General features: G+C 39.7%; 1 protein-coding gene across 3 annotated transcripts; it reads right to left on the reverse strand.

Annotated features, from left to right (window-relative positions):
- Positions 1-14,872: 14,872 nt before the first annotated feature.
- CNR1 (cannabinoid receptor 1) lies at positions 14,873-42,228 on the reverse strand. 3 transcript variants are annotated; one of them, XM_054492423.2, is made up of 2 exons: positions 42,152-42,228; positions 14,873-20,399 (listed from the first exon to the last, which is right to left on the reverse strand). In XM_054492423.2, the coding sequence occupies exon 2, from the start codon at positions 20,334-20,336 to the stop codon at positions 18,918-18,920; it is 1,419 nt and encodes a 472-aa protein (XP_054348398.1). In that variant the 5' UTR covers positions 20,337-20,399; positions 42,152-42,228; the 3' UTR covers positions 14,873-18,917. The 3 variants fall into 3 exon arrangements, with proteins under 3 accessions (XP_054348398.1, XP_054348397.1, XP_054348396.1); XM_054492422.2 differs by lacking the exon at positions 42,152-42,228 and adding an exon at positions 37,914-38,054; XM_054492421.2 differs by lacking the exon at positions 42,152-42,228 and adding an exon at positions 40,760-40,853 and having other exon boundaries at positions 14,874-20,399.
- Positions 42,229-72,089: the final 29,861 nt, after the last annotated feature.

Genomic DNA, 72,089 nt, shown 5'->3' on the forward strand with positions numbered 1-72,089 from the left:
CAATATTAACTTTAAATGTAAATGGACTAAATGCTCCAATTAAAAGACACAGACTGGCAAACTGGATAAAGACTCAAGACCCATCAGTGTGCTGTATTCAGGAAACCCATCTCACGTGCAGAGACACACATAGGCTCAAAATAAAAGGATGGAGGAAGATCTACCAAGCAAATGGAAAACAAAAAAAGGCAGGGGTTGCAATCCTAGTCTCTGATAAAACAGACTTTAAACCAACAAAGATCAAAAGAGACAAAGAAGGCCATTACATAATGGTAAAGGGATTAATTCAACAAGAAGAGCTAACTATCCTAAATATATATGCACCCAATACAGGAGCACCCAGATTCATAAAGCAAGTCCTGAGTGACCTACAAAGAGACTTAGACTCCCACACATTAATAATGGGAGACTTTAACACCCCACTATCAACATTAGACAGATCAACGAGACAGAAAGTCAACAAGGATACCCAGGAATTGAACTCAGCTCTGCACCAAGCAGACCTAATAGACATCTACAGAACTCTCCACCCCAAATCAACAGAATATACATTTTTTTCAGCACCACACCACACCTATTCCAAAATTGACCATATACTTGGAAGTAAAGCTCTCCTCAATAAATGTAAAAGAACAGAAATTGTAACAAACTGTCTCTCAGATCACAGTGCAATCAAGCTAGAACTCAGGATTAAGAATCTCACTCAAAACCGCTCAACTACATGGAAACTGAACAACCTGCTCCTGAATGACTACTGGGTACATAACGAAATGAAGGCAGAAATAAAGATGTTCTTTGAAACCAACGAGAACCAAGACACAACATACCAGAATCTCTGGGATGCATTCAAAGCAGTGTGTAGAGGGAAATTTATAGCACTAAATGCGCACAAGAGAAAGCAGGAAAGATCCAAAATTGACACCCTAACATCACAATTAAAAGAACTAGAAAAGCAAGAGCAAACACATTCAAAAGCTAGCAGAAGGCAAGAAATAACTAAAATCAGAGCAGAACTGAAGGAAATAGAGACACAAAAAACCCTTCAAAAAATAAATGAATCCAGGAGCTGGTTTTTTGAAAGGATCAACAAAATTGATAGACCGCTAGCAAGATTAATAAAGAAAAAAAGAGAGAAGAATCAAATAGATGCAATAAAAAATGATAAAGGGGATATCACCACCGATCCCACAGAAATACAAACTACCATCAGAGAATATTACAAACACCTCTATGCAAATAAACTAGAAAATCTAGAAGAAATGGATAAATTCCTCAACACATACACCCTCCCAAGACTAAACCAGGAAGAAGTTGAATCTCTGAATAGACCAATAACAGGAGCTGAAATTGTGGCAATAATCAATAGCTTACCAACCAAAAAAAGTCCAGGTCCAGATGGATTCACAGCCGAATTCTACCAGAGGTACAAGGAGGAGCTGGTACCATTCCTTCTGAAACTATTCCAATCAACAGAAAAAGAGGGAATCCTCCCTAACTCATTTTATGAGGCCAGCATCATCCTGATACCAAAGCCTGGCAGAGACACAACAAAAAAAGAGAATTTTAGACCAATATCCTTGATGAACATTGATGCAAAAATCCTCAATAAAATACTGGCAAATCGAATCCAGCAGCACATCAAAAAGCTTATCCACCATGATCAAGTGGGCTTCATCCCTGGGATGCAAGGCTGGTTCAATATACGCAAATCAATAAATGTAATCCAGCATATAAACAGAACGAAAGACAAAAACCACATGATTATCTCAATAGATGCAGAAAAGGCCTTTGACAAAATTCAACAACCCTTCATGCTAAAAACTCTCAATAAATTAGGAACTGATGGGACGTATCTCAAAATAATCAGAGCTATTTATGACAAACCCACAGCCAATATCATACTGAATGGGCAAAAACTGGAAGCATTCCCTTTGAAAACTGGCACAAGACAGGGATGCCCTCTCTCACCACTTCTATTCAACATAGTGTTGGAAGTTCTGGCCAGGGCAATTAGGCAGGAGAAGGAAATCAAGGGTATTCAATTAGGAAAAGAGGAAGTCAAATTGTCCCTGTTTGCAGATGACATGATAGTATATCTAGAAAACCCCATTGTCTCAGCCCAAAATCTCCTTAAGCTGATAAGCAACTTCAGCAAAGTCTCAGGATACAAAATCAATGTGCAAAAATCACAAGCATTCTTATACATCAATAACAGACAAACAGAGAGCCAAATCATGAGTGAACTCCCATTCACAATTGCTTCAAAGAGAATAAAATACCTAGGAATCCAACTTACAAGGGATGTGAAAGACCTCTTCAAGGAGAACTACAAACCACTGCTCAAGGAAATAAAAGAGGATACAAACAAATGGAAGAACATTCCATGCTCATGGGTAGGAAGAATCAATATCATGAAAATGGCCATCCTTCCCAAGGTAATTTACAGATTCAATGCCATCCCCATCAAGCTACCAATGACTTTCTTCACAGAATTGGAAAAAACTACTTTAAAGTTCATATGGAACCAAAAAAGAGCCCGCATCGCCAAGTCAATCCTAAGCCAAAAGAACAAAGCTGGAGGCATCACACTACCTGACTTCAAACTATACTACAAGGCTACAGTAACCAAAACAGCATGGTACTGGTACCAAAACAGAGATATAGATCAATGGAACAGAACAGAGCCCTCAGAAATAATGCCACATATCTACAAGTATCTGATCTTTGACAAACCTGACAAAAACAAGAAATGGGGAAAGGATTCCCTATTTAATAAATGGTGCTGGGAAAACTGGCTAGCCATATGTAGAAAGCTGAAACTGGATCCCTTCCTTACACCTTATACAAAAATCAATTCAAGATGGATTAAAGACTTAAATGTTAGACCTAAAACCATAAAAACCCTAGAAGAAAACCTAGGCATTACCATTCAGGACATAGGCATGGGCAAGGACTTCATGTCTAAAACACCAAAAGCAATGGCAACAAAAGCCAAAATTGACAAATGGGATCTAATTAAACTCAAGAGCTTCTGCACAGCAAAAGAAACTACCATCAGAGTGAACAGGCAACCTACAAAATGGGAGAAAATTTTCGCAACCTACTCATCTGACAAAGGGCTAATATCCAGAATCTACAATGAACTCCAACAAATTTACAAGAAAAAAACAAACAACCCCATCAAAAAGTGGGCAAAGGACATGAACAGACACTTCTCAAAAGAAGACATTTATGCAGCCAAAAAACACATGAAAAAATGCTCACCATCACTGGCTATCAGAGAAATGCAAATCAAAACCACAATGAGATACCATCTCACACCAGTTAGAATGGCAATCATTAAAAAGTCAGGAAACAACAGGTGCTGGAGAGGATGTGGAGAAATAGGAACACTTTTACACTGTTGGTGGGACTGTAAACTAGTTCAACCCTTGTGGAAGTCAGTGTGGCGATTCCTCAGGGATCTAGAACTAGAAATTCCATTTGACCCAGCCATCCCATTACTGGGTATATACCCAAAGGACTATAAATCATGCTGCTATAAAGACACATGCACACGTATGTTTATTGCGGCATTATTCACAATAGCAAAGACTTGGAACCAACCCAAATGTCCAACAATGATAGACTGGATTAAGAAAATGTGGCACATATACACCATGGAATACTATGCAGCCATAAAAAATGATGAGTTCACATCCTTTGTAGGGACATGGATGAAATTGGAAATCATCATTCTCAGTAAACTATCGCAAGAACAAAAAACCAAACACCGCATATTCTCACTCATAGGTGGGAATTGAACAATGAGAACACATGGACACAGGAAGGGGAACATCACACTCTGGGGACTGTTGTGGGGTGGGGGGAGGGGGGAGGGATAGCATTGGGAGATATACCTAATGCTAGATGACGAGTTGGTGGGTGCAGCGCACCAGCATGGCACATGTATACATATGTAACTTACCTGCACATTGTGCACATGTACCATAAAACCTAAAGTATAATAATAATAATAATAATAATAATAAAAGAAAAAAAAAATAAATAAAAAAAAAAAAAAAAGAAAAAAATGACAGGTATATGAACAACAATATTCTTACTAATTTTATTTTTTTAATTTTTATTTTTTAGGCTGGATTTAAAAATTTATTTTATTTTTTTGAGACAGGGTTTTGCTCTCTGGCCCAGGCTGGAGTGCAGTGGTGTGATCATGGCTCACTGCAGCCTCGAACTCCTGGGCTCACATGATCCTCCCAAGTAGCTGGGACTACAGGTGGGCATCACCATGCCCAGTTAATTTTTAATTGTCTTGTAGAGACAGGGTCTCACCATGTTGCCCAGGCTGGTCTCAAACTCCTGGGTTTATGCAGTCCTCCCGCCTCGGCCTTTCAAGATGCTGGGATTTTAGGTATGAGCCACCATGGATGGCCTAAATTTTTTCTTACTAATTTTAAAAGAATATAGAACTTCTCCCATTGCAGCCCATCAAAATCACCTTTAACCATTTTTGTTTGGAAAAATGACTTACTATAATATTTTATTTAGAGACTAAAATTCCTGGCTAGGCTTATGGCTGATGTCTATAATCCCAGCACTTCGAGAGGCTGAGGTGGATGGATTACTTGAGCCCAGGAGTTTGAGACCAGCCTGGACAACATGGCAAAACCCTGTCTCTACAAAAAAATACAAAAATTAGCTGTGTGGTGGCACATGCCTTAAGTCTCAGCTACATAGGAGGCTGAGGTGGGAGGATCACTTGAGTCTAGGGGTGGAGGTTGCAGTAAACTGAGATCACGTCACTGCATGCCAGCTTGGGTGACAGAGCCAAATCCTGTCTCAAAAAAAAAAAAAAAAAAAAAAAAGTCTGGGCACAGTGGCTCACGCCTGTAATCTCAGCACTTTGGAAGGCTGAGGCAGGCAGATCACCTGAAGTTGGGAGTTCAAGACCAGCCTGCTCAACATGGTAAAACCTCATCTTTAACAAAAATACAAAAATTAGCCAGGTATGGTGGTGCACACCTGTAATCCCAACTACTCAGGAGGCTGAGGCACGAGAATCTCTTGATCCTGGGAGGTGGAGGTTGCAGTGAGCCGAGATGGTGCCGGCAATCCAGCCTGGGTGACAGAGTGTGAGTCTGTCTGGAAAAAAAAAAAGAAAAATGGAAAAAAAAAAAGCTGAAGAAGCACTTATTTCATTGATTGACAGAACTGGAAACTTAAAAGACATTAGATTGAGGTGGTGAAAGCAGCCCACAGACCTTCTCAGAAATGAGATCAAGATGCGCACAGGAGAATTACCAGAAGAGCCTGTCAGATCTGAAGGAAAGGTTGACAATAGATCAGGATCTACACAGCAGATATTATTTAAACACAGAAGATGTATATAGCAACATGGATTACAGTATCTATTCCCTAAATACCAGAACCATATCAACTTTAAATCTGCCTAATGGCACCCTAAGAACTGATGAAGAAAAATCCTCTTGTTTCATGTTCAGACAGGTTAGAAGAATCCATGGGCTTCTTGCTCCACATTGTTCAATGCTTTCCAACTCCCCTCAAGACATGGTGCATGCTCCAATATTCCCTATTCTATATAAGTGCCAAATTAAATCTCAGTTTCCTAAGTCAGACATTCTAAACCAGTGTGTGAAAAAACAGCTTTGGGAGGGTTGAGTTATTTTCCTCAGTCCTTAGAGTGACTACATAGGGCCTGAGGCCAGTGGTTTCTAGCCATATGCAGCTTTGGCAGTTTACTCTCCTGTAATATGGAAATAATATATTCTATGCATGCTGTGATTTTGCTTTTTTTTTTAAGTTAGGGAAGAACTTTAAACTTGGAAGACCTGTCCTGAGTATAGCAGGTAGGCACTCTGATTAATATTACAAGATTAGCTCATACTAATTTAGGAAGCATTTGGAACAGTGTCCAGCACATGGTGAGTGAAGTTAAAGTGCTTGTCAAAAAATACATATAATTGAAGCTATTATTTAAAAGAATTTACACTAAAGTATAAATGACTAATATGTTCAATGTACCATGAGGGTGTTAGCTGACTAATAAAGGTTCTTGTTAATCTGAATTAATTTCTAATTGGATAAATCACAACTTGTGTGATGAACCCTTGCAACCTGTGCATTTTATGCCTTGCAAACTAGTCCTATAAGGCAGAAAATGCACAGATCAATGTTGTTTTATAGTAGAAACTATAAAACACTTCTCTATCCTACACTTCTGTATCCTAACACCCTTACAAGTGATTTCATATCCCATAGGATTTCGTAAAAATAATCATCATTGGAGCAAGAAGTGAATGTTGGCAAGAACCATAATGGACATTTAAAATCAAGGAATTATAGATATAAATCAATAAACAAATTCCGGTCAATTAATGCCAAATATCTTCAAAGAATAGAGTAAAGCAATCTGGTCTTGGCTCAGTGCTTTAGCGTGTGAAAGACAATGTAGCAATAAGCAATTTTACCAAAATATCATAACACAATATCTGAGAGTTGAGAATTATTGTACAATCCTATTAACTTGATTAGTCAAATATACAAGTTAGATTTTTCAATCTAGGTTGCACTGATTCCCAAAATTAGATCTCAAATCAGGACTGAAATAGACCTATCAGTAACATGGAGAGATTTCAAGTATATTTCTAAATCCACTAGGAATCAACTTTTTTTTTTTTTTAACTTTCAGTGCCTTTAATTCTTTGCATATATGTAACCTTTGGGAAAAAATATATATTGCAGGGTTTGACATTATGTATGAATTCTATGCACATAGATTGACTGCTACTGAGTCTCCAGGAGGGTTTGGAGAGAGCAAAGTGGCACTGAATTTGATCATAGAAGACAGAATCATATTTTTAAAAGAATTCTCCCAGCAATTCAGCTACATAGCAAAGGTTTGTCACTTTTCCTCTCAAACCCTTCTGGCTGTCAGTGCTCTTGGAGGAAGGTAAGGAGGAATGCAAACAAACTGCTTGGGTGAAATCCAATAATAGAGTTGGGCCCTACTGGGGGCTCCTGGGAAGAAACAGCCCATCTAACGTTACTTCCACTGCTATCTCATTGTCCATATACTGCCATTAAAACCTTTCATTAGGCCGGGTGCGGTGGCTCATGCCTGTAATCCCAGCACTTTAGGAGGCCGAATGGGTGGATCACCAGGTCAGGAGTTCAAGACCAGGCTGACCAACATGGTGAAACCCCGTCTCTACTAAAAATATAAAAATTAGCCGAGCATGGTGGCGCACACCTGTAATCCCAGCTACTCAGAGGCTGAGGCAGGAGAATCACTTGAACTTGGGAGAAGGAGGTTGCAGTGAGCTGAGATCGTGCCACTGCACTCCAGCCTGGGTGACAGAGCGAGATTCCATCTCAAAACAAACTTTCATTAATACTGTACCTTACAGACTTAAGGTGTGGCCAAAGAAGTGATCCCGTCTACTCACGATGCCAGCCTATTTTCCCTTTGAAGCAACCAGGAGAAAGATTTAATGGGGCCTCATACATGGGTTAGGGAAGAAGTACAGCCAACCTCAAACTGAGCTACTAAGTCAGGCTTTCAACTTAGGCTTAGCATCCTTTCTGCTTCAGCACGGTAGCTTCACTGAGTCTCTGCAGCTTTAGGGAGCCATTGCCTGAGGAAGTAGCTGGTGATGATGGCCATTTTGGAGAGCCTTGGGAGAGGATGCAACACACTATAGGAGGCTGAGGTGCTTAGTCTTCTGGGCATGCAACAGACATGGACAAAACCATTGCTGAATGGCAGTAAAATCTGCTCAGCGTTCTTTGCCTTGTTTATGATCTTCTTGTTATTTAGGAACTAATTACACAGTCTGCAGAGTGTCTCTGTTGCCAGGCCTTGTGCTGCTCTCTGACCACTTGCCTGCCTGTTATTTGTCTGTAGACAGAGGTCAGCGAGAGAAGCCATCAGACTTTAATCAAACTTCTCTCCCACTTGTTAATATCAGTGACAAAATCTTTGATGAGGACAGAATGTTTCATACTTGGCTATCAAGGATTCGGGGATCTAGGGATTATTTATGGATTTCATTAAGCACTTAATTTCCATCCACTGTTATTGTGAACAGCTGAGGTTTTGCCTATATCCCTAACACAATTTCAAATCTGCAGAGGGGCTCCTATGTCCTGAAGTGCTGAGCATGTTCAGGTTGCCATGCCTATCCAAGAATTCTGGGTTGCAGAATACAAAAATATGCAAGAAGCACTTGTGTAGGATTACAGGGTAAGATAAGTGAAAATGTTTTAAAGTGTAGGAACATCTCACTTTGAACAATAGAGCTGTTTCAGAAAAAGTTCTTGTAAAATGGATTTATGAACATTTAGTTACATTTTAATCGACCAGAGGAGTTGACAACTCAAGGCTCACTGTGCAATGAGCTCTTTTGCAGGTGCAAAGTATTTATGTGAAGAAATAATTCCCTCCCCATTTATCTTTTTTATGAATTTGAATTTTAATATATCAAGTTGTCTTAAAACACCTGTATAGCTAAATCTGCCAAGATGCTTTTCATTGAATATCTGGTAGATGAAGGGACTCATTCTCCCAGGAAAATATTATAAACAGCCTGGCTGTTTCCACTTTCAAAGCTGAGAAATGCTTATTGTAAATTGAACATAAAGTTTTCAATGGGCCACACCTAATTAGGTTTCTACGCTTCTTGAACACTCACTCTCCGCATTTGGGAGAAAAGCAAGGAGAGCAGTTCATATAGTCAGGTTTAGAAGCTTTTGCTTTGTTTAATGTTAAATCTATTTGTTACTGTATTTACATATATTTGGGTAAGAAAGGCCTATGTATTTGTTTTTATTTTAAGTTTCTAAATCTTGTATCTTTGCAAATACTTTAATCACTTGCCTACAGAATTTTCATTTAGACCCAAAGAATCAGAATAAGCTCATTTTCATTTATAAATTTCATCTTTTTCTGCTGTTTATGCCTCATCTTTTCTCTTCTACTCCCAGACAAAAGCTTGTGTTTTTAGCTCCCATTTTCCAGATGATTGCTCTGTCTTTGCTGTCATTTGTGCAGACGGCTTCAGAGTTGCTGCACAAACATATAGTGCCATAAAAAATAAGCCAGATTTTTTAAAAAAAATGTTTAAAACATAGTAAATCTGCTTTTGCCTACTGTTTGACTTTCTCTTGGCTCACTGTCTGACATCTATTAGGTACACTTGGAATATTCTAGCCCTGGACACGAAGGAAAGAATTTGCTTTTAAGATTGCTTTGTACTATTTAAAGTCAGAGATGATAGTAACCAGAACAATGGCATTGAGCCTTGTTGCCAAGTCTTTTGGTTTACGGCTCTTCCTTGGCTTTGGTATTCATTCTCATCTTTGCATCTGAGATGAGAAGTCCTATTTTGGTTAATGACAACTTCCCTCACACATGCCTAATCATCCTTAGAGGCAGACCTGGAGGCTCTTTTGGTTGTTTAGGCATATGTTCATTTATAAACAAAAATGAGTGTATTCTGATTCTTCTGGTCTAAATGAAAATTCTATAGGCAAGTGATCAGTTAGTAACCTATCCCACAAGACAGGGCAGGAAAAATTAGAAATGGAGAGTCATGGAAGCTGACTGCATTGGTGGACACCACGTTTTAACCATAGCATTGTTTGTTTCTGGTTCCTAAGCACCAAGGGAAGTCTACTAGCATGCACACAAAGCTTCAAGAAGCTTCTTTACTTCAGGCATCTCCTTAGGCCACCTTGTTAAAGAATTTACTTTCATAATCAATTTCTAAGAATCAGTATTTCTTTTCCTATTTTCCTCCACTTGGACATAATGTGATTAGAACAAAGAGTTCTCATGCTTTGGGACTGATCAGAATCATCACTAAAGAAAATACTACCAACAGTCCTACCTTCATGTAGGAACTCTGTTGTTTTCCCTCCACTTGCACATCGTAATCGCTGTGAGAAATGAGGCTCTGGAGGAAGTCAATTCACATGGAACCCCATCTTCTTGGAGGGCTCTCTGGGAGGGGCAACTGCACCAAGATTTTTGTTGAACCATGTTTGCTGCAACGATGACGTGTCCATCACACTCATATCTCTCGAGAGGCCCCCTGGGAGATAGTGGCATTTTGCAGTGAGTGTGGCCTATTCTGGGTCATACCAAGGAATATATGGATCTATCTAATTTAGGTAAATAATGATGAAGTACGTAGGGATTTTTCCCTCTCTTAAGAACTGGAGGATGTTTTCTAAGGCGTTCTTCAATCAGTGGGAGGGTAAAAACACTTGAAAGTATTCACACTGGATTACTGGGTAAGACAAATTGCTCATAGCCACCCAGGTTAGAAAGATTGGGATTTAACATGACAAGCAATCAGAGGCCGAATTGAATGGTTAAAGGGTCTGTGTCCCTTTGTAGAATAATCAGAGATTGTTAATGAAGCACAAACCAGAAAAATTGTTATTAGGCTTGTAAGTGCTGGTAATACAATGTGTCCAAAAATATATGGCAAAGCTCTTCTCCCTTAAAAAGACACAAAATTTACACAAAAAAATTGTGTGAAATGTGTATGGTAAAATCTTTATAAAAGCTGTGAAATGTGCAGTTGATTTGGAAAAGGGTCAATGCCAGAATATTTTAAAGCTTTACTCCCCCCGCCTTGCAGTGTAATCCAAAGATGTCTTCAGTTTTTTCCTTCCTTTATAAACTCAAACTCTTAACTGAAAAGCAGTCTGTGTTACTCAATATGAATGAAATAAGTACACTTGGGTCAGCTGTAGGGTTGGGTTGCTTTGGACAGTTTAAAAAGATTCTCCTCTTAGCCCTTATCTGTTTGTTCCCTGAAGGATTTCTGTATCCCTTCAGGCAAACCAGGCAGTAGCAGCAGCAATAATCTTATTTACAAAGGGGGCAGGAGGGCAGAGGGTTGGAAATCCCAAGGGCTAGTGTTCAATACGGTCCCTGTCATCTTGAGATCAGAGGGTTTGCCCCAGCCCAGGTGAATAATGACCAAGAACACTTTGTGACTGATGACTCTGCTATATGTGGGGAGTTAATTGATGTCCCTCTGTTCCAAGTGAATAATCCACTTTCTAGCAATGATGGTAATGTCATCAAGTGGGAAAATATGCAGCCAGCTAATGTGGAAACAAGATGTAGAGTCCCCACCCCCACCCCAGACTCTCTTCTGGGCAAGCAGGAAGTGATACTTTTACAGATACATATAATGCTTTGTAAAAAATCTCTGAACTAGCAGAACTAGGAAAAAAGCTATCTAAACTTTGACCTTTTTGACTAATATTATGAATCTTCTCAGACCTCTGTAAACCACAATGCAGGTGCATTAAGAACAATTAATCACCTTAGCATCTATGACCCTTGGTTATCTGGCCCTCCGCCCTCATCCTCATTACTCTCCTTCAGGTACCATGTCCCAGACACATGAGACTATGTGTCATTCACTGGACATACCACACTGTCTTACATCTCTCCCCTCTTACCCCCAGCTCACCATAATTTATCTCCTTGGAGCTTCCTTTATCCCAATTTTTCCCTTTATTCTTTTCATAGGTAGCTCCTACTTTGTCTTCAGTGCTCTATTCAAGCATCACCTCTTCCTCCTAAATCAGGTATTTGTGCCCTTTCTAGTTTCCCATAGCCTCCTCCATTTTAGCATTGATTGCATTGTGTTGCAATTATCTTTTTAAGAGCTCACCGACTTTCATTAGATCTTCAGTAATTTGATGATTCACCATGGTAGATAATAAATGTTGCTTGAGTTGAACAGGATATATGCACAGCACAGTTCACTTATATAGAAATTGGCTTATGGGTCTCAACTCAGTAACCTAATAGCTAAGAGTGAATCTGAGCTATACCACTTACTAGTTGTGTGATCTTCAGCAGGCTACCGTCTGTCAAACTGGAAAATTAATACCTCACAGAATGGCTGAGAAGATTAAATGAGATGATTCATTTCATACTAAATGAGATAAATACCAATTATTGTTATTAATGCCAAGTACGAGGTAGGTTCTCACTAAATACTTGCTAAATTGTATTTTACAATTTTCACAATTTACACTTCACTGGCTATCAGAGTATTATTTCCTCAATGACATATTCTATGTACGAGTTAAAAATAAAAGGCAAGTTAGTTTTTTTTTTTTTATAAGTGAGTTAAAATCAAAACAAGAAAGTGGCCAAAGGGCTGGAAAACTCGCTACTCTAGGTGGGACCAGGAATTATTTTAGTGCCCGCCTCTGGAGATGAAATAAATCTAACTTCCCCTCAGCCACTCTTTCAGCTATCCAAGGTGTGTGATGATTCATATGAGGCCAAGTAACAAAGAACACAAATTTAATTTATTTTGACATTCAGAATAAATTTGACAAAGTTTTTGAATTGCTGCTGTCTGGAAAGGGAAGGAAAGGAAATAGAAACATGTACCTCATCACACCCATGCTCCCTTGCAATGTGGTGTGATGGAAAGATCCAGAGTTTAGAGACAAAAGACCTGGGTTTGCATTCAAGAGCAACTTACTAACTACCCATGTGAGCTTGGGCAAGATACTTGGCCTCTTTGAGCCTACATACGTAGAATTAGACGTTAGAATTTTAAACATTATTTTTACTAGGCATTCTGGTAGGTAGAGGTGGTGGTTTTCATCTTTAAATTTGTTAGCACATGGGAAATTTTCAGTAAATACTTGTGGAATCTATGGCTTTAACTGAAAGAAAAGTGAATAAAAGGAGGCACTGTTTAATAAAAATAATTTGGGCTTTGGAATCAGGACGTCCTGGGTTCTAACCATAGTTACCTTGTCTTTACCTCACAGAGTTTTCCTTTTGCTTATAACATGAAGTTAATAAGAGAGACATCACAAGGATGCTGTGAGGGTTAAATAATATATATAAGGTGCTGGCACAATGCCTGACACTCAGTAGGCACAATAAAATATAGTGTCTTTGTCCTGATCACTAGCTAAAGAACTGGTATAGACATTATTAACTGAATAAGCCAAAATGAAGTATTCCAACACAGATTAATTCTAATACTTTACATTGTTGTAGCCTTTTGCAGGTTTCAAAGCTCTTCAAAACACTTTATACCATCTGATGTTACTGCTATTTTCAGAGCTGGCATTTTTACAGATGAGAAAATCGAATCAGGGGTTGTGGCTTGTTTGAGTCTAAACAGCTAGAAAGTGAGCACACACTTCTACATTTCCGCTACAAGTGGGTCTGCATCGACACAGCTGGTAATTCCTCCTCCAGTGTTCTTTCCAACACAGTGGCTGCCTGGGTCAAAACCGGGTATCTTTGACATTTGTCATGATTCTGATATTAGCCAAAAAGATTGTGTACTCAGTAAGGAACATATGAACATTTTCAAACAGATCAGGCTTACCCAAAGTTGTATTCTATTGTTATTAAAATAAACACGTGAAGTGCTGCATTAGTCATCTATTTCTTAGTGTTAAGAGAACAATTATTTGTTTGCTCTACAAATATTTGAGCATGTTCAAAGTAATGAAGGAGGTGCTGCAGTTAATACTTGGGAGTCCCAGTGTCTGATTTTTCTCTTAAGCTAAGATTGCAACTGTAATATTTTAATCACTCTTCCCATTTGTCAATTTCTTTTGGACATTTCCCCTTTTTCTGGATATGTCACAGGGAACTATGTAGTCTATAAGCCCAGGTATTTGTTATTTACTGTTACCCAGAAACTTTTGAAGTGGTTAAGACAGTACTTAATGACCAGCATTTCTGAGGTGTTCGGAGACCAACCCATTACATATTTCACCTCCTAAGCTAACTAGATATACACCCTCCAAATTTCTCCTATCAGCATTCCAGGGGCAGGGAGTAAAGGAACAATGATGATGTGTACTGTTCATTTTCTAAAATCCAATATGGAGCCAAGAACTTTACATGTATCACCTTCAATCCAGGAAAAACTTACAGAATATTCTAGAGATGAGTACAGAAATTTTCCAGTTGGAACCATCCTTGAGGCAAACTGGAGTTTCTGCATGTCTTAATTGATTTTGTTTCTACATTATCCCAAATGTATATTCCAATATAGATAGTAACATATATTGATTGTGGATTAATTTTTGAGTCTTAAGATACTCTATGAAGATACTGAAATAAGTATCTTTCTCTCATCAAGTCTCAGTATGAAATTCAAGAGCTAAGAATACCTATCATTTGTTTTTTGTTAAGAAGCATTCAGCTTATGCACCTAACCAGAGTTTACTAAAAGAGGCAGAACGATCGATTTTTGACTAGTCATTAAAAAGCAAAGATAATCTACTCTCAATATTTCAATATAATCTGTTTTCAAATATTTACTTGAAAAAATTAAAATCTTTCAAAATTGACTGCAAACATACTTTATTTCAGACAGTAATATTTAAAATTCATTGTAATGCTTTCTTCATTATAAAATTTAAAGGTATTTTCTCTTATTGTTCAAACTGAAATTATGAGTTTTTACAAACTGTGTTGAAAAGCACTTATCTCTTTTCTGTGGTTCAAAATGTACAATGCTCATAAATTCTTTCAATTTATATTGTACTATGTCTGTTAAGTCTCAATTTACACATTATGAATGGTATGTTTGTTTTAATTTACTGCAAAATCAGTTAAAATCTTTAATGAAATAATGCTTTTTAAAGGTGTGGTGGCCTTTTCTGCTTTATTGTGTATAAAATAGCTTCTTGTGTGTTTTTCCTATGTTAAAAATAAATAGATTAATCCAATATGTCCCCACTTTTCAAGTAAAGTCATAAGTGCTTTTTGAGGAATAAATTAGTTCGGCAATCTTTTAGAAATTAAATCCTTAGTATTTTGCCATCAGACTGTGAAATAAGGCAGAGTTCAAAGGCATTTTATGTTCTTCATGGTAATCTAGAATTTTTATTTGATTCCAGGTAACTTTGGACAATAGACATGATGAGATGTTTTCTCTTTGAATAAGTAACAGTTTAATTACACCATTGAAATAAAATATACTATGGGCTTAATACATTGTAAATATTACAGAAGAAGTACTACTTTGCTATAGTAATTTAATGACTGAAGCTACATTTAATAACAATCTTACCAGTACTTGTATACAAAGTATTATACAGATTACTAACGAAGATATTGCAGTGGTTGCAACGATGTTACCAGCTCAACAAACATCTAACAATACAATATTCTTCTAAGAGGAAAAGTAATAATGTTAGATTTACAGACATTAAAGAGTCATGTTTTCCACTTGAAACATTGGAAATAAATTTGAATCCAGATACAAGAAAAGGTTTCCTTTCTTGGGAACTCTGATCCCCAGTAGGCCTAGTACAGTCAATTTACATGAAGATAGCATTTAAGATGCCACGGCAATGTAAAGAAACCCTCCCATCTGAAAATTACTGATTTCTAGGCCACTGCTCAAACATCTGACTTTTTAGAAACCTATTTACATACATTCAGCCCAAATCAGTAGATAGAATGTTTTTTTCTATATTACAATAGGCATTGTTAACATTTCATCAGAAGGCCAGTGCAAGACAATTAATTGTTAATAGCCATTGCCCAGCATTTAGGAGATTTTAAAATATAATACAAATATACAGTTAGAGTGTGAGAAATCTAATTGTGTGCATGATATGGGTGGTCTCTTTTATGGACATGAAATGGCAGAAATTAATCAACAGGACAGTAACTAGAGCGCTACTCATCCAGGGCCTAATTCTTATCTGGTGGTTGGGCCTATTTCCTGCAGAGTGGATTTAGGCAGCAAAAGGTCCTTGGCATTTAATACCAGATAGACTTAACTCAAAAGTGCCAGAGAGGCCTGGAAATCATCTCAAGTGTAGGACAGATGTCTACAGCATCTCTCAGATTCATATCCTTTCACATATATTTCATACAAAATAGATCAGAGGTTCCTCTTGGAGGCAGCCCTACTTGTCCAAATGAAACATTCTAGGACTGACTCATCATGACTCTGATTTAAAAAAATGAGCAGGTTGGGAATTCGGCCCTTTCTGAAGACATGTGTGATGGTAAAACGCATGGTCAGGGCAAGTACATCATCCTCAGAGGAAAGTAAGATACCTCTGATGTCAGACCTTATAAAACTTACTTAAATTTAACTCATATTTAAATTAATGGATCTAATTATGGGGCTAATTAATGAGTGATATTACCAAGTGGTAATTCTAATGAGTGTATTCATTGGGGACAACGTTTTCGTCACTTGGGTTAAGAAATGATATGAAAAGTGTCAAAGTGAATCTAACTAGTTTTAAACCTTTTTAAATGAAGGTTGTATAATATACGTGATGATATTTCACAGATATTTCTTAGAATATCAATAAGCACCAAGTTTAGTGCTGTCAGCCCCATTGTCCCTTAATTTATTATATGTGATTTAGATCTTGAAAGCACAACACACTATAAAATCTACATTGCATACGCACAAATGCAGTTTCAAAAATGAATCGTGAAATTTTTCTACCATAACAAGAATTTCGTCTCTACTAGCTCTTCATAGCTGTGAAAAGAGCATTGGTACTGCCTGGTGATCTCTGAAATATGTGGATTAATATTCAAGATGATGCAGGACAAAAGACTGGCAATTCTTAAATGGAAACTAGACCCTGCCCTGGTGAGTTCTTCTTGTCAATAATCTCTCCTTTCTTTAGAAAGAGATCTTATTAATCCTCTAGCACCCTGAGCCTTCATCTGCACATGACAGAGAGGTAAAGTAAGGGAACCAGCAGGCAGATTCAAGGTGTGCAGACAGACAATGCAAAGTATCTCACAAGCCACATCCTGCCTTAGAGCTTGAACTGTAAGAAGGGGAACTGCCCCATCAGGCTGCTTGGGTATCTCGAGAGCTAGAAATCACCAGATAGATGCCAGCTCTCTACTTCACTTCAGACTATGTAGACCTTGGGGCCTTGTAGGAGTCATGTTTTATCTGTATAAGAAGAGATTATAATTAAAATTTGTCAGGGTTAAGTAGATTCTTCATCAATATCATTCCTTACTGGAAAAAGGCCCAACAATGAGCACCCACGGTGCCATTAAGGAGTATGAGACCGGGGTGTAAGAAGAAAGCAGCTGTGTTTATCTTCATGCTTGAGTGTATCTTGCTAACCATGAGCAAAGGAGAGGTCTGTTCCTTAGCCCAAACCTACCAAGACAGAGCTGGGTGCTCAGCTGTCACCAAGGGCATGTGGGCAAAGCACAGATGCAGCATATCTAGACGTCAATGCCAAGTGTGTCGGCTCTTCACTGCCGTTTTGTGTCTCATCCACTGTCTGATTCAGCTTTTTTAGCCACATGGGCTGGGTGTGATAGTCCTACTTTAATGTGATGTATATAGTGCATACTACCTACACACGCTATTGAAAAATGTTATCATTTGTTTTCCTGTAGAACTGTCTTCCTTTTAGTGACTGACATCTTGATCAATATTCGGTGCTCAGAAACCAAAGTACTCTCCTTTCCCGGCAATGACACTATAAATACATCCCTTACTTGGATGTCTGTCATTATTTCTTGCTAAACACTGGTCTTATGTAATACCTAAAGGTCAATTTAGTAATACTTGATCCAATCTCTTAAGGAGGGATGGGGTGAAATTTTTGAATGGTTGGAGTCAGTATTTTTTATCAACAAGATTACAGGAAGAACTCAATTTTAGAAACTGAATCCATGTGGAAGAGTGCAGCAAGTAGTAATAGTTTACACTTGGTCACAGTTTTCTCACTTTATGACATTACTGTAACAGTTACAGGACAGAAACACACATACACACATTTATATTCACACTCACACACAGTATAATTTTACTGATCCAGACACTACTTCTTTTCAATTAAAAAAAATGAAGACTGTTGTCTGGCCACCCAGGCATGAAATCTACTTAAACCTGGAATACAGGAACACAATACTATTCAAGTAAACAGCAACTGCACAGTGATAACAATATACATTAAGATTAACACATGCTGTCTTAAGAGATCCAGTAATAGCTAAAGACTAAAGAAAGTCAGAGATGTCGCTCAAAAAAAGTCAATATGCTTTCTCTCTTTCATTCTGATTACAATCCATTAGAACAGCTATAGTCCAGAAGACAATGTGTCTTCCTATGAAAATGCAGGGCTAATAAATTTTTAAGTGTGAATGAATTCTGCCCAATATTTTGAAGTCTTCAAATTCTTCTTGTTGAGGTAACAGAAAAATAAACCTTTATGGTTTTTTCAGTGTCAAAATTAAATAGAGATATTTGAAGAAATACTAAGGTTTATTTCTAAAGTTATATCATGGGCAATAATATAGAAAAAAAGTGCACTCATTGACATGTATCCACTGCTTGCCCATTGTTCTCATAAAAGTCTACCTTTCAGTTTGCTGAACTAAACAAATATTAATAGCACATAAACACTGATACACATCTCACAGGACATAATACATTTTATAAAATATCTCTAGTACTATAACTTGTAAAAATGGACATCTCTGATACTACGGACAGTTACATTTCACATTATAGTGAAAGTTGTGGTTACAAAGGCATTATTCATTTGATGGCATTTTTCGATGGGTTCTTAGACTTCCAGTTGTGTAGCCAAAGGTTTCCCTCCTATTTCATTGAGACTTTGAAGGATCGTTCAGTCACTTAAGCAACAGGCTTTCTCCACTGTAAACCCCTGGAGAATGGAGTTTGGGTACCTAAACTATGGAAACATTAGCAAACTGATAAGTGATCATGGTGACAATCACCTTTTCACTGAGCATGGTAAACTTAAAAAAATATAACCGAGGAGACAACAGACTCTTCTAGATTTTGAGCTTAAAAAAAAAAAAAAAAAAAAAATTTTCCTGTGCTGCCAGGGAGGCATCAGGCTCACAGAGCCTCGGCAGACGTGTCTGTGGACACAGACATGGTTACCTTGGCAATCTTGACCGTGCTCTTGATGCAGCTTTCTGCGGCCCTGTGAACACTGGCTGCGTTGTTTGCGTGTTTGTGCAGGCAGTCCGAGTCCCCCATGCTGTTATCCAGAGGCTGCGCGGTGCCTTCACAAGAGGGAAACATGCTCCGGAAAGCGTGTCGCAGGTCCTTACTCCTCAGAGCATAGATGATGGGGTTCACGGTGGAGTTCAGCAGGCAGAGCATACTGCAGAATGCAAACACCGTCTTAATGAGCTTGTTCATCTTCCCAAAGACATCATACACCATGATTGCAAGCAGAGGGCCCCAGCAGATGATCAACACCACCAGGATCAGGACCAGGGTCTTGGCTAACCTAATGTCCATGCGGGCTTGGTCTGGCCGGGTCACCTGTACCTTCCCATCCTCAGACGTGTGGATGATGATGCTCTTCTGGGTGCCACGCTGAATCATGCGGACGGCATGGCTGTGAGCCTTCCAGAGAATGTACATGTATGCATACACGATGAACAGAAGCAGTACGCTGGTGACCCCGATCCAGAACATCAGGTAGGTTTCATCAATGTGTGGGAAAATGTCTGAGCAAACGGATTGCAGTTTCTCGCAGTTCCAGCCCAGGAGAGGCAGCACGGCTATCACAATGGCTATGGTCCACATCAGGCAAAACGCCACCACGGCCTTGGGCCTGGTGACAATCCTCTTATAGGCCAGGGGCCTGTGAATGGATATGTACCTGTCGATGGCCGTGAGGAACAGGCTGCCCACGGAGGCAGTGAAGGAGGCCGTGACCCCACCCAGTTTGAACAGAAACACGTTGCGGCTATCTTTGCGGTGGAACACGTGGAAGTCAATGAAGCTGTAGACAAAAATGACGCTCCCCAGGAGGTCTGCCACCGCCAGGCTGCCGATGAAGTGGTAGGAAGGCCTGCAGCGGAGGCTGCGGGAGTGGAGGATGACGCACAGCACCAGGAGGTTCTCCAGGACCGTGAAGGTGCCCAGCGTGAGGGACAGGACTGCAATGGCCAGCTGCTGGCTGGGGTTCAGGACCATGAAGCACTCTATGTCCATGAAGTTCTCCCCACATTGGATGTTCTCCTCATTCTCCTTGAAGGACGAGAGAGACTTGTTGTAAAATTCTGTAATGTTCACCTGGTCTGCTGGGACTAGCTGGGGGTTGTCTCCCGCAGTCATCTTCTCTTGGAAGGGACTTCCCCTAAAGGAAGTTAAAGGGAATTTCTGTGGGAAGTACCCTAGTTTGGATGCCATGTCACCTTTGATGTCTTCGTACTGAATGTCATTTGAGCCCACGTACAGGAGGTCAGTGGTGATGGTGCGGAAGGTGGTATCTGCAAGGCCATCTAGGATCGACTTCATAACCTCAGTCTTTGCTTAGGCTGAGCTCAAAATGACTGAGAAAGTGACCCGCAGGGGGCAATCCTAAGAGGAGGGAAAACAAATAAGCTGAATGGTGAGAAACAGGAAGAATAAAAACAAAGAGACACTGTAAATGTGGCAAATGTACTGTCATGGCAACTCATTCCTGTCTCTGAACAGTAGGAGGTCAAATTCTCATCAGATTCAATCAACAAAATGAGTAAGTTACTCAGAGAAAAGCTCTCCAAAGTTCGGGGATGGCGTGACACACACCAGAAACATACGACCTTTTCATTATTTAAACCCTCTCTATTGAAGTCAGTGTGTGAATCCAGGAAGGACCTCCAGGGCCAAGAAGACTGAACTAAATGAAATGTTTCTTGGGGACAATGTCCATTTCATAGTCACGTTAGGAAGTGTTTAGCACCTGGCTTCTCCTATCACATACACATGGTATCCCAGTGCTGGTGGGGGCTGGTGAGAGCACTGATGTGTCACAGGACCCCGACTCTTGGAGACCTCACCTTGTCAGACAAATGAGACTAAATGTAAAAGACAACCAAAGAATAAGACAGTGTAGAATCAAGTGGTGAGTTGTGTGGTCTGTGTGTTACTTGTAGCGGGGGAGGAGGGAGCTAGTGAGAACTGAGGAAGCTTGAGGCCATGTGGGGAGAGATGCTCCTCAAGACAAGTTTCTTCACCCAGAAAAGGAGAGGTCTGGACTGAGCCATGGCTGACATGACTTCTAGGATGTCCACATCAACCAAGAAAAATGTCACAAAGACCAAACTTGCAATGAGGCGTATAGGAAGACTGAGGTTTTTTTTTCTTTCTTTCTTTTTTTCTTTTTTTTTTTGATGCAGAGTCTTGCTCTGCCACCAGGCTGGAGTGCAGTGGCACGATCTGGGCTCACTGCAGCCTCCGCCTCCCCAGTTCAAGTGATTCTACTGCCTCAGCCTCTTGAGTAGCTGGAACTACAGGTGCGCACCACCATGCCCGGCTAATTTTTGTATTTTTAGTAGAGACAGGGTTTCATCATATTGGTCAGGCTGGTCTCAAACTCTTGACCTCAGGTGATCCACCTGCCTCGGCCTCCCAAAGTGCTGGGATTACAGGCGTGAGCCATTGTGCCCGGCCAAGACTGAGCTTTTTCACAGCGGGGAGGAGGATATGGAGGAGGCCTCCTGACAGCCCCCCTCATGAGTAGGTTGGTGACACAAGTGTGCCTGGTGACAGGAGACAGGCGGGACAGTGTCCAAGGATTTCCATGTGAACAGCTAAGAGGAAAGGCCCAAACTTTAAGGCTCTTCGATTCTAAGCTAAGCAATTTGGTTTTGTTTCAAAATAAACAGCCAGAGAACTGATCTTACTATTTATAAATGTTTGTTTAAAATGTGGGCTATTCATTTCTTTAGTTTCTTTTTCAAAATTAGAAGTATAGAGTGAGATCTATGACAATTAAAATAATAATTAAAACAATGTATTACTTGTTAATTGGCATTTGTTGTTCCTGAAACATATCACACTGTATGGGGTTGGGGGAGAGAAAATCACTATTTCAGAAAAAATTTTTAAAATGTTGAACTAACAATAAATGAGTTATTAATTCAGAGACCCTACATATCTGAATAATTCATTTATTCATGTATTAACAAATTATGGAGCATCCACTATGCACTTGTATTATGTCTAGCTACTATACTAGACACTAGTGTTGACAGCATCAAGAAAGAGTCCCTGCCCTTGGCCGGGCACAGTGGTTCATGCCTGGAATCCCAGCACTTTGGGAGGCTGAGGCGGGCAGATCATGAGGTCAAGAGATTGAGACCATCCTGGCCAACATGGTGAAACCCCGTCTCTACTAAAAATAAAAAGAAATTTTTAAAAATTTAAAAAAAATTAGCTGGGCATGGTGGCGCGCCTGTAATCCCAGCTACTCAGGAGGCTGAGGCAGGAGAATCGCTTGAACCAGGGAGGCAGAGGTTGCAGTGAGGCGAGGTTATGCCACTGCACTCCAGTCTGGCAACAGAGCAACACTCTTGTGAAAAAAAGAGTCCTTGCCCGCATGAAGGATATGGTCTAGCAGAGGAGGCAGGCAGCTGACTCAGAAATTAAAAGAAAGCATGGGGAGAGCTACAACTGGGGACGCACAGGATGCCCTGGGGACACCCAGTCTAGAGGGCTGAAGGAGGCTTCCCCAAGGAAAAGGTATTTATGCTAAGAATAGGTAGCATCAGTGTAGGTGGGGACAGGACACAGAGTCAATTAAAATAATTTTATTTAATACCCTAGTGTCATGACTCCTAAGAAAAGTAATTTGGAACAGGCATAAAGTGCTAAATGTGGCCCACCTTCCCACATTCTGCCACCTCCACTTCCAGGATCTCATCACCGCTCACCAGAGTTAGGGCGCCTGCTTTCTGACCAGTTTTCCTGCCCTTCTCTAGTCCTGTTCCTTTTTGATCACTTGCCACACAGCTGTGGGGGTGATCTTCATAAATGTATGCTGATTATGGGACTCCCCTCTTTCAATGTCTTTGCCCTAAAAACCAAATATAAACTTTCACGCAGTTTCCCTTTCAGGCCCAGGCCCTCCAGACACGTATGCAACTCTCGCCTGCCTTCTATGTTTCCGTCCAGCTGAGCTCCTTTCCAATTCTGACCCTCAGGCTCTTGTCCTTAATACTCTCCACAACCTGTCTCCCTAAACAGGACGGCTTTCTATCTCCCACCTGCAGGATGAAGTCCAGTAAAAAGTTTCCTGTGATGTAGCTCCTGCTCACCTCTCCAGTCTTCTTCTTGCCAGCCCTGGCCTTGCCACTTGGGCTACACCAGATGAATTTTAGTTCCATAAACACAGCAAATTGACTGCTCTTCACCTCAGTGCTGTTGCTCCCATTGCCCCTTACACTCCTGCTTGGTCAACTCCTCCCCATCACTTTGATGTCACTTCTTGCCACAGCTCCCTGCTTCCCATGGCGATGAACACCCTTTTCTGGGCTCCCAGAATACCCAAACAGAGTTCTATCATGGTACTGACCAGATTTTCTAATACTTCTTTGTGTTTGCATCTGTTCCACTACTTCTTCCCACCCACTAGACAGTAAGTTCACTGAAGATCTTACAGGGGACTTTATCTTTGTATCTACTCAGCATTTAGTAGAATGCCTAACACACAGAAGAAGGCTCCAAATAAGCTGGTTGATTGAATATATCTATTTCAAAATAGAACAAAAACAAGAAGCTCTTTTCTACCCAAGGAAGGGGAAGGATTCTCCCAATGTTGATAAAAAAAAAATGATCACGTAACTTGAATCAAGGTATCTAGCCTGGAGAGCTGCCCAATCCAATTGAGCTAGAAATATGCTCTATTTAGGTAAGGTTATTAGCATTTTAAATGAAGCTGCCTATATAATTATCTAGTCTAAACTCTCACGGAATGAGCTATATGCAATAAGCAACTTTGGCTACAGAGAGGTAAACAAGAATATTGGCAATGCCATACCAAATGGTGAACAGAGAAAGAGCCCTCAGCACTAATGTGACAGGTAAGCCAGAAGGCTCCCTTAGCTCCTCCATGGTTGTGTAACCCTTTTACAAGATCACTGTAGCCTGTGATGGCAGTAGGAGGCACTGCCAAACTGAGGGCCCCGAACCTCCCATGGGTAACTTCTATCATCACTAAGAAAATTGAGGGTTTTTTTAGTCTGGGCTTCTGAACCAGTTCTGCATACCTCTCCTGTAACTGTCATAGAATAAAGCAGATGGGAGCCACCACCTACTGGACCAGAGGCAGGAGCTCTAGGGTACAAGCCACACAGAGGCACCCAGTGTGCTGGTACAGTCTGCTAACGCCAATCAAGTCAAGGTAGTGTCTCAGGGGCAAAGGCTAGTGGCTATAGAAATAAAGGATGCAGAAATAAAAGACCAAAGACCAACAGCCAAGCCAGTTGCCCAGTGCTTCCGGGCTCCTTTATCTAAAATATTTCCTGAGTTCCTAACCTCAGCCTGGCTCCAATGTTAACTCTCGAGTATCCTTAGGTTCCCTGTTCATCTGTCTGTCTGTCATATCTTTTCTCATATCCTCACCTCTTCTAGAACATGCTCTATATGTCCCACCATTTGGCTATTTCTCAGGAGTCAACTCTTGCTCTTTGCAAACTTACATTTGCTCAACAACTCCATTTACATATGAAAAGTTTTCATCCATAATCAAAGGGACACAGAAGACAGCCACAGTGTATGAGAGCTGTTCCTTACATGGTCCTGGCACATCCACAAACCTAACTTTTGCCTTTCGACTCCCACCCATACTTAAACACCAGGCTTACTGGCCCTGAGTGACTTGCTGCTCTTTGAATACACCACCATACCTGCACACCTTCCTCCTTCACCTTGTCCCTTCTTTTATCTGGATAGAAGCTCTCTGCCTACTAAACTTATGTTTCCAGGTCTGTGCCAATGCTACTTCCATGTCTGAGACCTTCCTGACCAGCCCCTCCCACTAGGTATAACTAGTTCCCCAGCGCATCCTTCTATTACAGGCCTCATCACGTCATATAATGAGGAGTTCATATATTTATTTCCATAACTAGAATGAGATTTCCAAACACAGAATGGCATCTTTTTTTCTTAAGTGGTTTACCAGCCTGATAGCATGATAGCAGGAGAGCAGAGAGCTGAGTTCCCACAGAAATGTTCACCTGAACCTAATAAAATGGCAGTTGAATTTTTATTAGGTGGTACCTTAAAACAGTGATTTGCATTTGCCTTTTTCTTAAAATTAGAGGACAGAAAAAATAATTAATGCAATAGACATTTAGCCTGAAAACCAGAGTTTGAGCCTCCATCTCCAAGTAGCTCCTGTGAGCCATTCCAGTCATCTTCCCATTCCTTATGCCATCTTCCCTCAATTAACTAACTCCCCCTTTACACTTTCCAACTGGAAGCTAGTTTATCAGAAATTTTGATTATCTTTATGCATTAGATTCACAAGATTCAAGATTCAAAAGGTACAGAAAGACATACAGAGAAAAGTCAATCCCTCTCATCCCTACATCCCAGCCACCTAGTTTTTTTTCTCAAAGGCAAGGAATAAGTTTCTTGTTACCCCTTCCAGAGATACTCCATGCATATTCACACAAATATATGTATTTACCCCCTCTTTGTTTTCTTTTTAGCAAATAGTGACTAACATTATTATACATACCTTTCTTTTCTTCTTAGAAGTACACATTGTGAACAGTTCCATATTCGTATATAAAACCTCTCTCTTCATTCAGCTGCCTTAAGGATCTGTTAGATGAGTGTGACCAGCCTCCTACTGATGGAGGTTTAGGTTATCATCTTTCGCTATTAGAAATGATGCTGCAATAAATTGACTCCAACCACAGATCACTCAGCAAGTCACTCAGGGCCAGTAAGCCTGGTGTTTTAAGTATGAGTGGGAGTCGAAAGGCAAAAGCTAGGTTTGTGGATGTGCCAGGACCATGTAGGGAACAGCTCTCTCATATATTGTGGCTGCCTTCTGTGTCCCTTTGATTATGGATGAAAACTTTCATATGTAAATGGAGTTGTTTAGCAAACATAAGTTTGCAAAGAGCAAGAGTTGACTCATGAGAACCTTTTCACATTTGTTATGGCATTGTGAGTAGTCTTTCTAGTCACCTAAGTTCCTAACTTGGACTTAACTATGACACCTCCTCTTTCTTGACCTCTACAATCAGGTAGACCACTAAGTCTTGCTGGTTTTCCTCTTTTAAGCATATAGAGAGAGCTTCTTATGGACTGGTGACACTGAGCCTATTATATATATATCAATTCCCTTATTTCACAATGGCCCTATGAAGTAGGTGCTATTATCTCCATTTTCAGACGAAAGGCATAGAGGGTAAGTAAGTTGCTATAGGCAAAGCTAGTAAGTAGTAGAGCAAGCACTGCACCCAGATGAGAGCCACATTTCAAGCCCTTAATAGCTCCATGTGGTTAGTAGCTACCATACTGGATAGTGCAGGTCTAGGGCCCTTGCTTGTAACTTTTTCTGATACACTGTCTCTCTAAGCTAAGACAGGGATATTACCATCTTCCTTGTTTTCTTCACTGATTCCAACCAGTCAAAGCACCTAGTCAATGGAATTAGGAGTTAGCAGACCAAGATTGGTGTTAGATGGTACTTGGGCAATCAGTCTTTTGAAGCCTCAGTATTTCATCTGTAAAATGGGGATGAGGATGATGAAAATAATGCCTAAATCGCAAGAACTGATCTGAAATTAAATGAAATTAAATGCATGTAAAACATAGTGCCTGACACAAAAGTAAGTCTTCAATGGGTATTATTATTATCATTACTTAGTATTATGGCTCTTTGCTATATACTATATACTAATTATATTGTAAGAATATATTATAATAATATAATACATACTAATTATATCTCAAGAATGCTCATTGCCTTAATTTTTCAATCTTATTTTTGCCTCAGCACTTAAAACATGAAGCAAATAGTAGATATATAGAGACATGGGTGAGGGATGGGGAACCTTTATTGAATGTCTCTTATATCCAGCCATTTGAGAAACTTTACATATATTCTATCATTAAATTGTCAAGGCAACCCTATCAGGTGCTTATTTATAATCCCCATTTCACAGAGGAGGAAATGGAGGCCATTGGATGTTAAGTAAGTTGCCTAGAATATGATGGATTTCCAGATGAATCAAAGTTTCTCAGACTCCACAGTCTGGTTTTAGATTTTATGTGACGATTTCAGAATTAACAGTAACTAGGTTAAAGCCATTTTGCATCTTATATTTAAGTCTTCTGGATTCTTAGAAATGTAAATTAAGGCATTTTGCCAATAGTAATTAATACTACCTGCTACTAAATCCCTATTTCCTATCAAAGCTCATCTAGGTAAGTCTGCCTACTTGCATGGCCCTAAAGATTAAAATTTAGTCACTATTTGGAAGAGCTATAAAGCTTCTTCAGTGAAGACAAAGGATCACATATCTTATTCCAGTAATGCACAAAAAACATGTTTCTGTGACTTACTTTAGATTAAGATCACCACCAGTGTGATCACAATTTCCCATTTTAACACAACCAAGCACTTTCATTAAAACAAACTAGCTTGTTAAAATGTAAGCTAGGGCATGGGTGTGGTTATATGATAATAGAGTAATTTCTGTCCAATATAAGCCAATTTAATTAAAGAATACAGTTAAAAATATATGAATTTTATGTAGTTCAAAGATCTCAGTAATGTTGAAATACTATTGTGCACAGGCTATTTTAACAGTTAATGGGATCATGGCAGGAAAACTGCTCTCTGCATTTTGATAATTCTTTCCTTTATTTCTACATTTGGATTATTACAGTAATTTCCACCTTATTATTTTTTGCATCAACAGCTTTCTTTGAGAGTTCATTACTAATATGGCTTAGGCTTTGGGGGACGTAGCTGCCATTAATTTTGTTTTTCTTTGCTACTGGGAAAATCATAATTGGAAATTTCTAGCAAGATGTGTAGATGCACCTATTAAAGAAGCAGTTGGTTTTTATTACAGTTATAGTAAAAGAATGATTGAATGACATATAAGGGAATTTTCCTAGAATTCTGCTTTAAAAAATATAGCCAACATATTCTAACAGTGTAAGCTATATAAATCATGACTTCATAGTAAAGATAAAAATATTTTAAAGTATTAAATCCATTGTTTTTAAAAAATCACTTCAATTTTTAGACTAATATCATCTATTCTTTTTGTCTATTTCTCTACATGCAAACCTGCCTCTCCACTACCTCCTTCCAAGAAAACCATATCTATCAGCTAGCAAGCTATGGTATCATCAAAGGAATTTTGTGGGTATGGCTGCTGCATAAAGTTTTTTTTTTTTAATGTTTATCCAGAGTCTTTATTTTTATTCGTATAACCACAAAGTGTTTAAAATGTCCATGTGTTCTAGGCTGAAAACACTGTAGAAGTATTGGAAGGACTGGTGCTCCCTGATATATTATAGACTGCTTTAACCCATCATACTCCTTCTCTGATATTCTAAGTTTCTAAGTGCTTTAAAGAGAAAATGCCTGGCACAGTGTCTACATTGACAGGAGTCCAGGATGTCAAATGCAGAAGTTCCAGGCCCTTGCTTAACTTGTTGTTTTTCCCACTTTGTTGGTTCTGTTGTTCGCTTGGCTGGCCTCATAAAAGAACCTTGTGAAGAGTTCAAGAGAATGCAGGTTCCAGTGGATATATTTGTTGGTTACTTTCCATTCATTTCTGGGAACAAGTCTGTTTTCTACTAATCTGATCAAGAAAATACTGTGCTAATGTGTTTCTCTAAAGTTAGTAGGGAAAATTTTAGTTGACTCTTATAACTGCATTACGTCTAAGTCATGCTGTCAATATACACGGCAGATGCCATAGGCCAACATCATAACTTGATGAACGATGTTTCCACTCCAGTTGAATGGGCAATGAGTCTTTTCTAACTCTTACCTAATCATTAGAGTTTTGGAATTATTAAAGAAGCTTGGTCACTTTTCCCTCATCTTCTACAGCAAAGTGAAATAATTGATTGACTTAATTATCCTGATAATTCAGGCAAAAATACATAATCTTTCTTCCTTATATTAATGTCAGCTCCTTTTCCTACATATGAAAGAAAATTCCATTATATTGGTAACGCTCAATTGGCTCTCATACCTTCAGTTCTTCATGTATTTTGTAACACAAAATAGAAGTTATTTAATGCACCATTTTCTCTAGTCTATTCTTTACTAACACTATATGTGAGTGTTATATTTTTCATAAAAATATATCAATTGATATGAACTTAGGACATTAAGAGACTTGTAAGACTGTATTAGACTGTATTTCTGTTCAAATTTAATGTGAAATATGCCAAAGATTTCACATTTAGAGACTAGTTAAAACAATTTCAGGGCTCAAGAAAATGATGTCTTGCAACTTCATTGGGTTAGGAACTACGTGGTGATGATGCTAAAAAAACAAAGCCTCTTGAATTAATGATACAAATAAACTCATTTGTTGATCTGTATAACAAATTCCATTTACTATTTAATTTTGCTCTTCTGTTTAGCTGTTTCCTCCAATTAAGAGTGCCTTGGCATTTTTCTTGAGAGAGAGATCTTTTCTACATACTGGGTAAAGAAAGCAATTTTATTTTATTTTTTTATTTTTTGAGATGGAGTCTTGCTGTGTCACCCAGGCTGGAGTGCAGTGGTGTGATCTCAGCTCACTGCAACCTCCACCTCCCGAATTCAAGTGATTCTCCTGCCTCAGCCTCCCAAGAAGCTGGGATTACAGGCGCATGCCACCACGCCTAGTTAATTTGTATATTTTTAGTAGAGACAGTGTTTCACAATGTTTGCCGGGCTGGCCTTGAACTCCTGACCTCAAGTGATCCGCCCACCTCGGCCTCCCACAAGTGCTGGGATTACAGGCGTGAGCCACTGCACCCACCCGGAGAGCAATTATTAAAGCAGCCTTCCACTAACAGAGAACATACAAAGTTTTCAATTAAGTAAAAGCCATGGCCATATTCAAAATACTCTATAAAATTGTCTTTATCTTGCATATGAAATTTGGTCATTAAAAGTGGAAGGTGATATATTATTCCAGTCCACAAAATGTGTAGAAACTAGTAAACAGGCTCTTACTTTTGCAGTTCATTATCAAGGAGTCCATAGCAACAGTGAAAAGTATGCTACATGATATCCAATTGTGCAGCACACCTTTCACAGTTTCTTCTCTCTTCATCTATCAGTGAAGGCATATTTTCTCTTTGAGTCCATAAGCATACAAATTAAGTCCAACTAAAAGCCAGGTCTTATTTCTCCAGATTCAAATCTGAGAGAATTTGGGTAAATGCACAATAGAGAAAACCCTAATTTCCAAATATTTTCATTTAAGAAACATTTAAACTTTTATTATATGCCAGTCATGGAAAAAATATATTATTTTTCCTTAATATTTACATGAAGTGGGTGCTATTACAATCTCTATTCCACACACTCAGAGAGAAAAATGCTTTACCCAAGGTCTCTAACTAGACAGGGCAGAGCTGGAACTTCAATCCAGGTCTGCATAATTCAAAGCCCTTGCTCTCAACACAGAGTTCCAAGAACCATTTAATAAGACACCCTTTCATTGATTTACAGGGAAGAAGAGTTGGTTTGGGAGAAGGTACACATTATCTAATGTGTACATGATAATTTTACACAGTAAACAACTGAAATCTGAAGGAATGATCTGTTGACAGCAAAAGGGCTGCCCAAAGCACTTGCAAGTCATCCTTGCTCCATGGTCTTCAGGAACAAAGTATGCCAATTAACTATAAGGTATAAATCCTAACTCTGCATTAGCACCTTGTTTGTAGTCACTGGTGCTAATGGCAGTAACAGGCAAATAAAACCTAAGTCATTTTTGCCACTATTTTGTAAGGGGAGGTGTTTTTTTGCTTCAATAGTCAATTGTCAGGAATATAGATGGTAATGACACTTTCCACAACACCAGTGAGACATGAATAGGGCACCTTCTTTAGGTCTGAATGAGACATGCTTATTAGTAAATGAAAGCTTCAAACATCCATTCCCTACATGGAAAAATTCAAACACTCAAAATCACTCAACTTCCCACCATGAGCCATGAGGTTTTCTTAGACCAGGGAGAAGAAGACTTTCTGTGGCCCATTCCTAAGTTCCTGGCTGGAATCAAGGTAGACCAATTATATAAACCTTGCATCATTTGTTGTTCCAACAAATGAGTGACCGTTACCATCTCCTGGTGCCCAATGGATGTAAAACTGCATTACTACAGCAATGTGGCTAATAGATATAAAGTTATAGGCCTTCAAACGCTTGGTTTAACACATTTTTATTGGGCATACAGTCTGTGCCTAGGATTGTGGACATTATATTCCAAGATATAACATTTTTCTGTGATAGATGACACCCAAAATATATCCATGCTTCACACCCATGTAAGGGACATGGGTCAGGTCAAGAAAGCAAGGGAAATGGTTCTCCCCTCCACCCCTCCACCTCGAATACAGCCCACCCTTCTGTCTTCCTTTCCCTAGTTGAAAGAGTAGAATAGCTTATAAAAACATATAAAGGGAATAGATTTAATCATCAGATAGTACTGGGCTGTGTAAATTCTCTTTCTCTGCATGCTTTGAGATTTTCTCCCAGGAGAGGTGATGGGCATTGCTGAGCCATCCTGTAGTTGTCTTTATTGTGTCTAAACCCTTCAGACCATGAACACCTTGAGAGCTGGGAACTATCTTATAGGTCCTCTGCCTGGCACAGTGCCTGGCACAGAGTAGGTATTCAATACCTGCTTACTAAGTAAATGTTGGTATGCATCAGCAACATGGAAGATCCAACATAACAGAACAGCTTTTAACCATGGACAGTTTATTCTGGCATAAAGCCAGCTGATCATGAGGGCATTAAACCTGAATCTTGGTCTCATACAAACATCCATCTGAAAAAGTGTCCAAATGGGAAAATTATATTGAATCCATCAATTATTTACCCCAGGATGTCTTATTTCAGTATCACATAGAAATTATATTGATGGCAAGTGGAAGTTATGGGCAAAGATCAGGTATTTACTTTTTATTCCAATCCTTGTTCGGCCTGAGTACATATTATGAACTGCAAAGTTCAGCTACTTAGCAATGACGTATCAAGTATCAAGAGTCTTTTGTGACATGCACAACCTTAAATGAATCTTAATTATATGCTGTTGATAGACCTTTAAAGACAATATATGAAATTACTATTATAATGGACTTTTTTTCTTCCCCCAAATGCACATTATTGTGCATTGATGTTTCCCAAATGGGTTTCTCCATTTGCAAGTGTGTTTCCAAAACAACTTCTCAAGAGAAGTCGTGAAAATTCAACCACTAGACGGAGTGGCTTTTATAAGCCCTCAGGAATCAATTTGTTATTCTATTTGGTGGACATAGTTCTTGCTTTGGTTGAGCAACTTCTCCTCCTACTACAACATTTTATGTATTTTACAACTGAATTAATTAAAATACAAATAGGAAAATATGTTATGGAGAGTTAAAATGGGTTATTACTACTGCCTACGAAAACTAAATTTCTAATTACTTTTCTGAGGCAAAAGGGCATTGAGAAAATTTAATATATTGATAAAAATTAATTTTGAATATCGGGAATTCTGCCTCAAGAAAGTAATTAAGAGTGAGAAAAGGAAAGCAGTTCTACTTAAAACAAATATGTTTAAACCAAGAGATGTTAAAAGTAAGAGGGGTGGTCTCAGGAACCCACAATCAATATTAATAACCAACTCATTCTATTTTATAAAATATTCAGCTTTCTAATTTCCAAATATGCAATCATCACTACTGGTCCTAATTCTGTGATGAAAAAGAATGGAAAATTAATCTCTATTATTGTAGGGACTAAAATGGAATATTTAACAAGAGAAACGAATCTTGGTTCAAATATTCATACAAATTGAGGACATAGTGACTTTCTAAATAATTCAATTCCTTCCTATCATTCTCTCACTAAAATAATTTTAAATAAGTTTTTATTATTGCGTAAATCCGGGGTTTCCTTCAGACATTATTTTAAAAACTAGGAACTTATGTATCACCTACTTTAGTCAAAATGTTTAGGAAATTTTCAGTGTGTGCTAACAATGCAAGACATAAACAGAAAAATATGCTTTCAAGATGTAAATAATTACATACAAACAGAACTGGAAGAACGAGGTTTCAGTAGCAATGCAAAATATGCTCTGGAAATGTAGTTGTGATTAAGAAGTACGTATGCAAATTGGATGCAAGTGCAGAATTTTTATGCCATTGAAACCATGAGGGTGTTCTATTGTATTCATTCCGGATCAAGCCCTTCTTAGGGTTTGTGTGATACAATTAAGAATTAAGAGATTCCAGGAACTGAAAAGTGTTCAGAAAAAGTGATGTGAACATACTGAATTAGTAAATAAGACAGGTACCAATGGGCTGAAAATTACAATGTACATCTGAAACACCAGTCTGAGAAGTTACACAACGGTTTGTAAGTGCATGCAGGGTTAGTCTATAGGTCAGTGGCTCTCAAAGGGTGGTCTCCCAACCAGAAGCATCAGCAGCATCTGGGAACTTATGAGAAACAAATTCTCAGGATCCAGATCAGATCTATGGAAACAAAAACTCTAGGGTTGGGGTGCATCTCCATTCTTAGCAAGGCCTTTAGGAGATTCTAGCACATTCTGACGTTTAAGAACCACTGTGAAAGATTATGGAGACATATGAAAGGACTAAATGAGAAGGGGAAGTAGATTTAACCTTTAAGAAGAACTAAGGTTAGATAAGAAGAAAGAATATTCTGTAAGTATAGGTTTTTAGATCATTGAAACAGATTGCTACGGGAGCCAGCTCAAGATAAAATAACCTCCCACAGAAGATCTTTATAACCGAGGTATTCCTATTTGGAACAGGATAATGTCATTTAGCCAGAAAATAAGAATAAAGAGTGGAGAACCTCTCCAGTTTTTTTAGTCTACAATCCAGGGCTTCTCTGGACTTTTTCAGGAAACTTTTTTACGTATTTTGTCCAGCAACGGAAAGTGGCTTCAAAATGTAATGTGTACTGATACAATACACAGATATATATTAAGAACTGCACACCATTTTCTCCTAATTCTATTTACAAAGGCTATGCAAAGCTTTATAGGGTTGCTAAGACATTTCCTTCACCACCACTGTGAAGGAACCCATGATTATTGAGCATAACAAGAAAAAACTAAAAGTAATTAACATGTCAGCTTATTTCTTTCAAGCTGGAAATACTTGTTTCTGTTCTTCTTTTCCCCCAAACCATAAAATACTACATCTTAAGAGACAAACCCAGGAAAGAACAAACTAAACTGAAAATTTTGCTGTAGGCCCAAGTAATATAGATCTACTGCAAATTATTTTACAGAATTACTCTGGTAATTATGCAATTTACACTTTTTATAGTGGACATATTTCAAAAATACCTAAAAGTTATAAATATTTAGAAATATATCCCAAGGCACTTAAATATATGACTCTGGGCAAACTGTTCTCCCTCTAATTATTTCATCAATAAAAATGGATCACAGATTACTCACAATTAGTTACTTTAGCTGAGGACTAAAATAATTCAAAGATTTCTCCTTTTTTGTTTATAAGACATTAGATGTCATTTCCAAAAGCAGCTGTGTATCTTCCAAAGTCAAATTCCCACATATGCAGAGACACAAAATTCTTTGGCCAATCTTGCACTTGTTTTAGTTATATGTTAAATTGTCTAGCTTTTGTTTTTCACATGCATACTGCCTGCTCACCACAACTTGTACAAAAGCTAAAGAAAACATTTAGCAAATTCTGGTAGCAATGCATTTCAATGAGCTGAAAATTGGATCCATTTAGCCAAACACCATGGAATAAACCAAAACACTCAGATCATAGTGGCATTACGTCACTCATATAAAGAATAAATAAATTTGATTAATTTTTAAATATAGCTGAGTTAAAAGCAAACACAAGTGACAAAGGTCTAGTACCTGAATGATCTTTTTTTTTAAAGACCAACAATTATATTGATTAACTTGCTATATTAAAAACATCATTTTTAGGCCAGGCACGGTAGCACATGCCTGTAATCCCAGCACTTTGGGAGGCTGAGGCAGGCGGATCACTTGAGATCAGGAGTTCAAGACCAGCGTGGCCAATATGGTGAAACCCTGTCTCTACAAAAAATACAAAAATTAGCCGGGCATGGTAGCATGAGAATCGCTTGAACCCAGGAAGCGGAAGCTGCAGTGAGCCGAGATTGTGCCACTGCACTCCAGCCTGGGTCAAGAGTGAGACTCTATTTCAAAATAAATAAATTAAAAATAAATAAATAAAAACATCATTTTTAGCTTTTTGACCTGAAGAAATCAATGTTATGAATTACCTAGTACAAATGTCCACATAAGTAGAAATTTATTTAAAACAAACTTAAAAATTTTTTTTTTCTTTTTTTTTTTTTTGAGGCAGAGTCTCACTCTGTCACTCAGGCTGGAGTGCTGTGGCTTGATGTTGGCTCACTGCAACCTCTGTCTCCTGGGTTCAAGCAATTCTCCCACTTCAGCCTCCCGAGTAGCTGGGATTACAGGCACGTGCCACCATGCCCGGCTAATTTTTGTGTTTTTAGTAGAGACAGGGTTTCACCACATTGGCCAGGCCGGTCTCGAACTCCTGACCTCAAGTGATCCACCTGCCTTGGCCTCCCAAAGTGCTGGGATTGCAGGCGTGAGCTACCGCGCCTGGACTAGAATTTGTTTTTTCAAAAGCATATTAGAATTTATCGCCAACTTGAATGTAATACTCCTTAAAACTTCACTCAATTTTCAGGACTCACATTGATTCCAATTTTCTTCTCTAAAGTTATGATCTAAAAGAATGAATAAAGAAATGGTGAAGGAAAGAGGGGGACCCTCTCATTTAAACATAAATTTTGAAAAACATAATTTCCTAATTAATTAAGAATCCAAATAAGAGTGGAAAAATAAGACATTAAGTAGTAAAATATTGTATTTTAGGGAAAAATTATTTGCCATTTGTGTTGACAGAAAAGGCAAATTAAATTCTTGCATTCAAAAAAATGCAAAATGTACTTTTGAAAACATTCAAAAATATAGAATATTATGCAATAGCACAATGGGTTAAAAAAGAATTTGCTCAAAAACAATGATTTCCATCTAACCAGTCTCTACATATTCAAAAACAAAAGAAAACAAAGCAAAGACAGCAAAACTTTGAGAGCTTTCCTAAAGTGCAGGTGTGAACATTTCTCCAGCTGGGGCTAAAATAGAATTCATAGTATTCCCAGAACAACTGCAATGACTCTGCCATGCCCATTTGCTCAGGTTTTGGGAGTAAACAATTCTTCCCTCAAAAACCCATACAAACTATGAACCTCGAGAATTCCATGGTGATTAAGTTATTAGCTTAACCTGTCCAAGTGAAACTTAAATTAGAGGCTGCCCATTATTAATTCTTCTATATGGAAAATACTTCAAATATATGGAAAATATAAATGGAAACTAGATCAAGAATATATACATGCAACTGACTGTCCTCTAAACTATTATAAAAAATATACTTTGTTTCATTAGGGGGCCTTGTTTAGTCAAGAAATATAACCCAGGAAAGCTTTTAGTAAATACTTTGATAAGAACTAAAGATAATTACACTACTTTATGTCATGACTTTGACCTCTTATTAGCAATATGTATTAAACATACCCCTTATCCATGTGAGCAAGTTTGAGATGGAAGTTGTTTGCTCTAACATCAAACAATTTCGAAAGCAGCAAGAGGGGTGACAGGGTCTACTAAAAATCACCCACCTTACAAACCTGCCCCCCTAACAAATTTCCTATAGTTTTAACTCACTTGTGGTAATGTTGTAATGTGTTGTATATAAAAAATATAACTATCTTAATATGCATTCTGAGATATGGTAATAACCTTCTGTATTTTCCTCCAACTTGTATAGCCCTAATTTCCAAAAAATAATAAACAACTAAAAGGACTGGCTAAAAAGAAACTGTCTTAAACCCATCAGTGTTTATGATAAAATTATAATCAAATGTGGTGACGCTCATCCTGGCATATTTGCAAGATTCTTAGAACGCATGGGACTGGCACAGATTTCCACCTATCCTGGAAAACAAGAATGGCCTTGTTTCCATTCAAGGTGGATATTTGCTTTAACTCTTCAGTGTCCATCTGCACCAGCTGCTTTGAATGCGGACACTTCCCCAAATTTGTAGTATTTATTTAAAATCAGAATTATATGTTCAAATGTATAAAGGCAACATATTTAAATTTTTATTTCAGTCATGATTTACATCCATAAAAATGTTTATACATGTAAATAAAAGTGAGTTTATATGTCCAGTTGTCCAAAATTATGCAATATATACTTTGATATTATACATATATTCTGGGTGAAGTTACTATTTCTTTTAATCCAGGAAACATTTTGGAGAAATCTGAATTTATAAAGTCAATCCAATCTAATCTAAGAATATACAGAGAATTAAATGCTTATCAAAGTATTAAATAGCAATTCAGTGGCAAAAAGTTGAATCCCCCAAGTCCCCAAAAGCAGCATTCATGCAGCCATAATATAAACTTACCATTTCTCTGAGAATAGGATTAGGAAAGAACTGGAGATTCAGGGAAGAAAACATGAAGTTAAAATTTTGGCAACACAAGGTGTATAAACTGATTTTGATTTCCTCTTATTCTTTGACTTCTCTACCAGTCTTCAGTATGTAAGAGAAAAATCAGCAAAGCAGGCTGCCTCTCAAAATACAGATATGCAGTATGTAAACCTGGCCCTAGCACAGTGTTTCAAACAATGTTGGGTCCAGATTGTTTTAGAGTCAATAGCAGAATTATAAGTAATTTAAACCCAAAGCCTGGTTTCACTCTATTTGTCAGTTCAATTAGAAAATGATAAATACAAAAATAGAAGAAACAGACTTACACTGGTGGAGGCATGGCATCCTTTTCAGCAGGGAATGAAAGCTCTCATCTATGTTCTTTATGCAACTGAGCTAACATGGAATTTGGTAAGTAAGATGGAGTCTGTCCTTTAGGTTACTGCCTGTTATCATCCTTTAATTGCTTTAATTAGCATTTAATTCACTGTATATTCTTAGATTAGACTGGATTAACTTTATAACATAGATCAATTCAGATTTCTCCAAAATATTTCCTGGAATAAAAGAAACAATAACTGTCACCCAGAATTCTTATAAATTCAAGAAGCTATAACCAAATCTTTCATTTTGCTAATTATGTGTCATTAGGTATTTTCAAATTCAATTTGTTACTCTTGTTTTTGCAGCGTTCCTGCATAGCTAGTTATGGGAAATAATCCCTTATTAGGCCAACTGTTTTCTGGTAAGAAACATTTGGTAAGCGTGGTCAACTATAAACTGCTATTAGAAAGTTCCATCTCATAATAGTTTATTCTTACATAGCAAAGTATTTGAATTCTAATTCCAAACATTAATATGCAAGACAACCAAGGAGCCTGTCTAAATTTCCCCGTGGTTAATGTTGAGTCAAAGCAAAGAACAGTGTTATATGACTGTTTTGAAACAGTTTCTCAGGCTTTGCCTTAGTAATTAATAAGCTGACACTGCATACTAAACACTTATCAACACAATCAATGGGGCTGCTTCCTTCTTGGGAAAATAGGTAAACCGAATCAAAGAGTTTTCTTTTGGAAGAGGCTGAAATATGCCACAAATACAGTGGTTCTTTTCGAGAATTTCATTCCCAGCAGTTTCATCTTGGTAACATTTAACAATTTCACTATTTTACCATTTTGAAATGCCAAAAAGAACACACTGATCCTGCAGCTAGGCTTATTAGAGAAGAGCAATCTCACAGGCAAGACAGAGAGGAACATGGTCCACTGGGAAATGGGTAACAGAAAAAGACAGAAAACAGTGGATAACAAACAAAGCCAAGCACTACTTCAATGTGAGACCTGGTTTTCATCAGAATTTAAAACTTTACACACTAAATAATAATCACTTATGGCTTATTTAAGGTTCTAGTCATAACATTCTTCTTACATACATATATTAATGTTATTAAAATTCAGGGGCATGAATATCTAATTTGCTTTCCTAACAACGAGTATGCAAGCACAGTAATTTTATTTGTGAAAGGCCAGAATTGAGTATTTCCACCTTGTGGCATCATTTTGCCCCCATGGACACTTCGAAACACAATGAGACCTCTCCCCATCAGACACTTGATACATACCTCAGCCAAGAGCGCTCCTCGCCTGGAGTGGGAGACATCTTTGAAACAAAAAGAGTCGGTTTACAGTAAGTTCTCCTCATAAGCTAAAATGGGTTAGTTTTTTAAAACCATGTCCAACATCAAGTCTCTTGCCCCAGTATGGTAATTGCCATTGTGCCTACAAATAAGTGCCTGTAGTATGCAATGTTTAAAATTCTGGAGGTGCATGTCTTCTGCTCATGTATGGATATAATCTGAAAGTAATTTGTCTCACTTAAGAAACTATAAATGGCCTTTTATTTTTATAAAATTGTTCTTAACTGAGTTAGAGAGTGGGGGAGGGGGAGGAGTACCAGGGAAAAAAGGGGCAGAGAAAAATCAATCAGTGTATTTTCCCTTGCAAACTGTCAGTAGGGTAGGATTAGAAAAGCAACACTTTAAATCACATAAAGTCCTATGGGAACCTTAAAGGTTGGTTGCTCTGAGCTTCTCAATATTCTGCAAAATAGATTGATGTCAATGGCGACCCCACTAATACTCAGTGTCCACTAAGCTTCCTCTAAGAAACTGCATTTCCCCCATTGTTCAAAAGATATTAACTTGGTAATAAAAATGAGGAGAAGTTATGGGACACACAGAGATATCTTTCAACACCTTTAAAACCAGTAAATCTGTTCTAATATCTTATTGGATTACATGCCTGAGGAGGCTTAATATATCAAGAAATCAACAACAAAGGCAAGAATAGCACTTATTTGGAGGAAAATAAAAAAAGACGGGAGGCAAAATGATTAATACGTTACTAAACATTTCTTTTGTTTTTCTCATCTGTTCAATTTTAAATATCTGAGAGACAATCTATTAGAATCAGAAACATGCATGTTACTTTTAAACTTCCAAATGACCAAATGACAGTTTCTCATGTCTATTACAGCAAATATATTTTTATTTGAGAGGTGATCCGTTTATGATTTGTAAGCCTTAACAAGAAATGTCTTTTAAAAATGCAACATTAACTTTAGTCATCTAACGGCTAGTTCTGAGTTAAATGGTTCCATCAACATTCAATTTTAGGTATTAGTTACATGGACATTTGTTTTTCCTCAAAGAGAAGTGGTTCCTGTAGCTTTTTCTTTATCAAAAGTTTATTATTTGACATACATCTGTTTATATGACATTTACTATTTTACATTAGTCAGTTTCTAGGTTTGCAGCAGAGATCGATGTATTTCCCTGGGAAGACTTAGCTGCTAATATGGTTTATAGGCATTCAGCACCAACTCAAGCGCCCGTTTTTCAAACATGCACGATTACACATTTTCTACAAACAGACATCAGTGCATACAGAGCCAGGTGCACACACATTCAATAAATAGTAAATGGTAGAAATCTCCAGAAGTAGCACAGATCACAGTTAACAGGCTGGGGCCACACAGCTAAGTAAACACCGACGCACGATTCGCTCACACGGAATAAGAACTCCACGAAGGACACTTGGGGACCACACTGGTCGTACCCGAGGGGGCGGGAGGCGGAAAAAGTATTTCCAAACGCAACTCTGCCAGGTCTTACCCTTCGCATCCCCTGGTCCTCGGGACAGAAGCTCCCTTGGCACCTCTCGCCCAGCTCAGGGGCTGGTTGTCCGCTAGAACGAAATGTCCCCCACTGACTACGGAGAGCTCTGCAGGGAGCGGAGGCCCCCGCCCGGGCCAAGGGAAGGCGCTGGCACCGCGGGAGACAAGAAGAGGCGGAGGCGGAAAAGAAGTGGAGAAGGAAGGGGTGGCAGAGGGAGTAGCGTGCGGGAGGCGGCGCCGGCGCCGGGCTGCTGGCGAGGCGAGGCGGGGTGGGGTGGAGTGGGGTGTGCCTCCGGCGGGCGGTCAGCAAGTCAGTCCGTCCGAGCGCCGGCGTCCCGGTCTCCAGCGCCCGCCCGCGACAGCGACCGGGACTGGCGCCCCGCTGCTCCGACCGCCGGCGAGCCTCGCCCCTTCCCCGGCTCTTCACTGGGTCCTCCCGCGAGCCCCGCCTGGCCCGGTGTGGGGCCGCCCGTCTCCGCCAGCCCGGGCGCCCGTCGCCTCGTCCCGCTCGCGCGGTCCCTGCCTCTCCCTCCGCTCGCGCTGTCTTTGGCTCCCTCTCGCTCCAGTCCCATTTATGAAGCGCGGTCCCATCACGTGTTAATGAGCCTTTGTCCTGCCCTGGCAGCGGCGGCAGCACAGACCCCGCCGAGGGAACTGCGCGGGGAGGGACCTGCGCGCAGCGCCCGTAGCTCCAAACTTTGCTTGGGGCGGGGGACCCGCCGCGGCGCCAGCCCTGGGGCCAGAGGGGACAAGCCTCTTCGGCCCGCGTCACCTACTTCTCCAATTCCTCCTCCTCCGCCGCCGCCGCGCTCCCGGAGGCCCCCGCTGCCATGACCTCGCTGTGCTCCCGGATACCCTCACACCCTGGCCAGGCCAAGAAGGGGCTCGTGCCTGCGCCGCCCACGACCTCGGGGCCATTAATCACACGCTCCCGGGTAGCGCGCATCGCCAACACCTTGCGCGGGGGTCACGTCTGGGGCAGCGGGCTGAGCCGGAAGGGGAAGGGGAGCCGGAGCCCAGCGGCCGAGGCGCGCCGGGCCCGGGGGTGCGGTCTCGCGCCCCCTCCCTCCGCCCAAGGCCGCTCCCATGGCAGGCGGCAGCGAGCCGGGCCCGGGGCCGGGCTGAGCTTTGGGACCGCGCTGCGCAGCCCCCGAGCCATTCGCTACCTGGCTGCGGCCGCGCGGCCACCTGTCCTCCGCCCTCGGGGCGCCGCCCAGCTTCGCGCTAGGCGCCTTCTCCAGCGCCCGCCGCCCCTTCCCGGCGAGACCACTCGGGCGCGCCTCGCCCGCCGGTCACCGATGCAAACAGTTGGGTTCCGTAGGCGGCTGGCTCCGCGCCTCCCGGCCCGGCGCGCCCCCTCCCCGGCCACCCGGGGTCCCGCTCCTCGCACCTTTTCCCTGGAGGAGGACGCCCCACTCCAGGGCCGGACTGGGGGCTCTGGGACTCGGGGGCGGCCGCGGCGGGCGCCTGGGGAGCCGCGGTGTGCTCAGCAGCCGCGGCAGGAATTAGGGGACATGCTCGTTAATTGTTTCCACCATCAGCCGCCGTCTGCCTCCTGTGTGCAAGGATCAAACCTTAATTGGTCTTTACATTTATCATGGTGAATTGCGAACCTCCAAACAAGCCTGGGCCGCCGCTTCTGCCGAGGAGGCGCTCCCCTCCCCTCCGCCCCCGGGGCCCGGCAGGGTGTGCGGCGACGGTCGTGGTTATTTAGACATCTTTATCTCTTGTGAGTTGGGTCGGGAGAGGATCGCACGGTTTCCACCTGACGGAGCCACGTCACGTCGGCCACAAGGGCCCCGCTCTGGGCGCTGGGTTCGGTTCCCGGCCCTCCTCTTGTGGCCGCCTTGGCGTTCATTTTATGACACCTTGCTGGTGTTCCCAGACATCATCCCGCACCGCTCCGTTTTACCGACCTCCAGGGTCTTCCCGCCCCTGATCAGACCCCAACAGCAACCGTAATATATCTGGACCCTATATTTGAACTACGTGGTGAGAATCCGTGAAAGCGAGCCTCTCAGGGAAAGAAGGCAGATTGTTGAGTTCAAGGTCCTGGAGGAGGGAAGGCTGTAAATCCGTTTTGGAAACGTCAGCCCAAATCGTACAAAGGCTTCCCGCAGAGCACTAGTGCAGTTTTTGAAAATCCCCCAGACTGCTTTAGACTAGAAGTATTTCCGTCAAGCAAATGACCATTTGACTCCATTGAGAGAGAAAGTCCACCGCTGAAATGATTAAGTCCTACTAGGTAGGTGGTTAGAAAAGGTTATCGATAAAGGTCTGATGGACCCATCGATAGACGGAAGAATGACTGGGAGATAGATAGTGGATGTGGGATTAGTGCTGAGCCTTAACCCTGCTGCTTGGGGCAGGCTCTACTCACAGGCATTTTTAGCCCACCTCCGTGGCAGAGACAGCTGCAGCGCAAGATTCAAAGGGAGGGGGAGGAGGCTTCAACATCTGTAGCTTTTTTCCTTTAGGGGTCGTGGTTGTTAGATTTTCCCTTCACCTCACACCCCTGGCAGTAGGAAATATTTGCAAAAATTTTCTCTCCTTATGACCTCCCAGACTCTGATTTCCCAAGAGGCCAGATGACAATAACTTCAAAGTCTCTCCTCCACCTGGCAGCTCAGGTTCAAATGATTGCTAGTAATTAAAAGAAAGGATCAAGGCAGCGCTTCCTCTGACTGTGATAAGGACATCTTTAGTCACAAGAAACCTGGGGGAACTGGACTCCTAGAATGCTTTCAGGCCACAGGATTTCACCTGGGTGCTGCCACCCTCCCCTGTAGCTGGAGGGCATGAGCTGTTGGAGTGGCAGAGCTGTTGAACATCACTCAGCTAAACAACACTGACACACCCTGGTGGTGCCCCTTCTATAAGGAGCACTCTCCCACATGTTGATCTATACCTTCGTGGTGGTCAGCATCAACCTGTGAAAGGTATTCCATGGAAATCTTGTATCTCAACTCAGCCACACCAGCTTTTGCTTTTTCATAAAGAGGAACAATCTGATTATTGTGTCTCTAAGTCATCCCAAATATCTTCTGATTGATGTTGGGTTTCTTCACTGAATTCTATGAAATTCCAAGCAGAAACCTAAGATCGTTGATGGGCCAGTGTGACCTGTGGCCAGAGCCAATCACTCAGAATCTCATCTAGTAGTGACTCCAGCCGAGATAACTGTTTAGTTTGTTATTCTATTGTTGTTCAGGGTTGGGGGAAAACTGGAACCTGACAGCTGAATTGTACTGACTTTCCATTTAGAGCTCAAGGATAATAATCAGTAATGGAGTCAAAATTTGACTTATGACCTGGCATTCTATCACCACAAGTGAATGCTGTGTCAAAACCAAGAGAGTTATGTTCCTTGGCAAATACTGTTCTTGTGGGCATTCATGTGCATCTTTAAATTTTCGTCAAGGTATTAGACTGACAGTCAGGAGAGCTGCTGTACTTTTCCCTTGGATTGGGGCAACTGGAAGAGGGGCAGAGATCAGACAGTAGACGGTGCGAGGGAAAGATGATCTTCAGTACCTTGGAGTTCACATTTTGCAAGGATCACCTTTATGTGGGAGGAAATGATTTAGTTTCCACATGTGGTTGGCCATCCACTGTACTCCTGAGACAGTCAGCAAGAATGACAAATGCAAGCTGTCAGCCTCCCTATTAGGAACATTATGTTGAGAGCACACATAAATTTAACATGAAGTGCTGAATGGCTCTTGGTCATCACAAACCCAGGTTGAATTTGAATCCATGACCTGAGGAAAGGCCCCGGCAGCCCGTGAACAGGCTTCAGTAGTCCCTTCAGTGCTAGGCTCTCTGGTTTTTCAGATCCTTATCCTTTTAAAATTAGAACAGGGCTATGATGAGCCAATTTACTGCCGTTCTGTGTAATTTGGGTTATTCACTCAGTGAAATGTAGAGGATGAGAGCACAGTTAAGGCTGCATATTTCAACTTCAAAGAAAGATCTCAATTTATGCCTGCCAAAGTGTTAAGAGTTCTACTGGCCATAGAGCATCAAGAAAACATGTCTGCTTTGGTGAGATAGCTGTGGATCCAAAAGGAGCTCTACTTCAAGATGTTTTTGGTTTTATTTTATTTTTTTTAACTTGCCATGGTTTGTCGTGCTTCTCTCCCACTCCCCAAATGGGTGGTCTGTTGGGGATGATGAGTCATGATTTCCTGGTTTGGAAAGCGACATCACTCTCTTTTAGAGTTTTGGGGGTTCGGTCCAAGTTTGGTCCTCACGTTTTCTTTGGTATTTTCAGTGCGATGCTCACACTACAGGGCTGGAACGCTCACTGATTAAGGACATTTTAGGAATGATATTATGACTACACGATTTCATTCTAATTCAGAGCATTGCTTTAGAATTTCGACAGCTGTTATTGGCTCTCCTTTGAAGCATTTTGTTTTTCAGTGGCTCTGCATCGCTAGATGGGAATCTGCTTCTTCACTCCCAGTCTAAAGGGTAAGTGTCAGTAAGCCTGCAGACTGGGCTGGGGCTCTGCCATCCACAGAGTAAGGTCTGAAATGCCTGCTCGTGAGATGCTCCACCAGCGATGCAAGCAACTGAAAGAAACTCCTGCACCACTTCTGCGTGCTTCTCAAGAACTACAAGTTGGTGTTGGAAAAGAGATTCTTTTTCACTCAACCGTCAGAAATTAAACTTTGTGAGACCTGCTCTAGGTGGAGAAGTGGGTTGCCAGGGTAGGCAATGAATGGGTAAGGAAGGAAGGGCCATGGGCTTCTTTGACCTTGGGAGATACTGCATTGTATTAGGTACAAAGAAAATTACTGCCACTTCTCAGTGATCTTCCGTATAACTAAATATACGCTCATTAGGGCTTTTTCTGTTGTTGTTCACCTTCTCACCTTCTTTCATTAAATCCAGATCTTTAACATCCCAGCTGAGCAGCACAGGGAAGGCTGAGAAATGACAGGAAGGCATTTTCCTTTGTTCATATGTTTTGTTTTGTTTTTCATCACCAAGCAGAGGATTGGTAATGAGGAGATGGATCATCCTTTCATTTCAAACCATATGAGGAGTATGTTCCAACAGATAATAAACAAGCACATCGTACAAAGAAGGGGGGTGAGGAGGCAGGTTAATAAAGCTTTTGTTCCCCTTTGATTAAACTCTTACAAACAAGTCATCACAACTTTCCAATTAAAAGGCTATAAATATTATATGTCTAAATATTTCACTTTAGAAAATTAGGGCAAGCAGCAGTATTATAATGCTAAAATATGGCAAAGAATGGAAACATACTACTAAAAGATATGTACTTAATAACTTGGCCTTCTGAGTAAACTCTCTTCTTGGTGTTCTTCATGGTTTATTTCAACTTCAGGTAGAAACTTGGAAAAAGAAAAAGAAATGACCATCTATCTTGGTCTACGAGGATTAAATGAAAGAATATACATAAAACAACCAGCCTGGTACCTGGAAGTTAGACTGTCAATCAGTGATTGCTGTTTTTATTTCTCCCACAACTTCTGCTACACTGTTGCTGCATCTGTGTTAAGTGTATGGAGAGGACCACAGCCTGGCTGAGGCTCTTTAATTCTCAAGCCATAGAGCAGGCAGCTGATTCATAAACAAAGTGCTCACATTTTGAGGGTTTCTTGGGGCTCAGCTGTGACTTCTTTGCTGTCTCTCCCATTCTAAACAGATGCCGTAGATTATCTGCTTTGTACAGTGGTCTGGATGTACTGATACCTTGAGAAGCCCCCATTATCTACTCCCTGCAGTTCACCAGCTTTTCCTTGAAATGCAGCTGCCAGTAAAAAGGAGAATTGGCAAAAGCCAATGGGGTGTGTGGTTTATCTTTGGATTCCGTGTCTGGCTTGTTGTACCTAAAACATTGTTAAAGAAACAGGTACAGCTTAGGCCTTATTGAAGAATTGAAAGGATCAGATTGTTTTTGAATTTTTTTTGTTTAAAGAACCATTAATTTAGACAGGCTGTAGTGGAGATTTGGGAACATTTGGGGATATAGATTTTACCCCCAGCTCTGGTGCTGATGGCCCAGGCTATCATGTACCACTTCTAGGCCTCATTTTTCTATTCTGTGAAATGGGAATAACACTAATATCTGTAACTTCCTTTATACAGTCTTTGTGAATATCTAATAAGATAATAAAGGTAGAAATATATTGGTAGAGCTTCAAGAAAAATTCAAACAATTATGATCAATAATTTATTTGATTTAATGGTCCACTAATTTCTTAGTTGTATCAAATTACATAGAATATTTTAATTATTCTTCTTATTTCAAGAAAGAACAATAAATAAATTGTGAATCTTAGAGCTTCGACAGCACTGATTTTTGTATTGAAGGCCCATAAAAGAGGATGTAATGTGTCAATAACCAAGTTAAAGACTCTTAAGCCAGAATACTAGATGAATGTAAAGGATGATTATAAGTATTGAAAGCAATTTTAGTTCATGGCACGATGATTTTTAAGCTGTGAATTGACTGATTGCTGTGGTCTAAATGTTGGCATCCTTCCAAAATTCATATGTTGAAACTTAACCCCCAACGTGATAGTACTGAGGTGGGAAGCTTTGGGAGGGGATTAGGTCATGAGGGCTCCACTCTCATGAATGGGATTAGTGCCCTTATAAAATAGGTTGAAGGGAGCTACCTTGCCTCTTTCACCATGAGAAGACACAGCATTCATCTCTTCCATCACAGCTTTGTCTTGAACCTCCCAGCCTCCAGAACTGTGAGAAATAAATTTCTATTATTTCCAAATTACCAAGTAATTCTACAGGTTTTTGCTATAGTAGCCCAAGTGGATGAAGACTTTGATCTACCTGTGATTATTGCTACTATAGGCTGCAAACTGTTGCCTGCTGGGGGTTACTTTTTCAACTTAAGAGAACATAGCTTCCTTATACATAAAAATCTATAAAACATACAATTTATTACCCTCTAAAAATATCCTTTTTCTCAAAACTGGCGTTGCTGAATTTTCAGGCTGCATATTCTCCCTATAGTAGTCATTGAGTAAAATAATTATAACTTTATCTCTGTATTGTGTGTGGTTCGCAGGCATCAGAAGAACAACTGTAAGTGCAGAAATCCCATGCGAGAAGTTAATTTAGGAGCTATTAATAATTTCTCAGATATGATCTCATGTATCAACTCAGCACAACTCTAGTGTTAAAGTTATCAAAGAGCATATAGGGGGATGATGAACCATTGGTTAATGTTTTAAAAAAAATCTTTAGTTCTGAGCTTTATATCATGATCTGTTTTGAGGAACATCCTATTGTCAAGGCCACGTCCAGTCCTCTGACATCTTCCCTCCTTTGTCACCTTCTAGAGGAAGCCTTTCTTTCCCCTTCTGCAGTTCTTTCTTCCTTTAATAGCTGTCTTTGTTTTAATAAGGAACCTGTGGGGGCAGGGTGGGGATAAGGAAAGGAAAAATGAACTGAAGGAATAAAGAAACAACAGGAAAAGAGAAAATAAGAAAGATTTTTCAGAAATATTTATATATCTTAGAGTCCCTTAAATACTAAAAATTAGAAACTCGAGATGGTATGTGACATTTGTACCCTGACACTTCGCCTAATGTGAAGTGGTAATGGTGCTCAGCTTTCCCACGGCAGCCCCAAGAGTCTGACGTTAGAGAATTCCTCACATGTTCTGCCAGGGCAGACACGTGACTAATTTATTTCTGTTCTAAAAGACCTCAGAGAAGAAGACTGGTCTAGAATATCTCTGAAAGAGCACATTGCAACAGAGTGGATATTTATTTTTATTTTGTTGAAAAAAATGATTTAAAGATACTACAATGTCAAGATGACATCGTTAGGTGATATGACCGTAATATGTTGGGACTAATGTACTCAATTGATTGGGTCACTGAGTCAAGTCGTGGGTTCCATACTCAAGTTCATCATCTAATTTTTAGCCCTTCATTATTTTTGAGTAAAAATAGCATTTAAAAATACTGTTTTAATAAATGCTGAGACATACTCATTATAAAGAAAGACTAAGTAATAGAAAGTTTAAGTGAAAGTCTGCACCCCATACTCCCATCTCTCAATTCCTTACCCAGAGAAATTTGCTGTTAAGTGTGATGTATAGCCTTTTAGCCATTGTTTGTATATATAATTGGTTGGATGAGTTAAAGGACAAATCCCTAGAAGTAGAATTTTCCAATCAAGTTTTGTGCATTTCAGATGTTGAAAGAAAATGCCAATTGCTTACCAAGCCCTTTAAATGGATTTGATCAACTCATTTAAGCACATGGCCGGATGCAAGTGAGAACCCCATCTGGCCCCATCTCTAGGACAGCATTGGGCTAGCTCAAGTATGGTAGACCAGGGGACAGTAGCACTCCACACCCCAAGGGCTTTGGAAATTTGTAGGAGGAGAGGTATTCTGTTGTCGCCATGACTGGGAGGTTAAAGTAAGGGATTGGGAGATTAGGCTTGATGCAGTGCACAGGGAGGTTCCACACAATTAAACGTTGTCCTGTGTCCCACACAATTTACAAATATTTTGGTGGGCATTCATATTGGTGAAGAACGTGCTTATTGTTCTGGGCCCAGAGCCTAACTACATTTTACATATAAATTCAAAGTTGGTTTTTGCTGTTGTTGTTGTTCATGGTTTTAATATACATTGAAGTTTTTAGGAATATAACCACCATGTAAATTGAGAGTTAAAACATTATGGAAAATTACCTTACTGTGGCATTTAAGCCATAGACCAGCATATCTTTATAAATCTATATTCACCACTAGGGCATTTGCAGGGATTCTATGTATAATCTCTATGCCTAAACTTACATATTTAGAGCATTATACTGACTTTTAAAAAAACATGTGTGGAGTAAATTATATTATTTATTTCACTTAAGGTACACTAGAAAATATCTGTTATAAAAGGAGCTGTGTCGGGCCGGGCAGAGTGGCTCACACCTGTAATCCCAGCACTTTGGGAGGCTGAGGTGGGTGGATCGCCTGAGGTCAGGAGTTTGAGACCAGTCTGGCCAAAGTGGGCGAAACCCCTTCTCTTCTAAAAATACAAAAATTAGCCACATGTGCTGGCATGTGCCTATAATCCCAGCTACTCGGGAGGCTGAGACAGGAGAATCCCTTGAACCTGGCGGGGTGGAGGTTGCAGTGAGCTGAGATCATGCCATTGCACTCCAGCCTGGGCAACAAGAGCAAAACTCCATCTCAAAAAAAAAAACAAAAAAAACAACAACCCTGCGTCTGACAAGGTTGAAACCCACTGCTCCAGAGAGCAGTCACATTTCCTGGTTCAGATGTGCTCTGCTGGCTCATGTGGTCTCTGGTTCTCTGATTCCGCTTAGTTGGCTCCTGAGGTGTTCACCTCCTTCTCCATGCCCCAGAACCCACAGGTTAAGAGTTACTCCAAGCTTATACCACAGTCTCAGAGAACATGACCAAGACAGGTCCATTCTGCCTTGTGCACTCCAAAGGAACAGGCAACTTGTTGGCAGAAGAGTTCCTCTCAGTTCCTAGGAGAAAGCAAGTTGACCAACCTAGTGACCATGAAGCACGCCTGAGAGGAGTGAAAACAAGAAGATACTCGCTCCCTGCCGATGCTAACTAGTGCTTTTTGCAGTTGTAGGTATGGAAGGAGAAAGTGCAAGTGTAAGAGATTATTTAGTTGCATTTCAGGATATTTCTTAGTCTCCCTCTTATTCTCCTAAAATGATTTATTACTGTTTTTTGACCTTTGTTTTACATAATGTGAAAATCCTTTCTCCAAAATAGTGACTTCCTATGGAATTACAAGACTCTGAAATTTTAAAAAGAAGAAATCTGAATCCATCACTAAAATGTCAGCCTCATCCAGAATGCAAGTTCTATGAGTGTAGGGTTCTGCATGTTTTGTTCATCATTCTAGTCCCAGCATGTAGAACAGTACCTAATCTCTTCTCAATGATATTGATTGAATTAATAAATTCAGACATTATGTAAAGAATCCTTTCCATTTTTTTTTAAGTTACAGAGCTGTGACAAATATTCCTCTTATTTCCCCATGCAACTGTGCTTCCAAACGTCAAAAGTCAAACTTTTTTGTACAACCTTGTTTAACCCTAATCTCCTAATTTACTCCAGTGTCATGAAGAACCAGTATCGTGCTGGATCACTGTAACATAAGAATATCGCACAGACTTACATATAATGAGTATCATCTAGAAATCATGAAATCCCTCTTAGGGCATTTCATTCTTGAAACTGTGTTTTGTTTGTTTTCCTTTTCAGTGTTTCTTCTGCAAATCAAATCTACCACGCTTGTTTCTCTTTTAAAGCAATGTGAAAAATCAAGTGTCCTGCTTATTGACATTGTTAAGATAGAATTGCAGTGTTCTGGGGGTATAGGTATCAAGCTTTGAGCATATATGTGCTGAAAGTTGGTGTGCCCTGGAGTGTGCCAGGCAATTTTCCTTCAATCTGTGCTATAACTGGTAGTTTTTGCAGTTTTAGGTGTGGAAGAAGATTGCAAGTAGCAATCTGAAAAATCCACCTTATCTACCTCAAAAGAAGGGGGCAATGACTTAGCATTGTTCCCAGCCTGCTCTGTGTCATCAAAGGCACATGTTTGAAAGACTGGTTGTCTGGCCGGGCGCGGTGGCTCACGCCTGTAATCCTAGCACTTTGGGAGGCCGAGGAGGGCGGATTACCTGAGGTCGGGAGTTTAAGACCAGCCTGGCCAACATGGTGAAACTATGTCTCTACTAAAAATATGAAAAATTAGCTGAGTGCAATGGCACGTGCCTGTAATCCCAGCTACTCTGGAGGCTGAGGCAGGAGAATTGCTTGAATCCGGGAGGCGGACATTGCGGTGAGCCAAGATCATGCCACTGTACTCCAGACTGGGCTACAGAGCAAGACTTCATCTCAAAAAAAAAAAAAAAAAAAAAAAGACTGGTTCTCCATTTTTGTGGTAGGCAATGTATCCCACAAAATATCACTGCCCAATCAAAGGCCAATATAAAAGTACTAACTGATCCTAAAAGAAACAGAAAATAGCAGGCGCTCTTCCTATGTTTCTTCATTTATCTACCTTTGTGGACATCTGCTGAAAATTGTGTATCCACCATAACTCTTACTCAGTTACAATCATAGTATAACCATTGTATTAGGACCTGAGATAGATGCAAAAATAAATATGATGCAGTACTTGGCCTTGAAGATTTTTCAGTGTGGTAGGGAAATATGGATATAGAGATTTACGTGCAAAGAAGTCCTTGAATTGGATAGATTCATGTGGAAACACAGAAAAAAGAGTAACTAATTCTTCCTAAAGTGAGTGTTTGGGTAGTGAAAGAAAATTAGGAAAAGCCTCATAGGAATGAGATTTGACCTTGGCTCTGAATAATAAAAAGCATTCAAGTCATAGAAAACACCAAATGTAAGGCTGAGAGTAGAAATAAGGATGACGTCTCTAGCAAATGGAAAGTTTAGAGCACTTAAAGGGAAAAGTGTGGAAATAAGTCAGGAGATGAGACTGAAAGTGGAAGTTTGAAAACTTTTCTTAAAGGATATTATATATTGGGCTGAGAAGTTTAGACTTAAGGACTTACCTTACCATATGCTAGATGGAGTGGAGAGAAGACAGGCTGCAGGCATAATGACCATTAGAACACATTTAGGAAAACTTACGAGGAGAGATAGCAGGGCAGCAACCTTGGGCATTGGCCTTCAGTAGAAGTGATAACCTCAAAGGCCTCTAGGGCTCTGCAGGTATCTTGAATAATTAAAGGGCTGAGTATAAGGCAACAGAAAGTTGTGGGACCTACAGTGGCAGAAAGACTAGGTGCGCCAAAGCACTCAAATTCAATAAAAAAAGTAACAACGACAACAACATCTTTGTTGAACAAATAGAGCTCATCTGGGGATCAGATTTGTCTGCAGATGTCAGTTTGCAACTCCTTGATCAATATAGAATGATCTGTTTACTCTCTTTTTGGTACCCTTTCAGAAGAGACAGCATTCCTGATCTTCTCTGGTGAACTATGCTGGTGTTTGGTCACTCTGAAAGTCAAAGACTTTGGTACTTTCTCAACTTCTGCTTCTTTAGTTCAAATTCACTTCCTTTTTTTCTACCTTCAGTGCGGCCACAGATCATTTGGTTCCCCCCGCCCCCATTCTTAGAGTCTTTCATATTTTTTACCTTCCAACTCAAAGTACATTTTGTTTAAAATCAATACATGAAATTACAGTAATAACCACAACTAAGATTTGCATAGCACTTCATGCTTAAGATGCATTTTCATCCCCTTCTTTTGAGGTAGATAAGGCAAATTTTTCAGATTAAAAAAAACCCAGACTTCATTTAAACGGCATATGCAAGTCATACAGCTGGAAGATGGCAGTGGAACTTTGGTATCTCTCACTACGTCAGTTTGCTCTTTTCTTGACCTCGTCGTGCCTCCCATGGCCTCTTTGCAAGTTGGATGACTCACCTGCATATTTGTTCTGTCTAAGTACAGAGAAGAAGAATACTGGTTCAGAACTTAGAAAACAATGGCATTTTAATAAAAATGACAATTTGGACCTTAAAAACATTAAATTAATCTTTTCTTTAAACCCACAATTTTGTTGAGTTGACAGTGTGCTAAAATGATGAATATTTAAAGGTTTAATTTTTTTTCTTAATATGGAAAATTTATTCCAGTGACTACTTTTAAAACTCTTGAACTTTGAACTCATTCATTTGTTTATCCATCAAACCTTCATTATCAGATATTGTGCTAGAAATACAAAAAGGAATAAAACATGGTTTCTGGCAGCAACTCAAGCTCCAGGTCATTTCTGATTGCCTCCATGCTGGATCCAAGAACTGACTATCTTCTGAAGGCTTTTCCCCTTATGCCCCTCTGAAAGGATTTGTACAAATATATCAATCTTTTTGATGGAACCATCTCAAGTTTTACTTAACTATAGGTAAAACTGGCAAGCATATAGCATTCTTTGAACAATAGGTAAACAGAAAAATCATGTTGCCTACAAATGTATTTTTAAACCAAAAAAATGTGGGGGATGAGGGTGATGATCCAACTCAGAGAACAGCCATTTTCAGTAGACTGTTTTGAAAAAATAACTGATTTGTCTTCTTATTAAGATTCAAGAGAGAATTGCATTTATATAACTTGAATAAACATCTAAAATAATTAAGGATTGCCTGAATTTGAAAATCATGACTGCCAAATTTAAAACAGAGATGGAAGCAGCCAATAGAAGAAAATCAGTTAGTGAAGTACAAAAGAATTTGCAAAACTCTCCCAGAACACAGAAGAAATGGGTAAAAGATTGAGATGATGAGTGAGATTTAAAAATATGGAGAAAAGATCATGGAGATTCAATCAAGGAATATAGAATTCCCAAAAGAGACAACTGAATTGTTGGGCCAGAAACAAAGATCAAAGTGTTAAGGTAAGAAAAGATCCAGAGAAACTCAGTCTAAACATCTAGACATTGAAAGTGTGAATAACATTCCCATTCACATTGTTTTATCATAACAAAACAATGACAATGCTCAACCATTAAGAGAACGTAAAAATCCTAGACATTTTCACCACCCTGCCCCCCTACTCTTGCCGCCGCCGACCACAACACACACAAAATAAAACCAACAACAACCCACCAAGTTATCTACTGTGTCTGTTGGGATTCCTGCAGGAAACAGCAACCACCTCTGATGGTTTCATGAAGAGACTTTAATAAAGGCACTACTTACCGAAAGGATTAAAAGAGCAAACAGGAAGGTGAGGCACCCAGAGACTAGCAACAACCTGTTGATGTCTCTTGGGCTAAAGAAACAAGAAGAAGAAGTAAAGTTAGCAGAGCAGGGGCCCTGTATGTGTTCTAAAATCACAAAGGGACACAGCTGCTGTAAGAGATTCTGCACTGGGCTAGGGGAAATGGGGAAAAGGTAAGTTCTGACCTCTCTCTCCCCTCCTGCCCTCTGATCACCTGCTGGTACTTTCTATTGCCTGAACCCAGCCCGTAGCCAGCAGGCGAGGGGGCCAACAGAGGCAGAAAACAGCTGTGAGCCTTCTAGTGGTCACAGCAGGGTAGAGAAACATTGAATGGATTTGGAGGGCGGGGTGGGGACTTGAATAAGGAGAATAAGGAGTATATTTATCAAGGATCAAATAACTAGTTCAATTGAGAAATACTCAGTTAGCTTTGGAAAAAAAATACTATAGTACATGGATTCCATATTCAAAAATACTGTAGTACATTAATTTGTTGTTCATGTGTGAATGAAGTAAAAAAATTGTCAGGGATAAGCAAGGGCTTAGGGAACCTTCTAGAGGATTCAATGAGTGTAAGACAAACTCAGTCTCTGCTCTCTGAGCTTATATTCATGTTATAATTAATTTGTAATGAACAGTGTCATGTGCTGGGAGGAAAAACTTCTCCTCTCCCAACTCAGGTCTTACTGGTTGGGGGCCTGTGAATTAAGTGACAATAAACAGATTAATAGGAGAAAAATATATTAGGCATGCAGGAGTACCTTATATAGAGAGTAGCTCCTAGAACAGTTAGAGTCTCTTAGACTATTTGTCTATTAGTCTAATAAGACAGTCTATTAGTATCTAATAAGAAGGGCAGAAGTTAGACTTTCAAAGGTTGAAAGGTTCTGATGGGGCTCATTCACACCATTTTTTTGGATTGTCCTGTTGTGCAAGGCCACTGCCTTCTTGAATGGACACCTCCCCAAAGGGGCTTCAGGGGCAGCTGACTCTCATAAAGCCCTGTCAGATGAAGGAAATTCAAAGATTTCTTTCTGAATCTTCTGCAGCTCAGATGTCTTTACTTTAAAGTGTCTCCATACCAGTTTGATGGGCTGTTGGTTTCTTCACATGGTTATGAAAGTAGAAGCACAGGGTGCTACAGGTATACCTTGGAAGGGAAGAACCTGGTTCAGCATGATTAGGGAGAGCTTGGAAGGAAGTGGGGCCTTAGTTGAGACTGAAGGGTGAGTAGATGTTAATCAGGCACAGCACCTCAGGAGAAATCCAGGAAGAGGGATCAGTAATACGTACCATGTACCATCAGGTTGGCACCCAGTAGGTATTGAGCAACCATGATACGAGAGTTAATTAAAATAACCTAACGACTAAAAGTCTTAAGAAATGTTCACAGGGAACTGATGTCATATATACATTTAGGAAGTATATATGTCCATTAAGGAGCTGGCACTGGGACACAAAAACAAGTAAAATGTATTCAGACCCATGCTTTTGACTGGGCAGTCCCAGAGGGAAGCAGGTAGAGACTTAGAGAATTAAATAAGCCCTTGATGAGAACTGTGTTCAAAGCACCATAGGGAAGTATGGTTGCTATGATGCATCCTATCTCCCCACTTGCCTGCTGAAAAGAGCTTTGATTTGGTGTGCTGCACTTGATCCCTGGATCATCTCCTTTCCTCCTCAGAACTTTGCTGTTATGTTTGGGGATATTCCAAGTGTCACTAATAAACTTAATATTAATGCCTGTATCATCCTTGTCAATGAGAACTGTAGAGGAGAAAAGATTTCTTATCCATTGCTAGGTTCATAGCTGAGGCTTCTATAACAAAAGACAGATACAGATTAACAGGAGAAAAGCATACAAACTTATTTAATGTAAGTCTTGCATGACACAGTAGCCTTCAGAAACGAAGATCGAAAGAGTCAGAGAAACCTGTGTATTTTCATTCCTGAGTTTGAAGAGGAAATGGATAGTTGTGGAAAAGTATGACTGGGTAAAAGAAGTATGGTCTAATGATGGTAAACCAGGAGGAACTTAGCAAAGCCTGTTTGTTCTCCAGGTCTTCAGAGCTCACATGAAGGTCTTATGGCCTATTCAGGTGAAGGTCAGAAACTCCTTTTCTAGAACTAATAGCCTGCTTCAGGGGAGAAGGGTGGGAGAAGGTCAGAGAGAGACCTTCCTGCTTCTGCAGTTTTCTCAAACACCAAGGTGCCATATTTGGGGATAGCATATCCTCAGCCCCATCAGAATCATATTCTCAAAGATCTGTCAGCCAGTTGGCAATACTAACTCTGTCTCCACTTTTTCATTTCCTTTCATTTCTGCGCTTTATCATGGTAAGAGAAATAGTGCAGCTAACTGTTCAGTTTCCCAGAAATTTGGATGAAATTACTGAGGAAATATCTTGTCAAAAACCTCTTTTTAAATTTGTTTATTCAAATGAAGAAAGCACAGGGAGTTCTTCAATAGTTCTACATTAAAAGGCATATCTTGTATTGACTAACAAAGATTTTCTCCTTGACGAAACTTTAATAAGTCTCCCCTGAGCCCTCTGCTTAACTAGACCCACCTTAGGCTTCTGTCTCCATCCTTGCAGTAGAGTCCAGTTTGGGCAAGAATCCAGTCAAGTCGATTTAGCCAGAATCTTCCACCCTGCATGTCTAATCAAATTACCTGTGCCCATCCCCCACCATGTCCCAGGTGACATCTAATCACCCTGGCCTGCCTTCAGAAGAATCTTGTTAGGTCAGTTTAGTGAAGAATTACCCTACTGATGTGGTTTGGCCCTGTGTCCCCACCCAAATCTCATCTCAGATTGTAATCCCCATAATTCTCATGTGTCAAGGGAGGGGCTTGGAGGGAGGTGATTTGATCATGGGGATGGTACCCCCATGCTGTTCTCCTGATAGTGAGTTCTCACAAGATCCAGTGGTTTTATAAGTGTTTGACAGTTCCTCCTTCATGTGCTCTTTTTTTTGCCACCATATAAGACGTGCCTGCTTTCCCTCCCACCATGATTATGTTTTCTGAGGCTTCCATGTGGAACTGTGAGCCAATTAAACCTTTTTGCTTTGTAAATTACCCAGTCCTGGGCAGTTCTTCATAGCAGTGTGAAAACAGATTAATATACCGACCCTTTTAGTGAGGTTCCATCCATGGAACCCCCCAACTCTGCTCCTTGGCTGTAAATTCCCACTTTTCCTGGCTGTATTTGGAACAAGCCCAATTTCTCTCCTCTACTGCAAAACCCCATTGAAGGAATCCTGAGTAAAGTCTGCCTTACTGTTCTTAACAAAAGTGTGAGAAGAATTTTTTTAACATGACACACATTTCAGTAATCATTATCCTTAATAATTCTTTAAGGGACATACAAAGAAAAAAAGCAGTACAAAAAAGGGAAATAAACACAAAATGTGCTTGATAATAAGGTACATATAGCCTAAAATGAGATCATTAATAATTAGAATTGTTCAAAGTTACTTTTCCTCTGGAAAAATAAGATTTTTATATTTATAGTTAAATGTGTAATTAAGTATTCTATGCATGTCATGTATAAAGGTATATTTATGCAATGTAATTTTAATCAGCTTTCTATATTATTTATCAATAAAAATAAGAAAAATCCAAGAGTGCTTTGGACTTTAATATGCAGAATCTTAACTCTCACATCCTGTCACTTTTGTGGGAAAAAGAAAATGGTTGGATAAGAAATATGCTGATTTAACTTATTTTCAAGTTATGAAAATAATGTGATTCTTGGTAGCTATGAAAACAGAGTAGTCTCTAATGAAATGTATGCATGAAGGGAGCTATTAAGTCACACTTTATCTTCTTTATCTGGGTTTGTGATAAAATGTTCCCTACTGTTTAAAAAAAGCTGCAGTGAATTGAAGAGCTAAACTCTCTCCATCAAGGGACTAATGATTCTCCTGTTAAAATGTAAATGGAGTGGCCTTGAGTGCTTTAAAGCTTGCTAGGAAAGACTGTGGAATTGTCATTATCCTGTCATTACTGCGGCTCCCCACAGGAGCAATTGTAAAGGGGAAGGAGGGTTGAATTGAACTTCTAAGTGCCAGGGACACTTCCTGTAGCATTGAGGCAGTTAAGAGAAGAGCCTGGTATTCCAGAGATGGCAAGTGAGGAAGCAAACACAGGAAAGCATTTTAGAAGGTGATATATTAATAGTTTGGATATTTGTCCCCACTCAAGTCTCATGCTGAAATGCAATTCCCAATGTTGCAGGTGGAGCCTGGTGGGAGGTGTTTGCATCAAGGGAGTGGATTTCTTATGAATGGTTTAGCAGCATTTCCTTGGTGCCGGCCTCCAGATAGTGAGTTCTTGTAAGACTCGGTCATTTAAAAGTGTGCGGCTCCCCCTTGCCCCACTCTCTCTCTTGCTCCTGCTTTTGCCATGTGATGTGCCTGCTCCCACTTCACCTTCTGCCATGATTTTAAGCTTCGTAAGCCCCCAGAAGCAGATGCCAGTGATGTGTTTCCTGTTTAGCCTGCAGAACTGTGAGCCAAGGAAACCTCATTTCTTATAAATTATCCAGCCTCAGGTATTTCTTTTTAGCAGTGCTAGGACAGCCTAATACAGAAGGTCAGGTTAGAGAGAAAGTCCTGGGTAGACGCAGAGGCCACAGCCACTGTTGGGGTGGGTGAGGACAGGTCTGAACAGATTACAATTTTTTTTTGGAAGCCAAAATAAATCATTCTGTTGCTGGGTTCAATCTGGACTTTATTCTTTCAGAGCAGAAAGGGGCTCAAAGGCAAGAAATTGTCCTTGGACTGGAAAGCAGAAATGAAGTAAAACAGGCGAGGTCCATGCGCCTCTGAAATTGTGTGTAAAAATGCATGTGTCTCTGTGTCTCTGTCTCTCTGGGGAGAAGATCAGATCTTTAGCAAGCATCAGATTCTCAAAGGGGTCAATAACTCTATCCTCTTTTCCCCTTCTCCCTTCGCCAAAGAAACTAACAAAAAGCCACTGAATTAGAAATGAAACTTCCCATTTATGGAGTTCTTAACATCTGAAAGTGAAGTGTCAACAGGGGCCACTTGAAAGAATTTATTGTTTTAGACATGCCAAGAGAATTGATTAACCTACGCTTATAGTTGTAATGTTTTCTCCCTCAACTATATGTCATTTATCTCTAAACTCCTTCACACTACAGCAAAATTTAATTGTGCATTGAAGTGAATCTGTGTTAAACTAACGGGTTAAGTGGAATGAAGGAAAGTCTTCTGAGAAGAAATAAAAGTCCAGAACTCAAAGGACTAGACTTTCAATCTATTTTTCATAGGATATCTTCCCTCTTGTTCCTCCCACCTTCAGGCCCCAGCCCATATGTGGCATCAACAAAAACCTGCCTTTTCCTACCAGACTGTATTACCCACATGACTTTCATCTTTACTCACAAGATTCATATTCCGTATGATGTATATGTTTGGGCCCTCTCTCTGTCTGTCCCCATGCTACTTAATGTGGAGTGACAAAACCTGGGTACCACACCGGAGCAAGGTGTCATTATCAGTGTGGCATTTGCTGTCCATGTCAGGTTGGGTTTGCAGGCGGCTTGCAGTCCAGGCATCTGGCAGCTGCTCTTTGTGTAAGGTTAGTTCCATTGCAGTGCTGAGCAGCGTTCTCAGGAGGCAGGTAGCTTCAGAGGCACATAGAAATGGAAATGGTTGGCACTGAACTTGGTGACTGGGCTCCTTTTATGTCATTTAAGGATTTATTCATCATCTAGCTGGAGGGGAAATATGTGCATGTTCTCAGTAGTTATAAGTTTAATGCCAGAATATAGGCACACATTGCTGGCAGTCTTTTTAATGATAGGATAAAAAGCTTTCAGAGGCGAGAAGGTAATGGTGGGGAGCAAGAGACTGTGACAAAAATAGGGACGTCATAATTTGCCTCTCCTCCACATTCCTGAATTAGAATGTATGGGAAATTGACTCTGGGGTAAAGCTATTTCTGCTCTTCTCTGCTCTCATCCATTTAGTGCAAATGAAAATGCTGAAAAATTATGGACCCAGAAATCCTAATGTACATGATGTAACAGAATCTTAAAGACATGAACAAGAACATCTAAAAATATTTTTCTTGATAGAAATCTGATATAACCAGGACATTTGATAAGATTATAAATTAATTCACCTATTATTCTAGAAGCAAAACTAGTTAGGCTAAGGATACGGTGTATAATATAGCAAAGAAAGCTTTTTCCTTTCTGGAAATACTGTTTTTCAAAATGAGTATTCAAATTTTTTAAGAGGAAAATTCATACTAGAATTTTATATATATATCTATTTTTTCATGTGTTAAAACTTTTAGAACAAAAGCCTTAACATACTCCCTGAATTTTATATTTCTTACAAAGGATATTGAATTAAGTATTCAAGAGTGTTTTAAGTATATTTATTTTCTGTGGCATTATACTTAGCCAAAATCATTTTATGCTATATGCATTTTCTATATTTTACTTTTTTTTTTAGAAAATATAATTTTATACTTGTTTTTATATTAAAGATGATTTTGAAATAATTTGATATTGTGGACAGTCCTACACTTCACAGATTCATTTGTAAAATTTTAATGGAGCATTTTGTTTAAAGAAGGGACTTCATATCAGAAGAACAATTTCCCAGGGGGAACTCTTCTCAAGTATGATCTCCTACTATTGTAGTTTGAAGTTCAGAAGTCTTTAATAATGTCACTCCAACAGTATTTGTGTCCTATAAATTAAATAGCTTAAGTAAAAATAGGTGAAGGGCATTTACCATCATATTTGTTTCCATTTTTTAAACAAATGTATTTTATATATTAGCTCTATCTACTGAAAAAGCCTAGAAAGTGACTGATCCAATACCAATAAACTCCTCTACCAGCCAGATAGTGGTCTCTAAGCAACCATTTCCCACTAGAACAAAATAGGGCTTGTTGGAGAAATGGCCGATTTCAGGCCAAGGGCAAGACGAGCCTTGCATATCATATGTGAAAGCTGGGAAGCTATTAAAGCCAATTGAAGTCATGTCAAAAAAACTCAGGAGCCAACTTGGGGAGGCATCCACCCACCCAAAGATGAAATCAGTGGATTATGAAATATATGTGATGCTCAAACTGAAGCATATCGAATACACTTAAGTTCTTAAGTTCATAATGACGTTGGGGGGCAAAAGCTCATTGGAAAAAAAAAATACTCATTCGTCAACTTTGGAGAATGCCAGGGAATCAATTCATTATTTTGATACTGTTAAATAAAGGGAAAGAATCAAGCATTCTGGTTTTCCAAAATGAACTGTACCACAGGATAACCAAATGTTTGAAGAGGGGAACTTTCTTTTTACAGAATTTTAACGAATGGTTATAGAAGGAATAATATACTTAGAATGTTACCACTTTGGAATCTTGAATGAAATAATGGATCTAGGGAATGATTATCGTGAGCTACTAGCATCACAAAAAGAGAGACAATCATATATTATGTGCCTCCTGATGGAAGTACACACCACTGTCCATAAAATCTTCCTGCCAAAAATTGAACCTGATCCAATCAGCCTCTGCAGCCAGCTACCAAATTATAGGAGATACATAGGATGGAGGAACATGTTAAACTATTCCACTGGCATGGAACCAGCACAGTCTAGAAACTTTACAAGACAAACAAACCACAAACCAAGGTATTTTCAGCAAATGAATTGCAAGGGGAATAGACAAAGGGAGATATCCCTATGAAATAAATGAGATTTGAGACACACCAACCAATTGCAATACATGAACTTGATTTGATACTGATTCAAACATTTAAGTCATTTAGAAATGATGGGTAAAAGGAGAAATTTCAACACCAACAGGATATTTGATGATAGCAAGCAATTATCATTAATTTGGGTAGGTGTAATAATAATGTTGTACTTACATTTTTAAAGTTATTTTATTTTATTTTATTTTATTTTTTCCCAAAACAGAGTCTTGCTCTGTTGCCCAGGCTGGAGTACAGTGGTGCGATCTCGGCTCACTGCAATCTCCACCTCCCGGGTTGAAGCAATTCTCCTGCCTCAGCTTCCTGAGTAGCTGAGATTACAGGCGCCCCCCACCATGTCTGGCTAATTTTTGTATTTTTAGTAGAGACGAGGTTTTACCATGTTGGCCAGGCAGGTCTTGAACTCCGACCTCGTGATCCACCCACCTTGGCCTCCCAAAGTGCTGGGATTACAGGCATGAGCCACCGTGCTCGGCAAAAAAAGAGTTATCTTAAAGTTTTATACTGAAATATTACAGTTTTATACTGAAATATTTTTCATTGAAATATTTACATTTAAAGTTTTATACCGAAATAATTACAGAGTTTGCTTCGAAACAATCTAGGTGGTTAACAGAAAGAGGAGATGTGGGTAAGACTATAGATGAAACAAATTTGGCTATGAGTTGAAGATCATTAGAGCTGGGCGCTTGTCCATGAAGATTCACTATTTTACTTTCTCAACTCTAGTAAGGGTTTCAAATTTTTATAATTAAATTTTATAATTAAATGTTTAACAAATATTTTGAAGATTTTTCTTAACGATTGTTTTAATATCTTCCCTTACCTATCCTTATTTGTTTTTTAAAAAGACCAATTATGATCTCAAATAGAACTGACTCAGATATCTTAGTTCTTTTAATTGGTAAACAAATCAAAACTAAGCTCTCTTTCTGAAGCTCCATTTCTTCTTCCAAGACTTCTCTGTTAACTCTAGCAGTTAGAGAAAATACGCACTTTATCGCTATTCCAAAGGGAGACAAACTGGGCTGCAACAGCCAGCTCTGCTGTGACACAGAGCATGCTGTTTCCTCCTGGCTTATAACTCAGATCTACTGAACAGTAAGGATAACAATTTAGTGGTGCATGTACACTTCAATAAATGCCCACTTGAGGAAAATTTTCAAAGGGAAATATAAATATGCAAACTGAACTCAAAATTTCAAAATGTCATGAAGAAAAATTTTATTTATGTATGTATATAGTTATATATTGAACCACAAGCTTTATCTGAGTACTTATCTTTTTGGTAAGCAAGATAAAATTTCTATCCTCAAAGAATTCAAAATCTTAAAATAAAAAATCAATGTTTACAACTTACTTTTATAAATATTATAATAGTGTCTGTCTCTTAACTGTTTTGCCTTAGCATCTTGCAATATCTGGCACATAAGGAATATAAATGAATATTTCATAGATAGATAGATGGACAAATGATGTTATTGAGGGATGTGGTGGGAGATAAAATAAGAGATACCTGAAGGTCAGGTCCAAAAGGGCCAGGCATACCATGCTAGGAAAATACTCTTTATGTGGAAGGCTAGGAGCATTTTGTTGTTACTGTCATTTTAACATTACTTTTTTTAAAGAACAGTTTCTGGTTCACAACAAAATTGAAGGTACAGACATTTTTCTTCTATTCTCTACCCCTACATATGTACAGCCTCCCCGACTATCAACATCCTGCACCAGAGTAGTACATTGGTGACAATCAATGAACCCACGTTGACATATTATAATCACCCAAAGTTCGTAGTTTACATTAGGGTTCGCTCTCGGTGTTATGCATACTGTGGGTTTGGACTAATCTGTAATGACATGGATCCACCATTATAGTATCACACAGAATAGTTTCACTGCCCTGAAAAGTCCTCTGTGCTCTGCCTAGTCATATCTCCCTCCTCATTAACCCCTGGCAGCCACGGATTCTTTTACTGACTCCAAAGTTTCTGCCTTTTCTGGAATGTCAGACAATTGGAATCATATAGTATGTAGGCTTTACAGATTGGCTTCTTTTACTAGTAACATGCATTTAAGTTTTCTTCATGTCTTTTTCACGGCTGGACAGTTCATTTCTCTTCAGTGCAGAATAATATTCCATTGACTGGATGTACCATAGTTTATCCACTCACTTGCTCAAGAGAACATATTGGTTGCTTCCAAATATTGGCAATTATAAATAAAACTGCTATAAAAATTTATGTGCAGATTTTTTGTGGACACGTTTTAAACTCATTTGGGTGATATCAAAAAGCACAATTGCTAGATCCTGTGGTAAGAGTATGCTTAGTTTTGTAAGAAACTGCCAAACTCTCTTTCAAAGAGACTACTATCTCTTATTCCCACCAGCAATGAGTGGGAGTTCCTGCTGCTCCACATTCTCACTGGCAATTGGTGTTGTCAGTGTTCTGGATTTTGGCCACTTTAATAGGTATATAGTGGCATCTCATTGTTGTTTTAATTAGCAATTCCCTAATATATATGATGTTGAGTATCTCTCCATATGCTTATTTGTCATCTGTATATCTTCTTCAGTGAGGTGTCTATTCAGTCTTTTGCCCACATTTTAATCTGGTTGTTTATTTTCTTATTGTTGAGTTTTAAGAGTTCTTTGAATATTTTGGATTACAGTCTTTTTATCAGCTTTCTCTTTTGCAATTTTTTTTTCTCTCAGTCTGTAGCTTGTCTTCTCATTCTCTTGACAGTGTTTTTCACAGAGCAGAAGTTTTTAATTTTAACAAAGTCCAGCTTATCAATGATTTCTTTCACACATCATGCCTTTGGTGTTGTATCTAAAATGTCATCTTCAAACTCAGGTTATTATCTAGGTTTTCTCCCATGTTATATTCTAGGAGGTTTATATTATAGTTTTACCTTTTACATTAGGGTCTACGATTCATTTTCAGTTAGTTTTTGTAAAGGGTATAAAGACTTTGTCTAGATTTATTTATTTATTGCTTGTGGATGTCCGGTTATTCTAGCATCATTTGTTGATAAGACAAGAGGAGTTTTAAAAGCTTTTAGAAATGAGAGTATATGTCTTAAGAAATAAAAGGAGAAATTTTTAAACTGTCTTTCATTTACTCTTCCAGGATAAAAATACACTCTACCATAATCAAATAAGGAATTCATTTACCAATATTAGACATAAAGCAATTAATAACCTCTATTGCAGGAAGCCAAAAATACTTATTTATGTATTCTATGGTCTTCAAAAGAGTGAGGAATTTCATTTTTTCAATTGTTATACTGGGAAGAAGCATATTATTATGAATATAAAATATATAGCTGAATTCACTGAAGAAACAGTCACACGAGATCTCTAAATTCACAAAACAAAAATATTATATGAACTAAAGACAAACTGTCAGTTCACAATTGATTGTTGTTTATAATCATCATTTTAAATAACAAAATGGGATTTTGGTTGTTTAATAAAAATACAAGCTATAAAAGATAATTATATCAAATATAGTTATCATTAATACTAGAAATTCTTCCTGCTACTCAAAAACTACAAAAGAAGGGAAGAGTCTGTTGTAGTAAAGAAAGAAAAAGACAGACATTATCATTAAACACAATTCATATGGTACCTTGTACCCAGATTGCAAAACTGCAAATTCCATTTACATTGATTCTAGGTGCAATATAGATAAAGCTAGTTCAAAAACATAATTAATTCTACTAAGATTTGGCAGTAAAATGAAATAGTAATATTCATTCATTCACTCAATATTTATTATGCCTCTACCATGACTAAATAAATGAAGAAACAGTATTATAGTAGAACAAAGATGCATCAGACAGAGACCCACTCCCAAAGACCACACCTTCTGCTAGAGTAGGTAAGAACCTACTGAAATGACATAGTTAAAATAGAAAAAGATCTGGAGATAAAAGAGGCACAAATTAGTTGCTAGAGATTTCAGGGAAGAAAAAAATTCTTTCCAGCTGGGAAAATCAGGAAATATTTCACAGAGGAGAAAACATTTGAGCTAAATCTTAGGAAATTGAGGGACTCTACCATCTGCCACAGCCTTTCTGTGCAGAGCCTGCTTGTTTCACAAATCTCAAATACCTGAGTTTGAGGAGATGAGGGTGTTGTCCTCTCCTTGCACCTTTGTTTCTACACCACTACTCCTTCTCTATCTTGTAAAAGCTCTGTTCCTCTGAGGTTCATGCCACTGAACTTTCTACCCTCTCCCACTTCTTGTTGCTGATGGCCAACAGCTTCTGATCATTCCCCTTCTGTCACTGCCCAACGGGGTTCCTGGAACATCTTCCTTTTCACTATGACCACCTATGATTCTTGCTGGATTCAAGACATACATAAACAGGGCTGCTGCTTACAGCTATATAAGTCCAGGAGGCTGCTCCATCTGTGTCACCATCAATGATTTGCATAGAGATTTTTGACAGATTCTTGCAGATGATGATAAAACATTTTGAGGAAGGGGGTGCCATTTTCTAATTTGCATAAAGTCTCCATATTGGCTGGTAGCAGGGCTGCATATGGATAATTCATTCAATGTTCTGACCCCTTTGTCCTTTGACCTCCACACCTATTACCTTGACCACTACCCCCCTTCAGCCATATGATCCCAGAGTCACTTCTTGGATTTTGTCACGCCCGGATATTAGACTATATCCTAAACAATGAATCTGGAGACCTTACTTTCCTACCTTAACTTCCCTTGTTTCTAGCTCACTTTACTCAAGTGTGCTTTTGAAACAATTTTCCTTTCTAGTTGATACCATCAAGTCATTCTCCTATTTTATCTCTGTTAATTAGGTACTGTTATCTTTTATTCTCTCCTATCTAGCTCAGATTTTATGGTCTTTCATCAGAACCATTCTGTTATAAATATTTTCCACATCCTTTCCTCTCTTCCTCTTTCACATTCTCTAGAGGAAAATCCAATTCTGTATGTACCCAACATTTGCCTTCTCTAGGCTGGCACTAATGCAGCTAAGCATTGTTGGAGAAATTACACAGCCACCATAAAGCTACCTCCCACCCCATCCCATAGCAGACTTTCCCTAACTCATGCAATTCCAGTAACACTGGTCTTTGGATAGATAATACAACAAACTGGGCTATATTGCCTTTGAACATACTGTTCCCTCTTCTTGGAATGCTTTTTCCCCCAAACTCTTAGCATGGTTGCCCTCTGTGTGGTCTTCAAATCTCAGCTTAATAATAGTGATAATTAGTAGCTAATATTTACTGAACACATTCTTTGTACCAGGTGTTTTATAAAAATTAATCCAATCTTCCCAATACCTTTAGAGGTAGATGGTATTATCTTCACTTTATAGATGAGAAAATTAAGGATTAGAGAGGTCAAGCAACTTACTCAAGATCACACACACGTAGAGTGGTAACTGCAGAATTCGGTCCCATGCTAGCTGTGGCCCTGCATGCTTAGGTAACCTGCTACTCTGTTCTGGGTTATATCCCCACACTCCCCTGTTACTCCTTCACAGATATACCTTCCCAATAACACCAGTAAAATAATTTATAAGAATCTTCTCAGTTTGTAATTACACATTTATTTACTTGTGTGTACCTTACACTTTCATTGTTTCCGTCCTCTCACTAGACTTAAGCGCTGTAGAGGTCACATGTCCATTTCACATACCACTGTGTCTTTAGGGCCTAGCAACATGCCTACCCTATAACAAATATCGGTTAACCCTTGTTAAATGAATAAAGAAAATTTAATATTGGGTAAAGCAAGCAGAGTAGGGCATTCCAGGCAGAACCAGGCATGAACAAAGGCCCATCAGGAAGATTGGGGATACAGTCATGTGATGGCCTCCTGTGTTTGTGACATGAAAGAGTTCCCACTCTGTACATTGGCATCAGTGAGATAAGCAGGGCTAATGAATTAACAAAGACTATATAAAACTAAAAAGTGGAAGGCACCCTGCCTACCTGGGATGGGGACCAGCTGTGAGGTCACTGTCATTGCCAGGGAAGGTGGGGCCAGCTCCCCCTACCCTGAGGTGTGGGTGGGCTCAGAGGTGTTGGAGTGCTGCCCTTCCACTCCCATGTGGGCTCCTGCTGAGGTTCAAGGGCACTTCCCAAATAAGTAAAGATCATGCTATCGGGCATGGATTGCCACTGTGGCACCTTCTGTAGAGTGGGATGGGAAATTTGAGATGGATACGAGAGGTAAGACAAGTAAGCTGCAGCAGAGTAGAATTTTATTACCTTTGACCAAAATCATTCTAAGGACACTTAATACAGCAAAGGACAGGTATATGTAATCTTTAAAATAACTTACAAAGATCAAAATGGAACAAAGCAAACGTGAAATTCTGAGTGTGCAGAGAGGCAAGACTGCAACATTAATTTTATGAGGGGACTCTTCAAGGCAATAATATATCACCGGGTCATTTTAACGGCTGTGACTAACATAGCTTTAACTTTAGATTTTAAAGAAGCAAGTGCAAAAAGAGAGTCTCTGAAAGTTAGGTACATGTTTATGTGCTATAGTAAGTCACTTGCCTTTTCTGATGTTTTTTTAAAAGTTATTACAGTTTTTACAATGTTCCTGAGACACCTGTAACTTGGTGTCACATGCATGGATCAGAAATAAAAGATGCTGAGAGGTGCGGGTTTCACAGAGTAAGGAAACTTAGAATTAAACTGGGGTTGTAGCAAAAATTGAAGGAGGAAAGGATGTGTCTCGTAGTTGATTAGGCCAGAGTTCTCAGATTTCCACACACGTTCTGTACTGAGTGGCAACTTTCGCCATGGAATCCAGAGCTTGTCTTGGCTACTAAGAACACCCGTGGGATTCTATCTTGCCTCAGCTTTCAGAAGGGATTTGTGAAGAGGAATAAGAAGGTCTGAAGTTGAGGAAACTCGGCAAGGCCCACTCACCCACACCTACCCTCCCATGGGCTGCTCCTGAATGGTGCCTGGGGGCTGGTGTGTGTCTGAAGTCTGTGGCTGGCATGTAGAAGACCCCACTGGTGCCTGACCACCATTCCATGGAGTCTTCCTGCAAAGACCAAGCCTCAGCCACAGGAGCCGACTTGGCCCATGCAGAGCAAGCTGAAGGTGCTGGGGAGTAAGCCCTGGGGGAGCAGCTCTCACACAATGACAGCAGGGAAGCTGGTGGGCAACTGTGTCTCTCTGGGATGTTGCTAGGGTATGTTCTACCCCTGCAGGATTGAGCCCCACAGCCCCGCAGTAGTCCCCTCTCGCTCCACTGCGATCTCTTCCTTCCCAGTCTCACTTGCCCACTGCCCAGCCCATGCTCTCTGAGAGCACCTCCCAAATAAACAATGTGCACTCGAATTCTTGCCTCAGGCTTCACTTCTGGAAGAATTCAAGTGTTGTGAACTGGATGTTTATGTTCCCCCAAAATTCATATGTTGAAATCCTAATCCCAATGTGGTGCTATTAGGAGATGGGGCCTTTGGAGGTGATTAGGTCATGAGATGAGCCCTCATGAATGGGGTTCGTGCCTTTATAAAAGAGGCCCCAGAGAGCTCTCTCACTCCCTCTCTACCCTCTGAGAATAAAACAAGAAGGTGGCCCTCTAGAAACCAGGAAGTGGGCCCCCAATAGACACCAAATCTGCTAGCACCTTGATCTTGGACTTCCCTGTCTTCAGAACTGTGAGAAATAAATGTTTGTTGCCTAAGCCACCCAGTGTATGGTATTCTATTATAGCAGCCTGAACTGACTAAGACACCAATCTAGTACAAGAAGCAAACACACACAAATTTGAAGGAAAGAAATACCAAAAGAAGCAGATAAATTTGTCTTTGCAAACAGTGGTATGGTTCTAGTGATTTGCTGTAACTCTGTGATCTGGTGTGTACCTTTCTTTTTTCTTTTTCCTTTCCTTCTTCTCATTCTGTCTCTCCCTCTCTCTTTCTTTTTCCCTGTAAGTTCTATTTCAGTAGGGCAGCAGCAACCTATCACCACTGAGCAAAGTCAGCGTGGTATCTGTTCTGATATTTGAGGGTCAAGGTGATTTCCAGGGGTTCCTAAATGAGAATTGTAACAGCTGAGGGATGTCTCAAGTGTTTATGGTCAGGTGAACAGAAACTTATGAAAGTTGCAATTAATTCTTTTCTCTCTCTCAGGGATTATTATTCAGTTTTGCAAATATGGAAACTAAGACTCCAAACCTAATTCACACACCATAAAATTCACCCATTTAAATGGTACAATTCAATGGTTTTAGTATATTTGCAGAGCTGTGCATGTATTACCACACCTGAATTTTAGACTATTTTCATGATCCCAGATGGACTTTGTTTTTGCAGTTATAAAAACTAAACATTTAACCTATGTGTTAGATGCTGTGCCAGGATCTGAGCCAGGTGCTGGACCACGTGGGTGAACAGGAAAGATATGTCCAACTCTTGTGCCGATTGAATCCCAATGGGAGAGATAGATATTTAAGTTCAGAAGTGCAGAAACAAGATAATTACAGGCTGTGGTAGGTACCAAGAAGAAATAAACAGTATGAATGAGAAAAAGAAGAATAAGGACAAAGTGAACCCTTACGTCAAGAGCGAGGGATAGCTTCTCTGAGGCAATAACATTTAAGTGAGAACAAAAAATATTGAAGAGACATCAGGTAGAAAAAGACCAGGCAAGAGTACACTAGGCTCAGGGAATGGCTGGAGCTGAGGCCTGAGGGGTGGGTGCAGAATGACCTGAATTGAAGTTGGAGAAATAGAAAGAAGGTAGATCCTGCTGGGCTTTATACATTGTGGGAAGGAGTTTGGATTCTATCTTAAATGCATTCAGATGCATCTGATTTTTTTTTTTTTTTTTTTTTTTTTTTTTTTTTTTTTGAGACAGAGTCTCATTCTGTTGCCCAGGCTGGAGTGCAGTGGCAAGACCTTGGCTCACTGCAACCTCCACCTCCCGAGTTCAAGCAATTCTCCTGCCTCAGCCTCCTGAGTAGCTGAGACTACAGGCTCATGCCACCACGCCTGGCTAATTTTTTGGTATTTTTAGTACAGATGGGGTTTCACTGTGTTAGCCAGGATGGTCTTGATCTCCTGACCTCGTGATCTGCCCGCCTTGGCCTCCCAAAGTGCGGGATTACAGGCATGAGCCACCACACTCGGCCAGCATCTGAAATATTTTAATCATCCGGTGTTATGATGTAATTTACTCTTTAAAGTTACTTGTCTAGCTGCTCTGTGGAGAATGGGTATTAGGCAGCAAGAGTGGAGACAGGAAGACTAAATAAGAGGTCACTGCAGTTGTCGGGGCAAGAAACGATATGGACTTAGACCCTAATGTCAGCAATAGAAAGAGAAGGAAGTAGACAGGGTCCAGTATATTTGAGAAACAACAGGAGGTGAGAAAGTCAATGCAGTATGTAGAGTTTTCTATGAAGGGGAACAGAGAAATGGGGCAGGAATCTGGAGTCAAGGAGAGGTAGTTAGAGAACAAGAGGTGCTGGAGTGTGGCTGTGATTGCGGTGAGAATGATACAGGAGACAGCTGGAGAGGGTGCAGATTGCCAGGGCCAAGAGCAAATGAGGGGTGGGGCAGAGAGGGGCCCGGGGGTGATTCTAGAGTTGGGGTGGGATTTAATCACATCCTGGCCAGCAGTGTTTTCTGAGGACTACTTATGGATCCTGGGACCCACGCAGAGGGAGGCTGAGCAAGTGGGGCTCTGGGAACCTACTCCCACTTTAACTACCAGTGTTACTGCCCTTTTTGTTTTGTATTTTGGATGTATGCTTCAACTTTCACTTGAAGAAAGTAATTG

Source organism: Pongo pygmaeus, chromosome 5 (genome assembly GCF_028885625.2).
Source record: "Pongo pygmaeus isolate AG05252 chromosome 5, NHGRI_mPonPyg2-v2.0_pri, whole genome shotgun sequence".
Classification (NCBI taxonomy): domain Eukaryota; kingdom Metazoa; phylum Chordata; class Mammalia; order Primates; family Hominidae; genus Pongo; species Pongo pygmaeus.

Bases quoted from the DNA above. Each gene is read 5' to 3' on its own strand.
- CNR1 (XM_054492423.2), bottom strand. From the start codon at position 20,336: ATGAAGTCGATCCTAGATGGCCTTGCAGATACCACCTTCCGCACCATC.